The 72,089-nt window shown below is 35.4% G+C and overlaps 2 protein-coding genes across 4 annotated transcripts; one reads left to right on the forward strand and one right to left on the reverse strand.

The window, feature by feature from the left end:
• Nucleotides 1-12,950: 12,950 nt before the first annotated feature.
• LOC149791224 (uncharacterized) lies at nt 12,951-13,559 on the reverse strand. The gene has a single exon (XM_089971319.1). The coding sequence runs from the start codon at nt 13,557-13,559 to the stop codon at nt 12,951-12,953; it is 609 nt and encodes a 202-aa protein (XP_089827445.1).
• A 5,762-nt stretch (nt 13,560-19,321) lies between these two features.
• Nucleotides 19,322-58,120, forward strand: LOC149791225 (uncharacterized). 3 transcript variants are annotated; one of them, XM_089969158.1, is made up of 9 exons: nt 19,322-19,497; nt 29,427-29,614; nt 30,018-30,118; nt 30,754-31,394; nt 48,179-48,367; nt 49,436-49,552; nt 53,616-53,897; nt 55,384-55,462; nt 57,350-58,120. In XM_089969158.1, the coding sequence occupies exons 6-9, from the start codon at nt 49,483-49,485 to the stop codon at nt 57,402-57,404; spliced, it is 486 nt and encodes a 161-aa protein (XP_089825284.1). In that variant the 5' UTR covers nt 19,322-19,497; nt 29,427-29,614; nt 30,018-30,118; nt 30,754-31,394; nt 48,179-48,367; nt 49,436-49,482; the 3' UTR covers nt 57,405-58,120. The 3 variants fall into 3 exon arrangements, with proteins under 3 accessions (XP_089825284.1, XP_089825285.1, XP_089825283.1); XM_089969159.1 differs by having other exon boundaries at nt 30,018-31,394; XM_089969157.1 differs by lacking the exons at nt 49,436-49,552; nt 53,616-53,897; nt 55,384-55,462; nt 57,350-58,120 and having other exon boundaries at nt 48,179-48,361.
• The last annotated feature ends 13,969 nt before the right edge of the window (nt 58,121-72,089 follow it).

Genomic DNA, 72,089 nt, shown 5'->3' on the forward strand with positions numbered 1-72,089 from the left:
CTTATCTTTTGTCTCTAACTAGGAAACGTAGTGTCCATCAATAGCCTAATGACTTCCAACAGTGGAAATCACAATTTCATTCACAACGTTGTCAGCCATGTTTAAAGTAGAGTGTGAATTGAAAAAAATGTTTGGTATTTGAAAAAAATGTTTGATGTTATAGTATTGGATTATTGTTAAAAAATGTTAGAGTTGTTTGTTAGTATGAATAAAAAAAATGTGTTTTGAAGAAAAAATGCCTTTGTGGTTTATTTGGCTATAGGAATCTTGATTCATGCTCTTTGACTTCTCTCTATCCCTCTCATAACACTATTTGAACGTTCCGGCTCGAAAACCGTGTAGTAATGTTTTCCTTCACGTCCGCGCTTTGACCATAAAACGGGTCAGTCTCCAGTCTGCCCATCCATTGTTAACTTATCTTGCTACGAAGATGTGCTCAAGATTAGCCAAGTTGAACGAAGCCTATGTGAATTTGCATAGGGTCATGACAAGTCTGATACCGAGACCTGAAGAGATAGACAATAACATAATGTTGAAAGTCACTGAAGACCTGAAAGAAGAGCTCTTCAAGGAGGAATTCAAGAAGGAGAAAGAAGAATGGATGGAGAAGTACAGACTTCATAAACGGCAGAGAGAGCAGCAACAGCAGCAGCATGAACCTGACAGAGGCTTTGTCGATTGTCGTATCGACACCAAAGAGTTCTTCTTCTCTTTTCCGAAGAAGCAGACCTTATCCTGTGAGAAAGCCTGTCATCAGAGGAGGCCGCCATCTTATAACCTAAGCGATCGCCATAGCGTCAAGTTCCCAAAAAATAATTTCAGGGCTACCCCATACTCTCGAAAAGAAATAACATTCCATTGCCTATGATATGTTAGTCAGTAAGAAGAAAAAATACAGAAGTGAGTCTATCAGCACATGATTTCTTTATCTTGGTTAGAAAGTGTGACTCTAAGTTGTTCGTTTCCGTCGCTTATCATAATTTTACAAATAGTAATGTTCTGTAAAAAAAGTGAGTGAGTGCTTCTTTTAGGTCTGTGCGTTTTTGTTTTTTTTTGTTGGTGATAATATGGATAATGTAAGTTCGGGTACAACGAAATTAAACGAATTAGGCCCAGAACTCGGTGTGGAGGGAAGAAATATAAGCAACAGCAGCGGGAGCAAGAAATGCAGACCTAGCCAGTTAGCATTGAGGCATTCTGCGTTTGACAATGCCTTTGATGTCGTACACGTCGTCTTTTTTTGGTGACACGACTTGATTTGAAATAAGTACGGGCTAGCGTTTTGGTGAGTACTTAACATCCATGGCTGTCTTGCTGAGCACCTTTTTTCCTCCTTTACCACGCTCGGACATAAAAAATGAGTGTGTGGTGAGACAATTCCCACTCATGTGTAAAGCCTTTCAGTCAGGTTGTTAAGGACTAGTTAGTCCTACACCTGAGTGGCTAAATTTAAAAATAGTCTGTGAGTACATAAAAGCCTGGGGGATGAGGCTCTCTTTCCTTCCCCAGGAGTAATTAAAAATCACGCGGTGCGTTATTAAACCAGTGATACATGCTCCATTAGAGCGAAAATCACTTTAATTCAAGTAAGCAAGCAAGCAAGTTCGGGTACCGTCTCTAGCACTCTTGATGACACCAACTGTCTGGGTCATTTTCTTTCTTGCAAGCCCCTATGTTCCACATCTGTTTGTGATAATAACTTGTGATACTTCACATTTCCTAAAGTGGAAATCTTTACAAGCCGTACAAAATACAAAACTTATATGACTTTGGCTTTTGACACTTGCACAGACTCTTCACTTTATAAGTGTCACGAGAAAATTGTATATCCAAGTTTTACCATTTTCAAAAACACGCACACACTTGCAGCTTGACCAGAAATATGTACATCTTGTTTTGTGGATAAGTCACAGACAAGTCCAAGCATATGTAGGTGGTTATGAACGTTACGAATATCCCCTCATTTTTTCAGAATTATCAAAGCTTGTATGTGCATTTTCCCTTTTCCACTCTATATTAGTGCTTAGATTTGTTCCAAAAAAAAAAAAAAAGAAAAAAAAAGAAACGAAATAATTTTGAAGAAAAAAAAAAACAACTGAATTTTGAATTCAGGTTTCTCTCTGTTTATAATTTTTTTCAAGTTGATGGTGCATGGCAGAGTACATTCGCCTACCTTTCCTTTGTTAAATTCGGTTTGATTGGTTAGTTATCGTTAATCTTTAATTTTTTTCATGCATTTCTTTTTGATAGAAGATTTAAGGCTTTCTATTGTTGTAACGGTATTTATGTTGTTTAGTCTGTTGATGAAATTATCTATAGCAAAGTGCTTAAGATTTTTCAGCTTTTTTATTATTTCAAGCCCTACAAAAGGAGACCAAGTTTGTCTTCAAAGACGATTGAAACTCTAAATTACACGGGCGTGAAGGAAAAAACATCGTTGTGTTTAATCTAATCATGCTTGCCGTATCTCTTTGTGTTTTAGAGGTCATATTTCTTCTTAAGTAAATACACGCATCAATAGAGACAGATTGGGTCATCATCCTTGAGTTTCACTGTACTTTCGGTTCTTTACTTCATACAAACCCCAAATTTATTAGTTTGAAAAAAAAAGATAACATGCCCCTCAATACTGTAACACGTCTGTTCTGACTCTACCGATGTGAGTGTGAGTGTTTATGTCAAAATGTTTAAGTGAGATATAAAGAAATGGCCAGCTTGAAAACGCGAACCATTACTGTGACGCTCAGTAGTTTGATGTGGTAAGAGGAAATGGTACAACACACACACACAAAGAGGGCTTGTAAGTTCACATTTCAGTGTCTGCACTGTAATGGTAACAACGCAAGAACATAGGGATTATTATGCCACACAGTCCTAGAACAAAACAATGCATCACCCGTTGTAAGCCATTTCATTGGCTATACTTATTTTCTTACCGCGTTCGCTTCGAATTGACTTGAGTAGCTATTCAGACAGTGACGAGAATGGCCATGCTTTACTGGGTCTATCCTATAGGCGATTTATATAAAAAAAATATTTTTAAAAATTAAACTAATGCACGAACAATCGTAGCATGGGCGATCCCATGGAAATTGTGTCCGTCTTATTGCAAAATACATCAACATTTAATTTAACCGTGCAGATCGCTAGAACAAACCTCTGATAATACACATTTTGAAAAGTGTTGTGTGACACGGATCGCAATTGTCGTTTGGTGTCTGCTTTCTTCTTCGAAAAGAGATCGTTTCGTCTTGACTATAAAAATTTAATTTGACTAAGTTTTACGCACTACTTGAACTCATACATTTACGTTGTAGGTGTAAGCCGTCGTTCTCAGTTTTCTGGAAGTTCGTTTTTGCGTTTCTCAGATGTGATACTATTTTTTATGGACCGAACGAAATTTCTTTTGTCGTGAATCAGGACTCGTGGTTTTGTGGCATATTGGAGAGCATTGATTAAAGCCCAGTTATGTCGTCTTCGAAATCGCTGACACGGATTTGAACTAACACTTCAGGTTTTGTGTGAGGCGATACGGTACATCATTGCCTTTTACTTCATCAATGAAATCGTTTCATCTTATTGCAAAATTACATTTGACTAGGTTACATACGCGGCAGGTCTCTGTATATAAGGAGAGTGTCTTAGCGTCAGAGTATTCATTCCGCTCTCAAACGATCAAGAAGATGGAAGAGTCAGCACAGATCGACCTGCTGGTCAAATATTTGCTAAAAGTCATACGAAAGCATAATTCACATGCGAAAGTGGCAACAAAACTTACTCTTTTGGTCGTTGATTTGATGAGAGTCAAACGAAAGTGTGTAAGTGCTAATGAAGTTTGCTATATCTGCAAAGGTAAATGGGTATTTATCTCCAGAATACCTGCTTCGTCTAAGAAAGAGAGACAAAAGTCAAGATACCTAATATCGTTGTCAGGAGAAAGGACACTGGAATTCAGAGTGCCCTACGAGAAAAGAGAAGAAACAAAAACAAGACGAAACAGAGAAGAGGGATTCAGAAGAAGAAGAAATTGAAGATGATGAAGAACTTGTGCCAGTAAAGACATGGAAATGGAAAAAATTGACAAGGTGAGCCGATGCGTTGGCCCTGATGTGAAATTTCATACTACCTTCTAAAAGAGAATAGACCAGAAAGAAAACGTAAGTGTCTCTTGGTCTTGACATTGTATAATAAGGATGGCGTGTTTTGGTTTTTACTCACACTTTATGAAATTGTGCTCTTTCACCTCTCTCTATCCCTCTGGATCATGTTTTAGTTAGAATTGAAATGGAAGGATGTTTTCCTTCACGCACGCTCTTTAGGCATGCAAGTCGGTAAACAATAGTCAGTCTATTCATCCATCGTTTTGTGTCTTGATGTTTCCTAAATCACACACTGATGCCATAAAATAACGGGTTAAATGGGTTTTGTAGTGTTGGGAGTGGGGGTGGGGAGGGGTGGGGTGTAGGTGTTTGGCAGAGTTGGTCATTGCAGGTGAGGGCTTAGGTGCTTTCAAAAAACTTTTTCTTCTTCACTCTGTGTTGATAGTATATTTGGGGTTTGTATGCGTTCGCGTACGTTTGTGTGGATAGTTTATTTGGGGTTTGCATTATCTCCCTTCTGTGTTGATAGTATATTTGGGGTTTGTTTTTTCCTCTTCCCTCTGTGTGTGTGTGTGTGTGTGAGTGTCTGCGCGCGTATGTTGTGTGTGTGTGTGTGTGTATGTGTATTGGTCTCTGTTTGTCCCTATAAAACTCACTTTATCCCTATCAGATACACTCTACCTACTTACCTACAGTAGCGCGTATTCAGGTCAGCCACTTGCAACACTGTTGCCATTTATCCCCTAGTGTTCAGTACAGTGACGTCACTGACGCTGGAAATTTTGAGACTATAAATATCGACTTGGGGATTTCCACATTTTGTAGCTATACATATATACTAGAATTCATAAACAGGAACGTCACTCAAGCTGAGGCTATAAAAAGATAGTGGGATTTTCCAAAGGAAAAACCCACAAGTTGGAGCTATAAATAGATAGTGGGATTTCATAGGAATTTCAGCTGATTATAGATACATAGGTATTTATCCACGATCGTCACAAAAGTTGATATTGTAAGTAGTTACTAATTTTATCTATTTTATAGTGTGTGTGTTTATGTGTGTGTGTGTGAGTATGTCTGCGCGCGTACGTTGTGTGTTTCTGTGTGTTTGTGTGTGTGTGTGTGTGAGTATGTGTGTGTGTGTGAGTATGTCGGCGCGCGTACGTTGTGTGTGTGTGTGTTTGTGTGTTTGTGTGTGTGTGTGTGTACGTTGTGTGTGTCTATTGGTCTCTGTTTGTCCGTGTAAAACTCACTTTATCCCTATCAGATACACTCTACCTACCTACCTACAGTAGCGCGTATTCAGGTCAGCCACTTGCAACACTGTTGATATTTTATCCCTAGTGTTCAGTACAGTGACGTCACTGACGCTGGAAATTTTGAGACTATAAATATCGACTTGGGGATTTCCACATTTTGTAGCTATACATATATACTAGAATTCATAAACAGGAACGTCACTCAAGCTGAGGCTATAAAAAGATAGTGGGATTTTCCAAAGGAAAAACCCACAAGTTGGAGCTATAAATAGATAGTGGGATTTCATAGGAATTTCAGCTGATTATAGATACATAGGTATTTATCCAAGATCGTCACAGAAGTTGATATTGTAAGTAGTTACTAATTTTATCCATTTTAGTCTAAACCATTGTAACTTAATTTTCGGGGATATGTTTATTTTCCTTTAAATTCTGGGACAATTTCGTCATTTTAGCGTTACTTTTAGTCACATCCATTTTGTCGTTGAGCATTTCCTTGATTATAGCTATTTATAGCATCATTACAATTATGCAAATTTGTGAACACCCCAGCAAGATTTCAGGTCTTGGTAATGCTTTATATATAAATCTCACGCTTGTACTAGTGTATGTATGTTTCTGTCTCTGTTGTGTTTGACCCTCTACCATCATTGTCCCTAGACAATCCCACCATGTTCAAATTCCCCTTGACGCTATACAGACCCACCATGTTCAATTTCCATATGTTAAATTCCCCTAGTCCCTAGACAGACCCAAACTCTATTCCCCATGTTAAATTCCCCTTGTACGTAGAGTGACCCACGATTTATTCCCATGTTAAATTCCCCTTGTACGTAGAGTGGCCCACGATTTTTCTCCATGTTAAATTTCCCTTGTACGTAGAGTGGCCCAGGGGTCTCTGTAATGCTAATTCCCATTGTACGTAGGGTGGCCCCTTTCACTACTTACATAGACCCTATACAGACCCAGGGTGATTAATGTTAAATTTACATAGACCCTATACAGATCCAGGTTAAGTCTGTAATGCTAATTCCCATAGACCCTATATCGACCCACGATTTTTCTCCATGTTAAATTTACATAGACCCTATATCGACCCAGGGGTGTTTTTAATGCTAATTCCCATAGACCCTATAGTGCCCCACTTCACTACTAGCATACAGTAGGGTGAATGAAATTCTATATAATCGTAAAAGTTCGATCACATGCCCAAAAGTATCGAGTATTCTGAAGTCAAAATGTGGCTAAACATAGATAGTCAGAAACCTCGATAGTCACAACTTGGTTTAGCCATAATCGTCCAAAACTTTAGCTACAATTTGGATCAAACTTCACACGTTAGAACTTAACTAAGTTTTGGCTAAATTTGTATAGTCCAGAACCCTAAGGAAACTTTAGCTAAGTCTCTGAAGTCCAGCTCACGAAACAAACTAACCTCATCTTTCTCAGTACTATTATGTACTTAAGATTTCCCTTTATGGTCTCCGTTCATGAATATTTTACTTACGTATTGCCACTGTACCAGGTCAAAAGTGAATAACCACTTACATGAACGTTATAAGGGGTAAGCTAGCGTCCTTGCTTTTTCTAAATAACCTCCTGACACAAATATGAAATAAAATAATACTTAAACATCTATAGTTGGTCAATGGTAAATTGTATAGTTCTCTGGGAGAATGAGATAACCTCAAATGTCAGGAATAATAAGAACTCAGTCAGATCTGGAATTTTTACAGTTCAAAGACCACCAGTCAGTTCGTTCAGGTAACCGGTCACCAATCACCGGCCAGTTCATCCTGTTGACATATTAGCTCGTACACTCACTTAACACAAGCCAACGATCGTCTCTTACATATATTGGACTATTCGTCGGTAGAAAATGGTTTTGGATAGGTACTTCCTTCCATATTATCCCTATGAATTCGTCTGAGATGTGGGGCCCTCCACCTGAGTGGAATTGGTCCTTTATGTTTCTAAGCACCACTGGATCCTGGACGCAGAGTAGATGAGTTGTTGTGGCTCGTGTATCTCCATCACAACTTTGATAACATCAACGTGAAAGGATAGAGGCGTATCATCATCTATACTATTCAAAACAGAGTGCGGCCTTATCTTCTCACTGGACCTTTGAGCACACATATAGTTAACTGTTAACAATGAAAGACACCCATTTCTCATCAATATAAAAGTTCAAACAAAATTATCCTAAAATGAAAAATTATCGTAACACAGATATTAATGACGAGTACAATTTCAACTAGATATCAACATACACACCGTTACAAATATGTATCGCTCGTAAGGTACGTGAAATCATAACTTTAGAATAGGTAAGAATTACATTCGTCGTAGAGGAAACACATTTGATTTACTTACACATAATCTACGGTCTAGAGCTAGAACTCTTCATAGACAGTCAAGCCTAATTTGAAAGATAATGTTAAGCCTATGCATGGTTTTCTTAGCAATATAATAAAGAAACAAAGAACCAGCTTGAGTACGGCTTAACATTATGTAAAATGGAAGAAACTCGATGTGGCTAACTACTATGCCTAGTAACTGAACAGGAACGTGTTACGAATGTATGGTCTAAATAACAGAAAGACATGAAAAAGATATATAAAAAATAAAATAAAAACGACGGTTGTTGCAATTCAACAAATATTTTAATTATCTAAGTTATAATATGAAAATGTCATGGAAACTTTCAGTATTGTGAATTATATCCCGAATAATCCTAAAATTTATAAAACAAGTGTAAACGTATTGGGTTTTTCAAATGAATTCCAGTGGTGTTTCGAATGACTTAACTTGCTGAATATGATGATGTACCGATAGTTTTAAATATGATAATGCACATACAGTCTTGATATCTCAAAGTTTATAATAATGTCATTGAATGAATTCGCAATAGTCTTCAGATAGAGTTTAGTCCAAAATGTAAATTAGCAGTTTGTAATTCCAACGAATGATTAAATAAATAACTCCTATCAAATTATATCTGAACACAAATTAATTACCCCAAAAATGATATGAAAATAGGAATGAATAACTTGGATTTTAAAAAACTTATATCAAAACTTAAGACAATAAGATGACCAGGATGCCGGGTAATTCTCTTCCAGAGCTTTCTAAGGCAAAACGGCCTGTAGACATGTTTACAAATATTATCTTATAGTACAAACCACAATAATGGACAAATGCCAGCTATGTAATAAGTGTTTAAAATGAGTTTTACAATCTACAATTATGGATAAAAGTTAAGCAAACAATATAGATCTACATAACAAAAGACGTTACTTCATTTGAAAGATGTTTGCCAAGAGAACAGAAAACGCTCTCCTCTGGGCAGTTAGGTGGTAACATGACAGGCTGGATAAACATGACCGAAATGTGGTTATATCATTATTAACAAATTCCGAAGTCAAACAAAGGTAAAACACCAAACGTAGTGTATCGGTAGTCTTGAATAATTATACTGCATATGGGGATATTGAGTTTGTACATTTCTACGACGTTACTGATACTATTGCTAAGTTGGAAAACTGGTTCATACCGAGATTAAGAAGCAACGAATATAGACAAAAATATGCACTTTTCTCTTCCTTAATTAAATATTTGACATTCATGGATTATATACATGTAATTTATAACGCTTTTATCACGCACATTGCCTTTGTCCAAAATCAAATTATTGGTCTATCTGATGAATGACATTAATTTTGTAAACAGCATAATTCTCATTTCTTTGTCATTATAGGTTTAATAGTTAATTGATTCTTAACTGTAAACATGTTTACTTTAGTTTGAGGTAAAGGTAAAGTCTTGATTCTGACCTTAGAAGTTTCTTCAGAAGTAAATTTATATTACGTTGACAGAATATTGCCAGAAAATGGTAATTGCAACTCAGATCAAGTGGAGGGGTATACAAACTTGTTTACGTTAGGATTGTTCGTTCTTGCCTTAACATCCGAAGTGGAATCAGTCTTAACTGTTGTCTTCAGTTTTTAATTTGGGTGGATTTTTCAAATTATATTATTACCTGATGGAATGACAAAGTGTTCAAAATTATATTCAGACTCAATCATATATTTAGAACTATAGTGAATTCAGTCAAGGGCATACTGGATTATATTATTATGATACAGCGGAGGACTGTTATAACATTGTCACTTTCCGGGCCATTGGCACATTAGCACATTCGTGACTGCGAAACCACAGGCACCTCAACATATTCAATATTGGAATTCAATTGGAACTTCATGCATTTGGACTTGTGATAGAACGTTTAAGAAACTTTAGGAGATAATTCACATTACTATAATTTTTAATTTTTTGAAACTTTCACTCGGTATTCTAGTGAAATACATTATTTATTGAATTTTACAAAATGTGCTGGTTTTCGCTCTTTTATGTTACTTACATTAAGACTAGACATTCGTAACACACGTTTAGTGTTGCCTTTTCTACAGATGTTTTTTATCCGTATATAAAAGGGGCATTTACACATGCTGAATAATTTCTAATAACGTTTTGTTTCTTTGAACTTGTTGTTACGTCTGGGGGCTTAAACGTAAGTAATAAGACCCAATACGTATTAAAGTTTCCAAAATATAAATGTATTTAAATAAAATATAAAGTCAAACAGAATGAAAGATTTAAACAGTATCAATTCCGAGAATATCCTAAACTGTGCAATCAATGCGCCACTAACCTGGAAACTGTCTTAGATAATCCGAATGAAGGTTCTAATTTAGTTAAATTTACTCATGTGCTATCGTGCTGACACTTCTGATGACATCACCTTACTAAATAAAAATATTTTTAATTCAAGATAGTTCCCAGGAAGGAAAATACCACGGAAGTCTTTGAAAGTTTTCATAATCCAATATAATTATATAAATATTCAGCCCTTTATAAAATTAAAATAATCCAATATGTACTGACTGTTTAAATTAAAGATTTCCCTCTGCAAAATTTAACAAACAAATATTATAAATAAATCACGATGACTTCTCGATGAGTCATACAAAACTTGCATAGACTGGATGATTGAATACATATTGTGTGTATTCTCGTTATATAGTTTATATTTACGCATCAAATAAAGAGACTCGGACTCACTATAAGATTCTGGAACACTCAGTTCGTATCATTGTAAAATAACTCAGAAAGTCAGGTAATCATCTTCTCAAGCTATTGAACCAATTAACACTTAGGGCGTGCATGATGATTCCAACATGGGCAAAATTACTCCTAGTTTCCCATGATGTTTTGTGACCTTCATTCGAATTAAAGCGTGATGTACTTGACTTGATTTGACCTTAGCAATCGGACTTGTTATGAATGAAATTATATAAGTAGTGTACATGTACTTTACTACAGAGCAAACCAGCTACTTAATTAAAGAATTAAAATATTAACGTCATAAACCCAAATGACTTATAATAAAACTATGTTAGAAATTTCATAAATGGTCCAGATATTAGAGATATCCGCAACACTCTAGATTACGTTAATGCCGAATTAATAGTGTTCCATGCAGTGACTACACCTGCGCGTGCAGCGCGGCTGACATCTAACGTAACATAGGTACATTACTGTGAGTAAAAATATCAGAGAAAACAAATTCTGATGCTATATACTGTAAAATCCGGGCGCTCTTAGGTGCTCTCCAACCCATATTGAATTAGACTTGGATGTAGTTCTTTATCATAATCTATGCATTTCTGGTGGCTTGTTACTTTTAAAGATGGTCGCTAATCCACGGAAGTGATCTCACCTTCTGAAAGACTGTTATTTGGGATTGGTGAACATGATATATATGGTGTGATGCAGACAACGTATGACAATACTTGACAAACAATGAAAGATAATTTTATTATCATGGGTATTCATTTTTTAGCTGTTTCTGCAGATTGAGAAACATTTGAACCCCAATACTATATGTGCAAATGGATCCCACATTTGCTTAAGGCTGACGAAAACAGATTAGGGTTTCAATCATCAATTACCTATTCGCCAAATAAGAGAGGTCTGAACACGTTGCGCTTGAAAGAGATTGTCACAAGTGAGGAAACATGGATCTACTTTTATGAACCTAAATCATGTAAAAATAATAAAGCTGGATCACCGAAAGCAAACGCAGAGCATATATAGCTGAACGTAATCGGGATGTTTAGTGAGTTTTATATGCATTTACACAATATAAAAAATGGAATGTTGGACAGGTGGATCATATGCACCTCCAGCTAGACTGACAGGTGAACTGCATATATGATATTAAGCATACGAAGAACTAATAGAGAGGTAGAGTCAACTCTTTAATCAACTATTTAGCATTATAAAACAGTACATATTATACATCTTTGGCATTCCTTGGGTCTCACCCTCCGCTGCGTGAGGTTAGTAGTGGTAATATGGTAGAGAAGCATGCAGTAACTATAAGGCGGAATCGCCAGTCTGACTGATGTCAGGGTCAAATGGCCAACATGCCCTATCTATGAGGCAGAATTGTCAGTATGACTGATGTCCAGGCAGAATTGCCGATGTTTTGAGGCGGAGTCGCCAATATGACTGACTGACATAACTGTTAAGGCAGAATTGCCGCTGTATTGAGGCAGAGTCGCCACAACTTGTTATGTCTGTACGTCGAGTGGATTGGGGACAAAATGCCCAAACGACGCTGCATGCCGAGTAATGGAACTGTAGTTGTATGCAGCGGAGAGCCCCAAGGAACGGATAGATATGGATGAGAAGTACCCGCAGTTCTGTTAAACTAAGCATGAAAATTACTATCAATATAAGCAATTATGTGTATGAAATGAACGATTGCCATACTAAGAATTACACACAGTGAATCATCATAAATGGATACTACTGCAAGAACCCTTGCCAAGGTATGACTATTCCGGGGTCTATGCCTGGACACCATGTTATGGTGATACCGAGACTGAAGTCACATTATATCTAGAGTGGAGTTGTAATTGAGTCTGTGATGTAAGAATCTGTAGGCAAGTCATATATGACGAAACTTGCACTGCTATGTTCCCAGCTTGTTCTCTGTTGGGGGCTGATGTATAAATAAAGTAAAGTTTCCACAAACTGTCACAAAATCTACTCTGCAGACACGTATACAGTTCATGTAGTTCAATACTGAAGTCATATGCATATAACCGCTTGCAGTGCACATGCAGTAAACTGATTAAATTAGAAACCAACTAGATAAACCAAAGAACATTAGTAAACACAATGCTTAACGCCACCCAATGGCCATGAATCTGACCATCCTGCTCCGCAGAACACGGTAAACACACTACTGGTGCGAAACACACCTCACCGCCGACTGAATCTGATGATCACACTACGTAGAAAACTGAAGAAAGAACACGCACAATTAAGCACTTAGAACAATACACAGAATCTGCTTATTCCCTTCCCAGAATAACTCCATGTAAAGATTCTGAATGATCACCTCTGAAAGAATACACTGCCACACGAACTAGCCTATTTGAGAACACACATACATCCATCAGATGCACTTCTCCGAGAGAAAGGCTTAGTTGAACATGCCCCTATGGCGTTACATCATCTATGAGTGGGTAGATCCACACATGGCCTGCTGTGCTTGCAGAATGGCATCATTCGAGGTCCTGATATAACGCAAATAAGGATCTGAAGTCCAACGGCATATCGTTTTAACAAGGTGGTCCTCTATTGCAGCATTTGCGGCTGTAGTGGCGGCCCCTATCCGAAAGGAGGGCCCCTTGAATTTGCCTTGTGGATAGCCTAGTACGTGCAGGAGCAAACGTAGCTTCTCCAAAAACACTGATCTAGATAGTGGATTAATACCATCTGTAGTATATAGCGGGTCCGAAGGTCTAAGACAACACATCCTGCTGCGGAGCGCTAGGTACTCGCGCATAGCCCGTAAGGGGCAAGTACAGTTATGCACTGCAAAAAGTCTGATCTGCACACCATACCGGAATGGATCAGCCTTTGACGCTCTCAACAATAAAATCCCATTAGAATTATCTGCAGAAATAGTAAAGTCACTGATATGTAAGTACTCCATATCCATAGCTGACGTCAGCGTAAATTCGCCACAACGTAAGAAGGTGAAGAAAGCTAGTGAAGATGCAGCAAGCAACATACCATCCACCCAGCGACTAAAGAAACATTTGTGAAGCAAGGTGCACATGCGCAAATATATCGAAGGTAAAAATGGGTAACCTTGAGTTAGGTGCATTATTCTGCAATTTCTTCACACCCCGCAATACCATTTGCAATCTTGGACAGCACGAATATGACTGGCCATCAAGGGGGTGCTGTATGCCACGTTTTACACAGAAATACTTCACACCACACAAATACAGCTTGATAGATGCATATCGAATAGCAATACTCTTGAAGCAATATGCCGCAAAAGCAACAAGGGCATCCTCATCAATTGGTCCTGAAGGTTGATGGCTCCTATGATCCCAGCGACCCACCATGACCAAAAAATGATTGAAGGTTTTCCAACCCGTCAAATAGACCGCTTGCGTCCGTGGGCTATGTGCTGCTTGTAGTAAACTGTCCACAGTTTTGTTTAGTAGAATATCAGTTCCTCCAAGACTGGGCATGGGTGCAGAGTTCTATCTGCAGTTGGAGCCAGAACCCAGAATTTTTCCAGCTGAAAACGAGAGAGAGAGAGAGAGCGTCTGCAATGAGGTTATATTTCCCTGGGACATATTCAGCTAGAATTTCACAATATTGTGCTGATATACAAGTTAAACGTCTGAGCAATTTCATTAACATGGGAGACTTAGATCGACGCTTCATAATTATTTGACTGTACTGATGTTGTCACAATGGAACAAAATTCGTTTCCTCTGGCACATATGGCACCATATGTGGGCTGCAACTACAATGGGGTAAATTTCCAGCAGGGCCATTGAAAACTTGTCTGTGCCTAATACATCTAAATTATCTGGCCACGATCCTTGGAACCATCTGCCTTGGAAAACCCCGCCAAATCCGAGAGTTGATGCTGCGTCAGTAAAGACCTCGAAATCTGTAGCAACCGTAATATTAGAATCCAAGAAAAAAGATACTCCATTCCATTGAGCCATAAAATCACCCCACATCTTTAGATCCATTCTACATTCGCTATTTATTTTTACATGATGATTCAATTCGGTGGTGGTTGTTGACAAGGACATTAGATAGGATGTGAAAGACTGACCTGGGGCGATCACTCGACATGCATAATGTAAACAAACTCAGCAATTCCCTCTTTGTACATGATTTCCTTTGCTGGAAAGTTTTAAGCAGTACAGCTAATCTTCTCAACTTATCTTGTGGCAATCTAGAGTCCAGCATTATACCCAAATATTCCATGACCGGTGACGGTCCTAAAGTCTTGTTGGAAGCAATTGGAATAGATAACCTATTGAAAATCAATGTGATTAAAGCCATTGTTCTTTCAGCTGGAAAACCAGGCTCATCAATGGAGAAAAAATCATCCAGTAAATGCAAAAAATGTGTGATACCATAATTATGTTGAGCTATCCATGCAATTGTTCTGGATAGTGTATTGAAAATCTTAGGACTACTTCTACTACCAAAACACTAGTTTAGTGTAGAAATAATATTGTTTTCTCCACTGGACACCATATAGAGGCCACAATGTTGGAAGTATGGGAATTAGCTTGAATGCATCAGTAATATCAGTCTTACACATATTAGCACCCATTCCTGTCTGCACCAGAATGTGAATAGCATCATCAGTTTTTTCGTAGGAGAGTGAAACATCCTCTTTGCTGATTAAAGCATTAATACTTTCATGCTCAAGTGAACACTGAAGTGCCGACATATCTACTATAAGTATGTACTTGCCAGAAATATTTGCTTTGTACTACACCCGGGGGCTAATCCAGAATGCAGGAAATGGTGGACTTTCAAAAGGGCCTATGAGGTAATTTTCGGAGAGCTCGTACTCAAATAATACATCAACTACATCGGGTTGTGATGTCGCTGATACCTAATTTTTACACACGAATGAAGAAGTCGGCTGATGCGAAATTCCTGTATGAAAACCATAGCAGAGACCATTTATAAGATAATCCACAAATTCTTGATCCGGATGGTGTTGCAATTCTTCTTGTAATCTAGTGATGTTGACTGGTGTGGTTGCCTGAAACGTCACCGCTATCTCCTGATGTAGTCATTGAGGTTTTGTAAGCGGTAGTGCCTGCTTAGTCATCAGGTCGCACTTAAGCTGAGAATGAGTTTCTTTGTACGTCAAGCATACGTGTGCATTACTACAGTTTGCTCGGAAACATCCATTTGTGCCATTGAAATTATTACATATTTCTTTCCCTAAGTGTACCATCCTTCTCCGACCTTGTCTATCTATTGGAATCTGTCTATTCATTGAAGGGCCTTGTCTTGGTTGACTAATTGCTGTCTGCGGAGCAAGGTGTCATAAATCTGAATCATGAGCAAAACTCCAGCAATGCTGACATGGAACAACCTTGTAAGCAGATAAGACATATGTTTGGAGCTTGGGGTCAGGTCGACTCCAATCTACTTTTATATTCATATATATATATATATATATATATATATATATATATATATATATATATATATATATATATATATATATATATATATATATGTATGTATGTATGTATGTATGTATGTATGTATAAAGTCATGTGAACTTGATCCAATTCCAACATCACTGCAGCTTCAGTACTTAGATCCAGTATTGCCTTCACTAACTGATGTTATTAATACATCTCTCTCATCCGGGGAATTCCTGTCATTTTTCAAAACTGCCATTGTAATGCCTCTGCTGAAGAAACCAACACTAGACTATAAAGATTTAAAGAATTACCGCCCAGTTTCTAATCTCCCATTCATATAAAAATCTTAGAAAAGGTTGTTATATCCCAGCTTGTATATCATCTAAATTCAAACAGTGTTTTTAGCAATGTACAATCTGCATATCGCCCTTGCCACAGTACTGAAACTACTCTTCTAAAAGTAGTTAATGACATTCTCTCTGCGTTGGATAGCCTAAAGATTACAGTCCTCACCCTCCTTGATTTGTCTGCAGCATTTGACACAATATGCCACGATATATTACTTCACCGTCTCCAGCATGTATTTGGCATTCATTATACAGCCTTACTGTTGTTCAAGACCTACTTAGTCAACAGGACACAAATTGTATCTGCAAATGGAATCCACTCCAGTGCAGTTGATCTATGTTGTGGTGTTCCACAGGGATCTGTTCTTGGACCTGTTCTCTTCATTCTGTACACTCAGTCGCTCTCAAGTGTGATAGATCATCATCCAGTGTCACCAACTGTACGCTGATGACACCCAAATATACAAATCTAGCCACCCAAATGAAGTTGATTGTACCATCCAAGGTAGAGAGAGGTGCATTTCTGATCTGAAATCATGGATGACATGTAACAAGCTGCAGATGAATGATGATAAAACTGAGGCCATTCTGATCACAACACGAAGATTTTCTCATTCACATCCTTTACCTCAAACAATAAATATCAGCAGCACCAACATTAAATTCACACAATCAGTATGAAAAATAGGTGTTACTCTTGACAGTACTCTCACATTGCACCAGCATGTCATGAACATATGCAAGGCTGCATATCTTGAGCTGAGACGCATCAGCTCAGTTCGCAAATATCTTTCAGTTGATGCCACTAAAACACTTGTGTGTTCATTATTACTTTCAACACTGGACTATTGTAACTCAATTCTGTCTGGTTCATCTCAATATCTGCTCTAGAAACTTCAAAAAGTTCAAAACACGGCTACTCGGATCATCCTTAGAGTACCACGAACAGAGTACACCTACCCGCTGCTCTGTACCCTACACTGGCTATCCATTCGATCCAGAATAAAACACAAAATGTGTTCTCTGTGCTACGTTTCACTGTGGGACTCTAGTCCAACATACCTCTCCGACCTCGCCCATGTGTACACACCAGCAAAATACTTATGCTCCTCTTCTGACAATCGTATACTCATTATTCCCACTATGAAAACAAAGTCATATGGACAACGTTCTTTTGCATACCAGGGCCCAGCAACATGGAATGAATTGCCCACTGAACGTAGACACAAAGACAGTTATCACATTCAAGAGGGCTCTCAAAACTCACTTATTTCGACTGCAAGAACAAACTTAAAGACCTAATAATGTTTCCTACCTTAAATATTCTCACCACGTTTAATGTTTTCTAATTTTATGGTGTTTGTTTTCGTGATCATATCAGTATATGTTTTTGTTATCTTACAGGTGTTGTCTTATGTTGCAAAGCGCTTAGAGCTTCTAAAGATTAGGCGCTATACAAAGTCCTCATTATTATTATTATTATTATTATTATTATTATATATATATATATATATATATATATATATATATATATATATATATATATATATATATATATATATATATATATAATCAGATATAATTATATCAAATATACATAAAAAATATGTATATCCTTGATACGTTTAGAAGTAGAGATGTATCCATAGACAGTCTCCAGAAAGTATTTACTAAGATTTGTAAATTTTACAATGTTTAATTTTAATATAGTTAAATCTATAGCATTTATATGTGTATCGTTATGGATATCTATTCAATGTGCATTTCCTTTACGATTATAATTTGTGAGGGTGTTTCAGTTAATAATAATATAAGTATTAATATTCCCCAATGATCGTAAGTAAGTACTCTAAGATGAGTTAGCTGTGTGATCGTGCAAATATTCGTTATTAGTTTCAACGTTGAGTAGTACATTGAAATTTAAAAAAAAAACATAAGTTCTGATAGGTCAGCCCAACCTAAAGACTGACTGGTTGACATCTGACTCTTTATAATATTTCGGATCATGTTAAAAAGAATATGCGTTCTATTTTGCCTCTGTAGTGAGTACTAAGTTTGTACATACTATAAATATTACGAAGAATTAGGCATTTTTAGTAGTAAATAGTATTCATAGAAGTTATTCAGTTTTATTTGAGAGGATTAATTTATTTAATTTAATCATTCGTCGGAGTTACTGTTAATTCATTAAGAGATTATTTGGATATTTTATAGCTGTCACGGAATTACTGTTAATTCACTGAGGGATTTTTGGAAATCTAACATTCTAATCGCTTTTTCGGAATTAGTCTGGATTCAGTTAAAGGCATTTTAGGGTTGTATCATAGTGATCCTTTCGTTCTGTTGATACATCATTTCAATAAAAGCATCATTCGGAATACCACTGGAACTCATTCATATTACGCGATAATTTTGAACCCGATAGAACTGTTTTAAAAGTTCATTAATCAAAACTGTAATTAAATTATATTTTCAGTTATATAATACTTATTGTTTTTCGCTTTTCAATATTTTCATCACTTGATACATTAATACATATATGCAGCATTTTGCCGTAAGTAATAATTTCTAACTCCTAATGTTACTTATATACGTTCTATAGTTGTTTTGTAAAACAGTGTATATCACATTTTTAATATCCTTTTAAAACGCTGCAAATTAATTTACAGTAGCTGTGTATGTCTTTCTCTAATATTAAAACTTGGAAAGAAAACAGAAATGCATGTTTGGAATACGTTTTGTTTGTTCTGTATTTCATAACCGTTATTAAATCTAATAAGTATATAATAAGCAAAGTAACTTTCCTTGTTGAAACGACAGGTACTAATTCTTTGAAATGAAACGTGGACTATAGCATATACGTTATGTTATTACTTCATACTATAAAACATGCGGTTAAAGTGATAACATTGTCAAGTTAATCGCTAAAGCAATACTTGTCTGTGCCCTGTATGCCACTATGTAGATAAAGACCATTCACCAATTACTTCTTCATAATACTGCGTATATACTGATACAGCAAATAGGCTGTGCAGGAAAGTTCTGTGGGTTTATGGACAAAATTTCCCTGACATAGATTCGGTTAGAGCAATCACCAAATTTTTTTTTTGTGGTACATTCACCAGGAAAACAGCAGAAGGGATGAGTGGTATGACGTCACGACTTCCAGTTTGGATATGGATCTACATGGCCTTCTTGAATATGAGCACCATCTCGGGTATGTGAATTCAATTACAGTGTGCGTTTGTATAACACGGTGACATATTACTTTGAACGAACATCTTCGTTAATGTCTTACCTGAATGAACAAGATAATCAGGCAAATATAAAGTTCAGACACTAATTGGCCATTATGCTGTTAAAAACCAACATCGTCTAAGACAAATATCCCAATGGAGGATAAGAGTCCACTTCCACAGAGGGGTGAATATGCTACATGCCTTACAAGCGTTAAAGCAAACCATTTTCTACAATATAAATAGATTCATAAATACGTACATTATATGAATGTATACTCACATGTCCAATTAAATTTAGTAAAATTGGACTTAAATTAACTGAAACCCAATGGAGCGTAAAAGTTGCATACTTTGGAAAAAAGAATGAGTTGGAATGATGTTGAATAAAATTTGAAAATAATGTCTGGATATATTTAAAAGAAATTTAAAGATTTAGGGGAGAAATTGCATATACACACCAACCAGGAACAACGCCGATATGTTTGTTATTCAGAGAAACAAATTAAATATTCACATTTCGAAAATGTTTATAAAGGAAAAGAACCATTTAGACCACCCGTCTACAGTGTGACAGCATTTTGTAATAATATTAATTACTGTAACATTACGTCATATATATCACTAACTAAACGCTGCGCAGGTAAGAGTGAGGTCTGTTTCTGGCGTACACAGGTGTGCTACCAATCTTGCTTGTGTGAGATATACGATCATAACACTGACCAATAATATTCTTACATATGATTATATATTATAAGTAAGTATAATACAGTTTATTAGATCATTATATCAGGGTACAAAGGTAAAGATCAGATGACATTTCTGTTGCTTCAATTGAATGAACCATTCCGTTCTCTGTAGCAGTTACAATGGTATGCAAAGGATCAATACAAGACATGAATGTAAGTTTAAATAACCCGTGAAAGATGTACATTTTAATACCTTCACAACATACTGTTCCATATGAGCTTTCTCCTAGCTATGAAAGCATTATCAGTTTAATTAGAAATATAATTCATGTCTCTTGTTAGGGCACAATCTCTTTCTCCTTTCATCAGCTGTATATGCTAATCTTGCAATAGTTGGAATACTGGCTGGTGACTTGCATTTGTAGTAATTGTAAGGGTGATGACATTAATCTTGCAATAGTTGGAATACTGGCAGGTTATTTTCATTTGTAGTAATTGTAAGGGAGATGACATTAATCTTTCAATAGTTGGAATACTGGCTGGTTATTTGTATTTGTAGTAATTGTAAGGGGGATGACACTAATCTTGCAATAGTTGGAATACTGGCTGGTGATTTATATTTGTAGTAATTGTAAGGGGGATGACATTAATCTTGTGATAACGTATGTCCGATCCCATTAATATTTTGTGCGAGAACTAATGAACTGTTTGAATTGCAATATAGACTCCTACCGGTTGTCTGTACATGTTAAATCACCTGCACCTAAACTAAAAACACCATAAAGCACATACTACTGCTACAGCCGTCTTTCTCCAAAAAGAAAACAAATAGAAACAAAAGAATAGAGATAAACGATAGTATCTATATGGGACTGGCACGGAAAGCCGTTATATATATGGTTGACTAATAGCATTGTCTACAAAAACAAACATAACTGGCCCGAATATTTTTTAGTTTTCTTTTGGTATTTGCACAACGCAACACCCCAGTTATCACTGTGATATGCCCTTTTAGTTATTATGTAAGAATGCACAGCTTCCTATGGTCGTATATTTATTTACTGAGTGCACAGAAGGATTTGGTTCAATCTATGGATGGTTAGAGAGAATCAAGTGGTATGCTTGCTATGCAGGCGCTAATGTTTATTGTGAAGAAGACAATGAATGACAATAATTTCACAACAAGACTGCAAACGTGGCTTACATAGATATAGGGATGAGACTGTTGTAAAGTCGGTTGGTGGTTCTGGGACCATTATAACTGTCACCAAGACTAAACTATAAAATGTCATCTAAATTTGTCAGCAGAACACCAGCGATAATGATAAGAGAGGAGCAAGTGTACACGTCAGATAAGTGATTCGCCAAGAAAAGAAGTTCAGATAATGGCGATGTATATCTTTTTGTTGTCATGTTTGATGGTCCTTAATCTCCGTTTTAGGTCGTGACTAAAGTTGCTTCTCAAAAACTGTTGACATGTGATTATAACCCAATAAAAGCTTGTCTGTTAAGAAAGAGCCTGATTTTGTTTGCTAATTAAGAACTGATGATGACAATTTAACGCAGGAAGGAGACAAAAATAAAGTGTACCTTCACGTCCGTCCAATATACTTATTGTCTGTACAAAAAATAATTTGCCGAAACAAGGGGAGATATTAGATCAGGTTAAACCTAGTATAATTGAAAATATAGCAACCACAGACAGGGTAGTAAGGAAATACTATTGCTAATAACTAATTTAAAGTTCACAGTTTTCTGTACATTCAGGAGGCTGTCACTACCATAGGAGTTAATCTAGGTTCATTATTATGCCAAAGCATGCAATCGGAACATACAGATTATCCGAACTGTGATAAATATTCAAAAGAAATCTGTAAAATGAATTGCTTTAAGCATTATTTTATCAACTGCAGCTATTGCGGACAATAACAATAATTACAGTTATCTATTATCGCAATAGTTGTTGTTGTGAAATAAAACATTTGACATTTTTATATTATTTGTTCTGAGAGAAGCAGATGAACGTTAAGTAGGCGAAACGTATTCCAATGCAATATTGATAAGTATAAATCAAGTTTTATCCAGTTACCATTAATATCGTGTGGAATAGTTTACCTCCATTTGCTCCTGCTTAGTTAAACATATGAAATCTCAAAATGCGAATACTTTCTCATATTTTATGAACTGTGTGTGTTTCTTCAAGAGAAAGATTCATACTTATTTCTTTCTATGATAATACCGCTCCGGTGGCCTGAGTGGTTAGAGAATACGCCTCGGATGCAGGAGGTCGCGGGTTCGAACCCCGGCCGAGTAATAACAAAGACTTTTAAAAATGGTACTAACAGCTGCTTCACTAGCCCTTTAGCATTAAGAGGTTAGCATTAGGACTGGTCGACCTGGTGTCAGGATAATGTGACTGGGTGGGACATTATGCTACATGTCTGCATCATGATGCCTCAGTGTCAACTGTCACAGTGCTGACATCACACTTACACACACACACACACACACTATCTGAGAGACATTATGCCATTTCACTGATACTGCGATATATATTCCTATATTCGTATATATTCCTATATACATGTTTGTGAAGTTTTTCGCAAACTTATCAACGAATTCGTTGTATCGACAAAATAAAATTAGACATATTCATACTTATTAAGTATTCAAACAAACATTTCAGTTACAGCGAACTATTGTGTTTCCTTGTGTTCATATATTTTATTTTTTTTTCTTCAAATTTTGTGTTGCCTTTTCGGCTTGGTAGCCGATAGGAAAGGAATCCGCTAAATTCCGAATTCGAACTTGGAGCGTATGCTTATTGTCTTTACCCGCTCTTTGCAGTTATTTTAATAAAATATCTTGCAGTTCCGTTATGCTTTGAAAGCTGGTAATATGCCTGTGATTCCTTTTGTTGAGTAGGGGAACCAGCCTGTTAACAGACGTAGAGCAAATGGATCATATTACACAAAAGAACATCTCGAAAATCCTGAGTATATTTGTTGAAGAGATACAGAGCTTTCACGATTTTTTTTTTCTGTTTCAATATCAGCTTATAAAGTTCTTCATATATCACCTTGATTAGCTTATACGGAGAAAACTCACTATTCATTACATTTTTTTTTCTGTTTCAATATCAGCTTATAAAGTTCTTCATATATCACCTTGATTAGCTTATACGGAGAAAACTCACTATTCATTACATTTTTTTTTCTGTTTCAATATCAGCTTATAAAGTTCTTCATATATCACCTTGATTAGCTTATACGGAGAAAACTCACTATTCATTACATTTTTTTTTCTGTTTCAATATCAGCTTATAAAGTTCTTCATATATCACCTTGATTAGCTTATACGGAGAAAACTCACTATTCATTACATTTTTTTTTCTGTTTCAATATCAGCTTATAAAGTTCTTCATATATCACCTTGATTAGCTTATACGGAGAAAACTCACTATTCATTACATTTTTTTTTCTGTTTCAATATCAGCTTATAAAGTTCTTCATATATCACCTTGATTAGCTTATACGGAGAAAACTCACTATTCATTACATTTTTTTTTCTGTTTCAATATCAGCTTATAAAGTTCTTCATATATCACCTTGATTAGCTTACACGGAGAAAACTCACTATTCATTACATTTTTTTTTCTGTTTCAATATCAGCTTATAAAGTTCTTCATATATCACCTTGATTAGCTTACACGGAGAAAACTCACTATTCATTACATTTTTTTTTCTGTTTCAATATCAGCTTATAAAGTTCTTCATATATCACCTTGATTAGCTTACACGGAGAAAACTCACTATTCATTACATTTTTTTTTCTGTTTCAATATCAGCTTATAAAGTTCTTCATATATCACCTTGATTAGCTTATACGGAGAAAACTCACTATTCATTACATTTTTTTTTCTGTTTCAATATCAGCTTATAAAGTTCTTCATATATCACCTTGATTAGCTTACACGGAGAAAACTCACTATTCATTACATTTTTTTTTCTGTTTCAATATCAGCTTATAAAGTTCTTCATATATCACCTTGATTAGCTTATACGGAGAAAACTCACTATTCATTACATTTTTTTTTCTGTTTCAATATCAGCTTATAAAGTTCTTCATATATCACCTTGATTAGCTTACACGGAGAAAACTCACTATTCATTACATTTTTTTTTCTGTTTCAATATCAGCTTATAAAGTTCTTCATATATCACCTTGATTAGCTTATACGGAGAAAACTCACTATTCATTACATTTTTGGAATATTCTAGCACTGATAATGCTATCGATGACTATGGCTTGCAACGAATAGATTTACCTCTTGCAATGTAATGGGGTCTGAAGCATTTGCAATGATGTTTGTTTTAGCTGAAACTTGAAGTAACGTCTATTGTATTTCGCACATATTTAATTAGGATTTATTTTCCAACAGAAACAGCCCATGGGCATCAGTTGCTGCATATATTAACGAATATATTGCGCAGACATAAGTGTGTTTGTACCTGAACTCGCAGCCTAAGTCTAAAGGGTGTGAGTAGGACGGAATTCTTTGACTTTCTGTAATTGACAACTTGTGAAATGGTACATTCGTAGACCATCATATATTTAAAAACCTAAAATCCTTAACGATTTCTGAAAGGTATAGATTTTTCGCAAATAATTATTTGAATGCTCATATCGTTCATATTAGTGGGCCGTTGCTGCCTTAGGAGCTGTCCAAAGGTTATCTATAGGTTTAATCGTACAATCACGATAGAAACAATATTAAAAATTTAGCAGACAAAGTCAGGCAAACAAAAACTAGGCATGATTTTTTAGTTTGTCACTTACACTTACACTAATCGCAAGCAAATAAAAATACAATGTTATAAAAGTGGTGTTATATAACGAAATTCTTTAACTGTATTTTTTGGCTTTTGTAAGCGGCAAAGAAGCACATTCAAGTGGATCTAACTTACAACAGTACAATATTAATATTAAATATTTTGTCTTTTCTCCCATTTAGATTATGAGCACGCATTTCACCTACTTTGATTTTGTCTGATTTAAAATAATATAATTTTAAAATATGAAAAGTTTTTTAACTTATTGAATGAATCATTCCTATTTTAAGGAATAGTGTATTGTTCAAAGATCCAAGTATATTTTCGAAATTCCACGAATTTTTTTTATATAATTTAAGCAACGTTTTCACGGGTGTGGGGGAGAAAGTGTGATAGATTTTGGATAAGATTTGATGAATCTAGGCTTTATTGCAGGCGACCCTTCGTCACTGATGATCGACTTTGTTCCAAGCATTTGAAAAAAAAAATGAGGATTTTATTTTGTCTTTTATTTCATCTACATGATTTTCTTTAGAAATGAGACTCACTTTGCGCGCTTGTAATATTAATTAAGCCAAGCTAAATGTAGGTTTCACAAAACTTATCTGCATTATAGTTTCTATAGTAACTTGAAAACTGTAATTTTGTCTCGATATGAGGCTGTGTGATTATGTTTCTGTCAATTTAGTTGATTTTGCTTATATTACAAAGATTGTTAAATCTCTAAAATTGGAAATAGCGTTTTCTGTTAGCTACAATAAATGTTAACGTTTTTTGCAGAAACCGTCCTGCATCAGGTCGGATAAAGTCCTATGTGTTCATTTTACTTCCCGCATATGCCCTCCCAATACACTAACTTTCCTTATACAGTCATGCAGTATCTCAATACACTAGTGGCTGCTTGAAGGGTTGCACCGCGTCTCATTTTTCTAGAGGCGTCCTTTTTACCGTGCCATACAAAATTGTGCAATGGTTATTTTATGCATATCCTATATGACACATGATTACTTTATTAATTTATTCTTAAATAACAACAAATAACAAGATTATTTAAATTAATAAACGCACATAACTCAAATAGCTTTAGAATGTATAGGATTTACTGACATGACATTACGTAATTATCTTTAATGGAAAATCTCATATAATTTCAAAACTGATTAAATATCAACAGACAATAAAGATTGAACGTCGCAAACAATGACACTGACAGAAGTGTAAAATAAAGGGAAAATACATGCGAATTTATTTATTCAGCGTTTATTACAACAGGCTTTATTATATTAATAAAACATGAGACGAGGAAGAATAAATTTGGAGATTATGAGATCTATGATTGAGAAAATACTACTGCTACTACCAATTATTATTATTATTATTATTATTACGACTATATGGCTTTAAACTAAGCAATAAGAAAGAGCGAAAACCCAAAATTTTGCTAAAATCAACAAATAATTTATTTCTCTTGAATGCAAAGTGAAAATGCAAAAGTAGCTTGCTGTATTTTAAATTTAATCCCAAATTGTCTTAGAATTTCCAACACAAGTTCCAGTGAATAAAGTTCTGAATACAATTCAGTGGTATTTCAATAAAATCCAAAGCTGAAGGCATTGACGTGCCATCAATAGCCTGATGTGTCAAATGTATTAATGTACTAATAGCCCGAAGTCTAATGATGTGCCAACAGTCTGTAGTTGAATTGCAATAATATAATCTAAGAAGTCCTTGTTTGAATTCGCTACAATTTCACGTTAGTGTCTCTGTTGAAGAATATTATTGAGCTCTTTGTCTTTCCAGAGAAAAATCATTTGAATAAATCTTTCTAGCCCAAATCAAATACTGAACATAAAAATAAGACTGATTCTGCTTTAAGAACTTAGAGCACGATTAAATAATTTCTATATAAACAAGAATTTTAAGCCTTATACTATACCTAGATGACAATGCCCATTTTCTAAAAATAACTATTACTTAATGGAAACTTTCCTTTAAGAAGATTCTGTTATTAAAAGTGTAATATAGAATGTGGTAAACATCATATATTTTTTACTTCCTACAAAGCTAGACGTGTTACTCGCATGGCGAGTACGCCCTTCCCCCAAAGATGCTGACTTTGATCTTCAATGAAGGATGCATCATGTCTGAAACAATACCCCCAACCCCACCCCCTCCCCAATTATGGTGTGCTAAGCAATGTTTAATTGGTGTATGGTTAAATTCACTTGAATGACTTGTGTGTCATTTTAATATTTATTTCTCTGAAGTAACAGCCTGCCATTTTATGACCAAACGCATGTAGCACCCCACTGAAAAAAGAGAAATTGCATAGATTTTGAAAGACTAGTAATATTTAGCTTGCTTTTTGTTTTTTGCTGAAAACTATTGAGAGAAAAGTTTCAGCAAGCTTTTTAACAGATGATGCTGATCCTCTTTGCACGTTCACATAAAGTGTAATATACATTTACTAAGAGAGCAATAAAGCATCTCTGTCTCATAGCAAAGATCGCAGCTCATAGAGTCTCTCTCTCTCTCTCGCGTGATTTCGATATGATATACATAACTGGTGATGTAGAATGTATAGTTGTATATGAAATGCTGATACAATGGATTGCACTATGTAATCTACCATAGGAAGATTGCATACAGCTATTGAACGGCCATTAGGGTTCGTTTGATTTCGGACCACACTGAAAAATGTCTTTTCATATTTGTACTGCATGGTTTACAACAAGCATTATATTACCTGATGTAAAATCCTCCTTCTAATCCAAAGTATCTTTAAAATTATCACTTTAATTATACATTAGTTAGTTGATGTGATGTGAAATGAACACCTGATATTAAAGTGGACTGATTAATATCTTAACAGTTTAATCCTGTAATCAATTTATCAGAGCTATAGCACAAAGTATTGAGAAAGGACAAAACTGATTAAGTGGATGTTGACTCACATCATATTAGTGTGAATATTCGTCTCGAACAAAACATTATTTCGTATGTAGCGACAGCTGGATTAATTTAACATTGTTGTTAATATGCAATATTTGGCAGTAGTAAACGTATTTACATACTGCATTTCACCACTGCTTTATATGATAAACACAAGCCAATTACTGAGAAACTACATATATTCACGTCCAAAACCATGCGCAGTGGCTATTACAACAGGTGCGTAACTAAAGTATGTATCGTTTCAGAATAGAAAAAGAATAAAAGTTTAATTTGTTATTCATGCCTATCTACATCTTTTCAATTGATAGATTTATCTACCACATAAAAAAATCAAGTTCAGTTTATATTGAATGTGTATCTACGACTTTTCAATTGATATATTTATGTACCGCATAAATAAATACAAATTCAGTTTACATTGCATGCATAGCTACGTCTTTTCAAATGGTATATTTATCTATCATTTATTCAATCGACACTAGGTTTCTATTGAGGCTCTCTTGTGGGGTAATGCATGAGCATTTAATAACGTAGATAGAAATGTTTCCTTGAGTCGCCGTGTACTGTATTTCACTCGTAAAATGAGTCATTTCGAATTAGAATACACCATCAGCCATTGTTTAAATCATTTGTTTCTACTCCATAATAAATGTCAGCCATTATGGGATTGTCACAGAGTATATATTATAATCACTATTGGCTGGGTACGGAGAACACTGAACGCTCAGTCACGTGGCCATATATATGAACTAAGGCATTGCTTGTCACATGACCTTCGACCTTGTATTTAAAATATTATATTAAAAATCTATGAACATTTTGACAAGGTCATTGATTCATAGTTGGAGTAAAATGAATACCATGTACATAATATGTTTCTTTAGAGAGCCCAGAGTAAATCGTTTTACGAATAAAGATCATTGTTTCTTACTGTTTGCAAACATTGTGAAAGAAATGTGATAATAAGAACCTGGGTAATTTTAGAAAAGAAATATTGCATTTCTTTCTTTCTTGAGAATCTTGATTAGATAAGAGAAATTTCGCATCTCGTTCGCTGAAACACTGTTCCGTTGTTTTAACCCTCGGGCCGATGCAATTACTTCCAAAACTGTGCTCATTTTCGATTGGACAAAAATGAAACTAATTTGCTTTGCCTCGCCCTCTTTATAAATTTATTCTCCATAGCATTTAATAGGATCTCAACACTACATAGCCATTGTTTTGTTTTATACAAAGACGCGATATTAATATTTTAAAATAACTTATTGATCTGGACAGTTAGACATCATCTGGTCAAATGCTTTCTTATATTGCGTATAGTTAAAACAGTCATCAATTTACATTTGAATACATTACACTTATTGACTTGAAAATTTACCTATCTTAAAAAAGTCTCTGTGTTGTCATAATCGTACGTATATTATAACTCTACAGCACATATGTACTGACGTCATGGATTTCTTCGTGGGACAAGGCTTGCTTCAATAACGGGTCTGCTGTCATCGACGATGTCCAGTTCTACCCAATGAAGTTGCCTCTGAACTTGAACCTCTCATCTATTATAGGAGGTATTAGAGTATGGTTTGGATATTACCAAATATTCGCCTACTTTAATATATTGGGTAAGTATATGGAAGACATACTTTATATTAATCACGGTTAAAATAAAAACATTTTTACGACAATTTAATACATACTTTAATAACTAGTTCAATGTTCCTAATGTATAAGACCTTTTATAACACTTGAATATTAGCGAAGAGTGTACTTTATCTTTAGAAATAATATACAATGTTGCACCATTAACAAACTCTAAACTAATTAAAGCTTCTTACCTGGTTGGTAACAGTATGATTTAGATGCTCAAAGACAGGTACGCCATCAGAGATAAACACTTTACTGTTTAGCAGGAATTACATAACTTTTTATAACTCTTGGTGTATAAAAGAAAACACACCTTGTATTTAGTTATTGCAAAACATAACGTGACTAAACAAAAAACCTTTTAACTTTGTCTTAATATAGGATGTTTGCCCTCAGGAGGTGAGCACAACTCCAGTATCATCGGCAACACACCCGGTAGATGTGCCATGGCTTGTAGTAATTTCAGCTATATTGGTTTGGAGGTAACTGCGAACAAACCTAACTGTTATGTACCAATTATGTTTCCTTTGCTACACACAACAGTAGTTTTAACTTTATACGAAGACTAATTTTTAGGTGAATTAAGTGGTCACAAGCACTTTCCCACTTAAAAGTATTAGTAATCTAAATTGTTGACATAAAATGTTTATTTTAGTCATTGATAGTTAAATCATAAAGTTGATCGGAGATCAGGAAGGCAGAAAAAATCAAATATAATACACCTTCTTGATTCTGTCTCTTAATGTGCGTGCCAGCTGATTCGACAATTTGGCAAGGAGAAATTGAACAATTATAAATGGAAAATAATTGTCGTCTAATGTCAGTAACTCCAGGAAGTATAGCCAAATGAGCATATATAAAGTGAGTATGTATGAGTCCCTTCTGTTCATTGGAATATACGAAAAACCTGTTTAACCGATAATACAAAGACATTTAAAAGAAAATTGGAAATTCTAAAAGACAAAATGCCAGAATTGAAACGATTTAAAAACAGTTAGACTTTGAAATTGTCAGGGGAAATATAGAAGAATTTTACCTTTTTGTTATCACATTTAGCAGCACACTCGTCATAAAATATAAATGTATGATAATTTTTCTGTTCATACATTTCATATAGGATAACATGTGCCATTGTTTGAACTTAATTAGCATACGATCAACACAATTTATGAAATCAGCCACTTGTTCGATGATAATGTGCAATGGGACAAATTTCATCTGTGGAACTAGTGGACATATGTGGGTTTATGGCGTTAACATCGGTAAGAATATTTTAACTTCATTATATGTTAACACTAATGGAATATAATGAACCGTTTTCTGTACTAATGATGTGTAATACGAATTAGGTTCCTGACAAATATATTTTGAACAGAAATTAATAAGAGAAGTTATGCTGCAAATTTCCTAATCCTGAATTTCAGTCTTCGACAGTACTGAATATTATTTCATTCTCAGTGACATTTTTTTTTGCGATGAAAAAGTAGAAATTAATGATAACAGTATACATGTTTTAAAGATTTATAACAGGTGTAACTATTAAAATAACTAAAATGTTTTAATTGTAACGAATTATAACCATAATCGTTTTTTTTCTTCTTGAAACTTTAGGGAATACGTCACATTTTGGTGAGGTGGCAAAGAAATCCGATAATGCAAACAAGTGTGTATCTGTTCATTATAGGAGTCATGATAACGGTGCAGCTTGGAATTTTACCAACTGTTTAGATCATCAAAATTCACTATGTGGATTAAATGGTATGAACTTTGCCTCAACATGTATTTAATATTTTACCTTATTTATCTTTAGTTTGAAAAGGTAATTGTCCTTTAAAAGAGGAATACCCAAATGTCCTCTCAAATTCTATGCTACTCCAAGAGGGATGAACATGGTTGCATGTACAGTGAATTATACAAAGCTGAAGATTTAAATCAAACAGAAAATTACCTTTTCCTTGCATGATCTAAAATTGTAAGTTAGCAGCATTTAAGAGTTGTGTCTAGGTCGTCAGATAAATGCACGTGATCAGCATATTTCGGTAGACAACACAGCGATTGTACAAGGTGCAATCTGGAATAAACTGATTTGCATGAAATTGTAGGAAAATTATAATTGTGCGTTGATAGGTTCTGAAAAGAAGAAATTAGCTTTATATGTACAGTTTTGTTAATTACAAAGATAATACCTTTTACCTTCATTTAAATAATTATGGTAATAGAAAATAACGTAGTTTTCTCAATGAGTGATTATTATCAAGCACAAACTAGAAGTGCATCACATACATATGTTCATGGGATATGGAGACACATTATGCGATGCTGAAAAACGAAAGAAGTCCGGAAATGAAGTTTTAATCAATTGTTATCCACAGATCTCATACACTCAAGCACAAAACACGAGAATTACTGATTACACATCTGTCATCTCTCTTTACAATGAGAAACACTTGATGAAGACACATATCCCATGACGGATTGCAAATAGACATACAATATACTGAATATTGTGAAGGACAGCAGGAAATGCACAGCTTGTTATATAATAAATCAGAGGAACTATTCTGCGCTTTAAGGCAGTTTTTTATGGCTTGGAATCATTTATGAAGGCATTGACCTTAGATAATAGTTAGAGTTGTCGGCGGCAGCCACATTCTCCTTTATTATGGAGACTAGCGATGTGGCTATTTCACGCCTTGGTAATTGTATCTTCCAGGTAGAAACCTTGTTTAAATGAATATAATCCTTATACTGACATAACTGTTCAATGTTTAACCAGACATTTCCTCAAATAATTCGTTGACAATCATTACATAATCAATTAACTGTTAACTTTATTGATTAAGTATAAAGACGAACATCATTAATTCTAGAAATAGTACCAGTGGTGACATTAATATCCTATAGGAATGTTTTATACGTTTAATATTTTGTATTCATTTACAGGTTTGCTAAAGATAACGTAAAATAAAGAGTGTGCAGTGAATATTAGATTTTAGTTACAGTTTTCGGGGTAATACAGTCTTTGAAGATTTAACAGAGGCATTCAAGAATAATTCAACAGTCTAAATGACAATTTTGTATTATATAATATCTACAAACGTAAATCCAATTTGGACTACTAATAAGGCCTACTAATAAGGCCAGAAGCACGCATCCATAATACATTTTATTTCATTTTAAAGAGATTGATGCAACAAGTACATATTGCAAAAACTCCAATGTGTTTTAGGATATTTTCGCCATGTTGTTAGCATAAAGGCATTTACTTTTTATGACTTATTTGTGTTTATACTTGTAGCAGAATAGAAACCGAGTGGGTTTTTGGACTAAATGAATAAGACAAACACAATGTGTGAAAGATGGAAATTTATGAAATGAATTGATGAAGAAAAATATATGGTGTAAAAATACAATGATTCTCTCACGCTCTCAACATATGATTGACCCAATCACTCTACACAAGCATTTACACATTGAAACTAAACCAAAAATATGAATTCAATATGAAATACAGATCAAAGAAACCTCATGGACGGCAGATACGTTTCAAAACAGTATTATATACTACAAGAGAGATTCACATAATCTCAAATACGGACTCCGATTAAGATTCAAAATAATCTTATGATATTCAAATGTGTTTCAAAATAATGTCATAAACTATAAGAGAGTTTCACATAATCTCTTGAAACACAACTAAGATTCAAAATTATCTTATGAACATAACTAAGATTCAAAATAATCTTATGAGCATAAAAATGCACCCAATTGGAACAACAATTGAACCAAACGTAGCTTCTTGACCCCTTGTACAGTCGCACGATTCCTTGGGTTGGCCCACACTCTTATCGGCCGCTCGCACCCTTTATAGATCCACCACATGTACAGTCATACGTATACACACGTACAGATAGCATACATCACCCTTTTTAATTTGCTACGTCTACGTCCGTGGCTCAGACATATGTACATACATACATACGTATCGACAGCACGCAGCCTTAAATACTCTGGAAACTCCAGACAGCTCTAAACAACTTTAGACAGCTTCAGACAGCTCTGGTCAGCTCTAGTCATATTCACAGTCACAATCACAATCAGCTACAATAAAACCAAACTGGTCATAATAATAGTTTCTGTAAAATCTCTTGATATATGCTAATACATTAACTTCTTATAGTGACTTGTAATTCAAAGTTCAAATCTGCTTTGTAATAAATGCATTATTACGCGATAAGACATTACAAACCGAATAAGCTTCGCATATCAAATGAAATATAAATTTAACACTTATCCCTATGGCTGGAGAACAATGGGGAGCGTACACTTCTTGACGTATTCCAAAACGACCAGTGTCGGTTTAGAAATTGATCTTACTTAAATCCATAGGAGAGTGAGCAATAGTCAGGGAAAAATACCCGTGCATATCATGTTATTAATGTCCCTTTGTCGCAAGTAATTTCTGGCGAGGTACATATTAATACAGTCGCTTACCTGGAAAAACACTTATTCACCCTAGATAACGTTGTACGTATGGACAACGAAAAATAGTCAAATAATTATCAGGCAAAACCAAGTTATTTTTTGCCTAATTCTGTGACAGTACTCGTTTCGCAATCGTAGAAAACAGATTGTATAACTATACTGTGATACAGTTTTGGAGCTGTTGTTGGATGTAATTTCTGGTACGTTAATTCCTAGAGCTTATCTCTGCAAAAGAAAACCAAAAAACAAATGACATTTAAAGTTAAATGTTATTGTGATACCCATGTGCTGTATGGCAGATGCTATTTTCATTAATTTATCACTTATGTACCAATTACAGGAGCGGAGATTTGATTGATGATTATTTTGTTATGTATAATGACATAACGTTTCTCATGGATGATGTGCACGCGATCATCGTGCGCGTTTTGTCTAAGAAGTTCGTTGGGAAATGTCAACAGTAAGGCTGGAGACAGTTCTCGATTATGTCGTGACATTTTATCATATCATTCATGAGAAAGGAGATTTGTTTGTGCGTGCCTTATCTTCAATCCCGCTCTTCATAATTTATATTCTTTCAGGATTGTATCCTTGCTATTTTGACACCATGGACGTCTGAACTATAGCGCTTCGACTTTGTGCATAAGTATACGAACGCCCTTACTTAATCCTAGCTTTTATATATTATCACATGTTGAATTCAATACTGCACAAGGGTTAAAGAACCAGACTATTTAAGACGATGTTCATCATTCAGATGCTATTCTTGTGTCAATGGTGTTATCCTTGCAAGGGGAGGTAAGTCAATATAAGGGTCATGATCTTAAACTGTATGCACTCTGATCACTTGCTCAGAGATGGTTATGTTTATAGGTAAGGCTGATACTACGGAATTTATCGAAATTGATAAGTTGTATCCAAATCATATTAAGCGTCCTAATCGAAAGAATTTCATCATTCACACACTTTTGTCAGGATTTGTGTGCCTCTTCATTATTCAGTATAGCCCATTTGAGTTTAAGCGTTTTTTTCTAAGTTGCCGAAAACCTGTATTAGTGTCATTATGGCGGCTTTGATTTCTTTTTGGTTCCTTATACGTCGTATCCTCTGTCCCACACGACGTTTGTCCATTTTTAGCAAGCAATCCACTCACGTGGTGCAACACTTGTATTACTAGCATAAAAAACTTCATTAAAACAACCTGGCCGAAGCAAGAGTCATACAGCATCGCAGAGAAATAATCTGTAGAAACCGCTTAGGACAATTTTTCCTTTTACTCGACTTTTATTGTTTGTAAATCAGCAACAGCACGGTTCCGTCCTAATCAATGGTCAAAGCTGTCGGTGATTTTCCATTTTCGCCTAGAATGTCTCGAATTTGGCCATATTAATTAGTTTATCTTCAATAACCATATAATACAGTTTACTAATCGTTCTGAGGCTGCTTTTTGCCGATGCAAGCATTCCTGAATAATTACATAGTTGTGAATATATTAGAATCAAAATTAGGTTGGTAGCACCATGAGAGACACCAGTTACTATCGATATTGCCCTGACAATAAATTCAATTGGTACACCGATGATGATTTTGTATTTGCTATTCTTGTCACGCCAAGAACAACAGCAAATCCACAAATAGCATCTACGACCAAACAAACATGTTTGTGTTTTACAGGTAGCTTGGTTCTATTGATGATTTCATCTAGCAGCTGTTGCTATGTTTCAATTGTTTCTTCACGTCGGTAACATTGAGGACCTACCATAGTTCTTCTATGAATGATACAATCTTGTAGGACAATTGCGCGATTGGCAGACCCTGTCGTTTGTCATCACGCCCAGGTGCAATACGCATACAGGGTTCTAGCCAATTACCCATTTATACAGGCATAACTGTCATATATTTTTAGAAAATATCATCTTGAGGAATATTTAAATTTTCAGATATTGTGGTGGTCTTGCACCTTTTACATTTAGAGACACATCGTTTACGCCTGAGCCTATTACCTCTAACGATCGACGTCGCCTAATAACTGTTACCCGACCAAGTACAGCCCTGTAGAGCAGTAACAAGTCCATCTATGCTGAACAGTCGAGATCATTTTTGTCTCACTTGAGTCATTGATGGTGTAAACTATTCGTAGGTGAACGTAACCGGGATGGATGCAGGGGTGAATGCACAACTTGTCAAAACAATCCCCGAGTGTTTTGACACCTGGTCGCGCATTAAACATTTTGGGTATTTGCGTTTGCGATGATTTCCATGCTGACCTTGAGTTGGCACTGGCACATCTGGTCGTCCCAACGGTCAATTTCTATATGATGCTTAAGAATATATTATTTCAATATATACGAGGGCCTGGTAACACCACTCTAACGTAGACATTTGCCCACAAGTGGAAGAAAATCACTATCACTGTTAGTATCCGCTGTGAGTCTAACGCTCCGTCGGTAAATTCCGCAACTTTATCACCTCAGTCAGAATCCATTACGTATATATAATAATAAATGTAATCTTAAACACAAACACCAAATACGGTGAAGAAGTCATATGAATATATGTGAACTGCTTAAAACTGAATTTTATCTTTAGCTGTCAGCAATATTTGTGTTGGACGAATGCTGTCGGTTCATTAATTAACATTACTCTTGGACCGGGCTGCCTGTATACCAATGATATTAATTAACTCTATCCACTATAATAACCGGGTGCGATATTATAAATACGATTCAGACTCGCGACCCTCAGTTTGTGAGATTTAGATTTATCCAAGCCGTTGGCATTATCAAAAACAATTCAACCAATTGTTATTTTATTATCAGTTATTTCCTCTTCTTTGTTTTTCAGCAGTATTATGTACGTTGGAAATGAATTTACAATTAATGGTGGTGCAGGCCCGTTAGCGATTGGTTTATCTACCTATGGTTTTGTTGTTGCTTTGTATCATCAAAATACTCAACTGTCAAGCTAGAGTCTCTGATTCCACCTTTTGTAGTTATTTCAGTCAGGTTCTTTGCGACAGCGCCTTTCAACTTGACAACAATTTCTTGAATGTCAACATTAGTGGTTTGCAGTTTGATCTTCAGAAACCACAAATTTACTTGGGTCAACATTAATAACAATACGAATAGTAAACGCAGTCAAATCCGCTTTGTAGGCAAACCTGTTCTGATCCATATCAGTACCAAGTCGGGCCGAGAAACGTCCGTAAATATTAATGTACATTTGATATAATAACAAAAGTACTTTAATGTGAAATCAGTAAGTGCTTGCGGTGTTGATGATGAGGTAGATTTGCTTCCAGCAAGTGCTTGCAACATTTTAATAATAAGATGACCACATAAGGGACAATTCAATTGAGATTGTATTTGCATAGTTAAATACGATAGTTGTTTTCATCTGCCTTGCCTGGTTAAATAAATAACTTGAACTGGTGGCGCAAGTCCATACGTGTCAAAATACAAACGATGTTGCGATGTCACCATATATGAAACCCAATGGGTGCCAGGTCCTGTTTTCAAAGTTAGGTTGACAAAACCCGTTTAACGTGCGCATGGCACCATTGATGCGAGTTCATTTCGCATAAAGACACAACATAAATGTTTGACTAATTTTATCATCAAGAGTAAATCAAGACTGGTCAACGGTGCGGTCTTCTGCGTGTTGTACCAGTAATCGACGATATTTTCCTGGTAATGGAGGGCCTTTTCCATTTTTTCTTTACGATGTGTTATTTGAGCCCCATCTACCTTTATCAGCGCTATCCCTAATGCAGTTCCGACTAATGCGGCAACTTTTGCATTTGTGTCACCTGTGACTTGGATAATTTTAATGTTACCGAGGTGTTATTGTATTTGGCCTCATTAAGCTGAGCGATATTTGTCTGTGTCAAACAAACAGGGATATTTTCAGTTAAGTTCAATAGAGAAACTTTCAGCGTTTTTAACTGCGTTTGTTATTTTCCCAACTGATTTTCACTGAGGCCGACCTTCACTTTCGTGATAGGATAATATTATGTAAAAATGCAGCAATTTTCCACAGTGCATCGTGGACCCTCGTGCGGCCACCAGCATCCTCTGACAACAGAGTTTTGTCAGAAAGTATCATAACATCGATAACCACACGTGTCACCTACACGTGCGTGAAACTACATGACAACGGACTGCCTGAACAACTCCAGGTCTTCCAGTGAAAAGCAATAAATCGGGTACAGTGTCATGAAATCATGTTGGGACATTTGTAAACCAGTGTCAATGTTTAGAGTTGGTACATATAAGATTGTGAGAGGTCAAGCTGTATATCTTCCTGACGACAGTTAAACCGCAACGAAACCGCAGTCACTTCTAATGTCAAATATCATCTTAATATGAGTTCGCTGATTATTTCAATTCGTATTTTGAGACTCCACTAATACATGATTTGGTGCTGTAAGCCCATGCTGGGCAATTATTTGCCATTCAAACTGTCCTGTCATTACACTTGGTGGCTGTGCATCTGTGGTATGTGGGAGGTACGACAGCGATGACTAGGTTCCAGATTGTATAAACGATAGCAAACGTGTTTGTGGTGTCAGTGAAGGGGTGAGCACAGGCATCCACAATACAAATGTTTCTAATATGACTATACCATCAGAGGCAGCTGTACAACACCAAAGTCCATCATTTGAGTTGCTGTTACGAGTAAATGTGACTGTGGGTTTAGCTCCAAAAGATAACCTCACGAACATCTTGCGAAACCCACGTATGCGACTAAGAGGAATTGTACACGAAAATTGTAATAAGCTTTTATGAAGTTGGTCTTGCCTCCGAGTAAATCAGCCATTTAAAGAGGCGCTAGGGCCTAAAACTATATGTTGTCAAGAATTAATTTGATTTCTTTTCCATCGATGGAATAACGTGCACTGTTGCACAACGCCATTATTAGTTGTTAACAGATCCAACTGTGGTATTGGCAGGATAATCGGTACCGACAGAATATATTTATATAAGGTTTACTTCAATTTTCAAGAATGCTTCACGTAGCAGAAGAAACATATACAACATATGCCGCACATGTAATTCTATTTTTAATTGATTGGGGTCCCTAGCAGTATATGAAGAATACTGAAGATATATTTTATTCCATCCTCAAACAGAGGCGTGCCGATGTTAAATACGGGATCAGCTATATCTTTGAATTGAGTCATTCTTAATATATATTATTAGCTTTTTTTCTAATATGATTGCACCTAGACTTCAGAAAACAGTAGACATCAGTTATTGATTTCTCTGCTACAGCTCGAGCACTTCATATCATTGGTAGGAGCATTTCTCATTTATAGCACTACCGTCATCAGAATTAACACAGACTGCATTTATTATTGCTAATGATGCTGCTGAAAAGGCACATCAATTACTAGGATGTAAATTTAAATTTTATATGTGTAGTGGTGAATTAAACAATCACGTTTCAATTATCCAACACACTTACAAACCAGGCACAACGCTCGACAACTTTTAAAAATATGATTCCTCGAATCACATGCGTGTAACAACAATGTTGCCACGCTGGAGTTAAAGCTGATATTGTCCTAAATGCGCATTTGGTTATGCCACTTAGTCTTGACAAAGATTTATTTAAAAGTTTTACAACGTGGGTCAACGGCTATGCTCGTACAAATCTGAACTGTAACGAGACTAGTTCCATCAACAATGAAATCGAAACTGAAAAGATCATCGAAACTCGAGATCTTGGAAAAATGTTCCAATGCATGAAATGAATGGACACTTGTCCCATATGCTAAAAGCGAGGTACATATCACACAATGCCAGCAGTTTCGTTGATCCATTACCAACACCAGCGTGGCTTTCGCAAAAGTCAGGGATAAATACTAAGCCACCAATATTATGTAATGACCGGGAGTGGGTCGACGTTTGTCATTAAAGGTACAGGGAAATGGGCTCGACAACAGCTCTTTTCACCCCATGACATGATTATGACATGCGATAACATACGCGAGTTGTTCGAGCAACTCACTGCTGGATCTTCGATGGCCACTTTGTGAAAGGCAACGACCGTCCACTTTTTATTCCGGTTACAAAGTTCGTGATCACGGTCACATCACTGGCCTGTAGAGGGGAGCCGAACACAGCTCTTATAACCTACAGGTGTGACAAATCTCCCTGTAGATCGGTGCAGGTGTGATGCTCACTTAATAATGCAAGCAGTGGTTACGGTACCAAACTCACCAATAAATATTATTTTAAACAACATGGAAATATACATGACGTTTCGTCTAGTTCAGCTGCATTTCATCTATTCGTTACAGTTTCTCAGTTCTTCCTTGGACAAGCTAGTGTGCAGCGGTGGATAGCTTTGCAATCACTTGTTGATACTGTGCCTGGCGTGCTTGTGCCCCAAACACTGATCCTTAATAAGAAAATTGTATCCGTACATGAGCACTAACGTGTTATTGCTCGCTGATGTGTTTGTGAAACTTTCGTGACTGCCATGGTATGGATTTCCATGGCGAGTCCCAGATACGCTCGCGCAAATAACACAAACGTGGACTGATATAATCCCACTTCCCTTAACAATTACATCATGCATTTATATTACTATAACCTTTATGGCTGGTATTGATGCAATTGTTACCGGTTGGTGGGTATCACTGGATTGATCCCACAGAAGCTTTGCTTCCCAGATATATACGCCATTACAACAACATACACCACTATTATTTCTTTGAAGTTGACATATAATATCTGAAACATTTACATGATGTAAACACCGATTATTCGCTGGCCCCAGAAGATGTATTGATGCATAGTACGTGGCTGTCTCGTATCAGTGCGCAATAGTGAGTGAATGAATGAAGTCCTAAATTTACTTAATGCACCAGACTTGTTCCTAGTTTTAAGACGAAGCAGAATTAGGTACTCTACGTGTGCAATATGTAGTTGTATTGGCGGTGAAGAATGCTTGTAACCATGATCCATCGAGTGCTTTTATCTGGCCAGCACGCTTGTATGACTCCTAATATACAGATAAATAAGGAAATGAGAACAAAAGACCACGAATTTAAATTTTGCGCACACGAATTCGAGAATTCGAGTCTACCTTTTCCGTGATAGCGAATACTGATAGTTTTGAAGGTTCATTACTGACTCTACGTTTTGAATCTCGGATGGTGTACTTGTTGCCCTTTATAATAAAAGAGAAAATCTGAACATGACAAAACCAATCCATGTTGGATTGTCCGTGTTAGACTTGTACAATGTACGAGTTTTATTAGATAACATAAAACCATCTTACCAGCATCGTGTCAGGATGCTCTTTACCGACACTGACTCGCTGCTGTAGCACACCACAACCAATGACGTGTACGTGGACATGATTGAACAAGTTTAGTAAACGGATTTGATACAGTTGATTATCAGAGGAAACATCCATTGTTAATAACACTGATAAAAAGGCTGTTGATAAGTTCAATGACAAATGCTTGGGGAAAACCAATCGAACATCATGTGGAGTTGTGACCTAAAGTGAATTCAATAGTGGTTGGACCCAAGCATATTAAGAGAGCTAAAGGTGTCCCACGGGTTATTAAATAAAACTACCACTGGCACGTGAAATCGCATGCGCAGAAAATTTGACACGGCGTCGGAGATATAGCATGGTTGGTTACTGATGCACCAAAGTAAGTTTGTTACTGTTTGATTCCAAGTGATGGATGCCACTAACGCGGTTGGCTATGATGCTAATGTGAATCAAATTACAGATGACACGTCGATATGACTGATGTCTAAGTACATCCAGTAGTGCATCAAAAAAGTATTGGTTGCAGTTCAGTATTCACAGGAACGACCTGCAATTCCTCTAGCACAAACGCTTGGTTTGGTAGCTTTGCCTCCCATGGTTGAACGGTATGCAGGACCCAAACGACAATATGTTGGCCCTCTTGGAGCGTTAATCCATTCCGAGACCGTAAAGTCGGAACATACAGGATCAGTAGCCCGACGTTACCCACCTAACTCTCCAGATGCATACATATGTAAGTCAAATTTGGTTCCGAATGGTGCAGCGGTGTCGGCTTGTGAAAATGTTTTCTGAGTTACTGTGAATGATTTTTGTCGCTCTGCATTAGCTGGTTTTAATCCAATCTTGCGTATGAATTAGTTATTCAAATGCTACTGCGAATAATGGAAGTCAGGTTACCCATTCGTATGATCACTCTGTCGTGTGGGTGTGGTAACACCCAGAGTGCTAGCACTTCGAGGTCTCATTAATAATTCCTGTGCATATGGATGACCGAATAACCGTTTCGCGATTCGTTCCACAATAACTTGGTCATGAGGTATATTAACATGTCCAATACGAACTCGCACAGGGTGCTTTGATCTAACACCGCAGCAAAAAGGTCAGAGGCATTCTTGACAGGATCCACTAGTAACTATCGTGTCCGTGTTAATGAGGAACATGCATATATACGCTCGAATGCATCTGCGACATTTGCAGAATATTTGACGTCAACGTCGCAGCTTTTTGTGTTTTGAAATCGACTTTGCAGATCAATTAAACAAGCATATTTAATAAATCAGTCTGATCAGCTTCATTTGTTATTTGTACATCACACCACCCACTTGAAATTTGTCTTGGTACTGGTAGGTACATTTACCACAACCCTTGTTTGGAAACCCATGCTTGAGCATCTCCATGAGTTATCTTTGCCGCGCATACTAACTTTTCCATAGCTATTTAACCTTTTCAGTACACATGCAGACTGTAGTATATTTTTGATAATGTCTGTTTTTTTTTTGTTCGCATTTGTCTGCTTGTATCATTATAATTTACTTTTAATGAGTGAATTTTTTCCCGCCACCTAAAATATTCTTGGCTTTCGTACCTCTAGCGATTCTTTCTCCTGCACTTGGTCCTGCAATTGCATTCAAGTCATGGATCATATTCACGTTGACACGCACGAATATCATTCAAAAACTAGGTCATGCAGGTAACGAGCAGAAACAACTCAATGTACAGGTGCTTCAGCAGGATTTGGTAGGTTGTTATCATCAACTCTTATATCAAGCCGTGTACAAGACCCACAGTAATTGTATCCAGCATGTTTTCTCCATGGTGTCCCCGGTAATGCCGTAACTTCGTCAGTACAGCAGCACCATCACCGCTGACGTTTTTATACCAAAGAGTTTAATTCCACCATGTAATAGGAACTTTTGTTGCATCACATGGGACGAAAATTCTCTTGCTTGAGGCTCTACCATTACGTATTTGAACTCGAGGTGGATTTGCAGTGCTTGCCTTTGCGCGTCATCTGACACAATATGAGAACATGACTGTATTATTCAATCGCACCACAAGAAAGGAAACGGCCCAACGATGCTAAAGATTTTTACGTCTTTGACATAACAGCACAAGCGACACCTAAACCGTGCAATGAAATGGTGATATATTCCAAGGTCAGTTTGCGCATTGGTCATTGTCCCTGCTGCATCAGGAAACGTAGTGTTGCTGAATATGATTTTATGATGGTTAAATTTGGGTCGGTTGCATGTTTTAGCGACGTCGGCTGATAATCAACCGTGTTTTAATGTTTTAAAAGATTTTCACAATGTGGTGAGTGATATAGGATCGTTGAGAAGTGAAACATCTACCGCCGTCTACCGTCCACCATCCATTAAATTCGTGGCATTGACGTGCATGATCTTGCAAATATTCATTGGAGTTAGTGGGCCGCTGAACGCTCGTGAGGTGAATTTCGTGACATGTTTTTAGAATCACTTAAGGATCCGTCTAGTTCTCTCCCTAATGAGTTGAAGGAAACTTGCAGTCGCTAGGGAAAATATCGTGCGAATCTGGACACTAGCGTCTAACACGAACGTGTATCACACACTGTAATTTACCAATTGTGACAATTATGTAAAGCATCTGCCAGTCATGTCATATAATTATAAGAACAGCGACGTCGTAAAACGGCTCGTGAACAACTGGAATTTATATCGTAATGTTATTGCAAGTCGAAAAAGTGTCAAAGGTATGTTTTGTCGCGATAGACCGCACGAGAAGATCTGATAACGGGTTTTAAACAAAGATTTCGATATCTGCTGAAACCAATAAAATGAATGTGTCGAAAGTGCTGCGGATATTAAAAGGGTAACATGAGCAGTCATGGAACAGAAGAAAAACCAGGTCCAGTTCGTAAAACAGCTAACCCAACAAGGATCTCAAGAAAGCAACACGAGCATCTACATATACTATTAGATACATGCCAGTGGCGATGGCTGAAGTCAAAGAACACGTTGTTGAAATTGTAGAATCTGTTGGTGTGCTTGCAAAAGGCACATGTGTACTTGATGAATACGACAGAGAGTCAGTTGCCATAAGTAACATCCGAGTACAAGTCGCAGATGCAAACCCAGACTTAATAATTTAATGAAAAAACTCGCGAGGGAATTTAAACGTGTCGCAATTTCGCAGACCAAGCAACAGGAAAGAGGTCATGATAAAAATAACAATAACACATGGATAGGATATCCGCGGCGATTACTAGAAAGAAACAATCTACTGAAGATTCATGGGCTAATTTTCTAGGAACTGTTATATCAATAAAACTGAAGATAAAACTATATGTGGAGAAAGTATGGAACTACATCTTGCAAACGTAACAACAATCCACCCAGTGCACCATGCACATTTGCCTTAAAACAAGATTTTTTGCCTTCTTCTAGAAATCAAAACGACCGAATGTCTAAATCGTTGGCATTACATATCACATAGTAGATATCTTTAAAAATATGTTATCAATATTTCAAGCTTTCTTGATTTAGACGTCAGATATTAATATATAACCCTTCGACCCTTGTGCCACCATACGTGTGAGAAATGTGGATTTCGAATAACTTGGACAAAACTTCATTATGATTAGTTTATCATACCAAAAATTATAACTCACTGCCAAAGAAACATATCCAATAATCTGGATATCGTCTCCGTCCGTTTTGCATAGATTCAGTACTAACGTACGGGCTTTCATACATTTTTCCAGGCTGTATTTCTTATATATACTTGAAATGATGGAGTGGTTGCGAATGTAATGCACATAATCTTTATGCATTTAAATATAACAGAGGTACCAGTTATAAATGATGTCTAATTCCTTCACGAAATTAAAGGACTATCGACATTTAAATGGACGCGTTTGTTAGCTACAAAACAATTATAAAGTGACAGCATGTAACGAAATAATTCACGTTTTAGAGTTTCATACAACAGATAAACGAATCAATACATACTGAACTTAAAACCATCAAAATTTAGCCTTACATATGTTCCTGTCTTTGGAATCATTTTGTACTAAATCTTTCCTAGCAATACTATTCAATTTGATCTTTTACAATCGTAATTTAGACATCGGTGTTAATTTATGTTAGTTCAAGTATTTTAAATACATTTTTAGTTGCAAATTACAATATGTACGCTGTAGAAGGTAAAGGATAAAAACGAAAGCAGGTGGCAAATAATGTTTGTTTAATTTGACGATACAACATTTTTTAATATGCCTAAATATAAGCGTATGATAGTTAAGTTTGATCCTAATTATTTCACATTGCTAAATAATCACAATGAAGAATGCGTTATTTAGTTATTTATTCTTGTCCATTTAACCATGAAAATAGAATGTACAAAGGCGTGGAAAAAAAAACAACAACAAAACAACAATGAATCGACTACAAAATGCAAAAATAGACAAAAGTTATGATAAAAGTTGAAACTGTCAGAGAATATTTGTCGAGAATTATGTCAGACGTTGATCAAAAATGAAAGAGAAATGTTCTCTTGAAGAACAAACGCTGATTCTTAAAAGTGATTCGTCGCAGTATATATTGCCAATTGTTTTGGATTGGATTGTTACAAAATCCAGACCAGATGCCAACCATGGTACAATGACTTATACCGTTTATAAAGCTGTCAATTCATTTTAAACAGCAACAAACATACTCATGTGAACGTCATATGGGAGTAGTATATCTACATAATGTGAAATTATCACATAATGGAAGGATTGGAACAGCAGGATGCGGTGTTTCTGCCAATGCTTCCAAGAAAATCCAATGTGCCTTACATTTTCTACATGTAAGCAGCTACACAAAAGTGGCTTAGTTACTTCTTCCTGAATAATGTGGTGAAATGGAATTTGTTGTGAATGAAAAATTTGTAAATTGGAAATTCCTTTGTACCCACACAAGGAACGGGAACACGATTATCACCGTTATTTCTCTCCTTCTGATGTGGTAGACTTTTTTCTGGCTTGTCCTGATTGGAAGCTACTTTCATTGCATACGTTGTAGAACGTAATATCCATCATATCTGGTGTAACGAAAGAGGTGAGATGGGAAAACATTTAACCCGGTTTCAGTTTGTTCAGAAATGTACGTGCGCGCTTTGTTCTCCGGAAATAAGGATTTTCACATCCCATTGTTTAATATACATTGTTAGTATAAGCTAATTTTGTTTCCCCAGTCACAAACATTATGTCTACTTTATTTAGTAGTAGTGGAGAGAATGGTTTATTAACTTTCTCTGAATTTGCTACTGATTCAATTTAACAAGGATGAAAAGCCGACTATTTTAGAAAGGTTTAATTAATGCTTAGAGTTTGATTGGTTTAAGTGGGATTATCTAGAGTTGAAACGAATTGTACCTCATCTACAAATAATTGAATCTCATGTCGAAGAGTATTCTTGTACAATTTTATTTATGAATATAGGAATCTTAGAGCCTTAAGCAGCTTGTTCTTTGAATCAGAGGGTAGAAGGGATAACGTCGTAAGGCGTTATCGCTTTTAATGTAGATATAATGTTAGAGCAAAGTATTTATATTTTACTCTCTATGCTATTGCACAAACGAACTTATATAAACTGAACGAGCTTAAGATTATATATTTCCTTATTTAGGTTTTTCCTGATAACCATGTCAAACGCTTTAAATGAACCAAATGAAGTAATATTTATTTTGTTTAAGAAAATCCTGTCACAGTATTCACAGATACAAAACAACACTATGACTATTACCTTGCCTCCTGCCACCTTCCTGGAAATAATAGAGAAGAACAATTGCTAAAACGGAATGTAATTTGTTCATAAAACTAATCTGTGTAAACAATTGTCTAGACGGTTGTCCATTGAATTACTAATATCGATACTTATGCGGATCTTACATTCAACCAGAGCATATCATTCAGTGGCTTATGCTAATCACATACAAATATCATAAGCAACTATCCTTTAAATATTAAACCATTTTGTGTTTTCAAGGGTTATTTGACTTTCTGCTATAGCAGTGAAAGTTCTGACCTGCTTATCAACAAGCACAATTTACTCCTTGATTGTACGAACATGTATTTCGAAACGTTTCACAACATTAATGCAGTCTTTTTTAACAAACCAATACAATATTTGCACGCGACTAGTTGATGAACAGAGAAATGTTGCTAGTTTATCAAGAGGAGTGTAAGGATAAAATAATTTCAAAATCAGTTTAGGCAAAATAATATTATACTATATCTTATATAAAATACCCGACAAAATGTTTTACTTTGTTAAAGTATGGCTATAAATTGTTGATTTAAATCTTTTAAAAAATATTCAGAATGTTAATAAAACACGACTTTTCAAAAATCACACTAATTTATTTACCGATGCAAAAGAACAGTGCTGACAAAATCAACACTTTATTTTTAGTACATGCAAAAAGAAGTTTCCATAACTTGCAGGAAGTAAGTATAAGCATGACGGATGAAGCACACAGGGCATGTTAGTTATGGATAGTTCATATTTAATTCAAATGATGGTATCCCAGAGATAACTCCTTTGCTATGATTCATGGGAAGCTCATTATACAAAAATTCTTCCCAATCGTTGTGTCTTTCAGATTTCGTTCAGAAACTATTAAGGAAAACATAAGCAGATAGACACTCTTTCTCGTTATTTATCTAAATAATGCTACATTTATACTTTTTATGTAAAGCGTTTTGGATGAAACTCATTTTAGCTATAATTTTGCAGATACGACTATAGATTATGCTGCATATAACAACAGTTCAAAGGCGTCATGGTATGAGGCGGCAAGAACTTGCTTTAACAACTCAGAACGTCCTGCAAGCATTGAACTTGGTAATTTTAGGAAGTACAATCTCCAAGATTTTAATGAGGCATGGACTGCATATATCAGAGATGAAGTCATTCAAAAGAAAGGTACAAATGGAAACACTGTTGAAGCACAGTTACAAAATTACCAAATATATAATATGTACAAATAAAAACAAAATCTTAATTGCATCGTAGACAAACGTCTGGGATTGTTGTTGGCTATGACCAGTCAAATATTTACCGTCTGTCTGTCTGTGCGTTTTATATCTAGCTAGCAAAGAAGAATTGCCTCTAACTTGTATCCATTGTTGCTTTCTTAACTGTTCGTGCTTGGTGATTAAAAAGTGCTTATTATTTCATTCTAAATATTCAACTTATTGAGACTACATGATGCTATAAATTTGATAATGTATATGTATCCATGAATTGTATTGCGTTATTTAACTTTCACTAAAATATCTCAAAATGCTTATTTAATAAGTTAATCTCAATTAAACAATGAGAAAATACTATTTTCTAGATTCATCTATGTGCACAAATAAATCGAAGAACATAATGTATCTAATAGTAAAAGAAGGAACAAAGCAACCAATTTGATTGTATAGTTAAATTTTGTAAGAAGGTTAAAACTGTATTCAAACCCAAAGTAAATAATTAACTATCTTTATTGAAGCTTAGAAAGAAACTTTAATTACAAGAATATCACAAACAGAGCAACACATTGATAATCAGAGAAGAGTGTATAATCAAACAATTTTATTCTGCTGCTTTCTTCTGTATGTTTGAGTATTACGTTCAAAATAGAGTTACCTTCTCTTTTGTGGAAGTTGCTTTAAAATGTCTGGAATTTAACAAGGAGGGATACAAATAGATACGATATTTCACAGTTCTTGCACACGAATAAAATACCTCTACTTCCATTTGCGAATACGATACACTTTTGTGTCACTGAAAACAAGTCTTTGCTAAATTTGTAAAAGAAAATGTATATATGTTCTGAGGTTAGCAAACATATGAAAATTTTACTGACAGATATCAGGACAGTATCTATCAGCTTCCATAGTAAAGATACGATGTTTACATGAGATTTTATTTTTCCATCGGCTTTTTTAAAGGGAAGCTCCTCATATAAGTCACGTCAAAATTAATTCTGAAAATATGCTAATTTTACAGGATCTGAACAGAGTCCACACGGCCAAATCACGTGCTTAAGCTTGTCAATGTCAGATGGACAATCTGAGTTCCACTTAGAAGACTGTCAAAATAAATTACCCTCTGTGTGTTTTGCAGGTATCTGTACCTTTTCAAACTATCCTATTTTTAAGTGTTTATAGTCAGATATTTGAACATAGAAACAGAGTCAAACTGGTCTCCACACAACATTTATTTTTGACAACTCGTCTAGAAACAATTCATATATCTCGTTAATCATCGCCTGTGTAATAAATAATATCTGCTAGGTTTACACGAATCCTTCTTGAAGTGCCTCCAGCAATGTATTAGAGACGAATCCGCTAATCGATCGATGGCAATAAAATAAGAAAACTAAGCAAATAGTTTAAATGTTTTGAAAATGGAATTTTAAATCTAAAAGTAAGGTTCTTATGCATGACATCTCGAACTATTGACCTTCTACTTGTGTTACTTACAATTATAAAGGGATATTCTACCTGCACATGATCTAGATTTCATGTACAGTCTGCAATCATATTTCATGGAAAAGTTATATTTCCTTAATCTCATATTTAGGCAAAGTGCAATTAAGAGAATATATTACAACTAATAATCTGTGCATATTTCCTATAAAAAAAAAAAAACTATGACAGCACATTTTGTTATATTTGCTTGGTGCTATTGCCTGCTTTATTGCATTGAAACAATATAATTTAAAACACTTTCCAAAACTTCAATTTCTTTCATAATGCAGGCTGAGGCTTTATTTTGTGTTTCATTTGTATGACTGCACCATATATTTGGTTTGTGAAGGTACCCTCCCCCCCCCCCCGAAAAAAGCATGATCAGGTTCCAGTACATATGCACAACGATTTAATCCTAAATTTTGGAAAGAATTTTTTTATGTAACATGAATATACCTGTTGGAGTTTAATTTTTTCAAGGATAATAAATGCACTTTCATGCATGCGATATTGTCATTGAATGATTAATGTATCTTACTCCAAACTCATATTCATAAAACCAAACAATGGATTAAACAGAATGATACCAACCAGTTTAAACAATTGATTTAAAGATATGATATCATTCCTAAATGGAATAATTAGAACGTGTACACTAACCTAATAATCAAACGTGAATCAAAGTATATAACTTCTAAACCAATATGACTGGGGACCCCGAGTGGTCCAAAGCGCTCACCGTTATGAATCAATGCCATCTCACCTCTATCTGAGTGGGTTCGATTGTCGGGCTCGGCCAATGTGGGTGCGTAAGAAAGCTTGTTAGTAGCTTCCTGTTGATCGATGGTTCTTTCCCGTGTTTTCCCAGATTCTTCCGCTATAAGTTATACTGGCCGCCATTTATCACCTATCTTGTTCTGAAAATGGCGTTAAACCCTATACCAACTGCAGCCACACATATGTATGATACGTTATAAATCTATCACCATGGATAATCAACATTTAGAATTTAAGCACCACAGTGAACAATGGTTCGTCAAGCACCAAGTAGATCAAAGTATATAATTTACTGAACTATTAATAGGGTATGAATATTTCACCAAGGGTGATCAAACAATATAATCTGCATACAAAAATGAATAATGTTGCATACATAAATAGAATAAGTACTTATATACTTATTTTCACCCTTGTTGTGATACTGATGTTAGTTATATCGCTCATACAGTGATACTGAATACTTATTTCACAAAAGAAAATATGTAACTCAGTCCAGTTGACGATCACGAAGTATTTCCGGTTGCACACCTGTAGATAAATGATTGAGTATGGACCACTCATGATCCGCCCCTCCGAGTCTTCGGAAGGATCCCTCAAAAAGCTCTCTTGTTTGCTGAAGACCACTTAGGAAGCCTTGGTCCTTCCCGGAGAAAACCACTATCCTTCTCCGTGACAATATCACCGCCGACATCAGCACAAAGCAGGTTATATTAAACTCCAGAGAATTATATGACCTCTGATACAAACTGAGCTAAAATATAATGCACAGAGCTGTAGAAAGCATGACACGGTCATGTACAAATGCGATGATATGTGTTTCGCATGCGTGCAAGTGAAGTTGCTTCATTATATATTAAATCATTTTATCAGAGCAATTATACGAGATTATTATTATAATAATCAGGTTTTTTTATGTAGCAAGAATAATCTCAACGAATTGAAAGACCTCGAATATTATTCCATCTTTTACCACATGTACAATTGCATACCGTTATATAGATAGGTCTGACTATCTGCTAAATTTAGAATGAATACTGGAAGATCAAGTATATCAAACAACTCAATCACATGATACGGATAAAAACAGAACGCAATAATAAATTCACATACCAGCGCAAGATTTCTTACCTAAAGGTTTTTGGTGTTTGTTAGAAACACTATTTAGTTTCGTTAGGCAAACTCCTTTGAGACATTTGGCCTCAGCCTTTTTGTTTGTTCAGGAAGCCGTCCGAAAAAGAGAAAGCTTCCTGACAAAGCTAGTTGTGTTGTGATAATTAAGTCACACTTTGCTTTATAATAACTCTGGTTAGGGTGAAATACACGGCCGTACAGCTTAAGGTAATTGGCTGTGTCACTGCAAGCATTTTGTTCGTGCAGGATTGGGTGAACCGAACTCAGTAGTTTGAGAAAGCCTAAGACGTAGATGAACCACCCTATGGCATCACTGTACGCTGTAACGAAACCAGAACACATTTTCGTTCAGGAATGATGCATAAAAATTCAGTAAACGCAATTCCCTGATACCCAGACATACAAATGTATCATCTTTGTACAACTCAATTTGTGCATTAAAGAAATTACGATAAAAAATATATATCAGTAGCAATCCTCAAATTTATATGTGAAAAGTATAATGTGCCATTGTCGTGGCGGTTGTCTGATGAACGATGTTTAATCATTTTAAGTACGGTTTCAAGTTTTTAAGTCCAAATTATGAAGGAAAGTACAATGAACTATTTTTAATTTTCGTTCGGTATGTATGTTATATTTATGTTCCGAGAACTTTGTTTTCTCTGCTTCCGGAATGAAATTTGTGAACATTTAGCATTGCCTTCTATTTCAGCGACTATGGTTTATTTTATCCATTTTGTTAATATTATGATAGCAATGATCAAATAGGAATACGCAAAATCAATATGTAATATGTGTTTCCATGTAACTTATGCATTTATTATTTAGTATCCAGACAAAATACTGGATTATGTTTCTTTTCAATCACCACATAAAATTTAATTGCGTGGAACTTACATCGTTGTTATTCTTAACTTTAGTCTCAGGAAAATGAACATCATTGACAGCTACCATGATAATGGTTACTAGCACGAAACCGAAACGTCTTCTATGCGTTCATATTGATTACTATCCATTCATTTTATTTACACATAAATAACTTCCCTTAAATCCCATCATAACCAGAATAAACAAAAACATTGCAAAGCCTTACAGAGCTAGAATGTATATTGTGTAGGTCTAGGCAGTTGCTTCAGTATTACTGTTATGCATGAAGTAATGTGCAATTTCTGTTTTACACGAATACTTTCTATCGCAGGCTTTTATTATTAATTTCGGTTTTAAATACAAAATTATAAACGTTTCCTTGAATAGAAAAGAAACGCATGCACACCACTAGCTTTTGAATATTTAGAATTCATGAACCATGTTTCAGTTATGAAGTTTTTGTCATAAAGTCCATTTAATTTTGACTATTAAAATAAACCACATAAATCGTCATTTGATGTCATAAAATGCTTTAAACGTAACTTTGAAGCTTTCCGAATGTACAATAAAAATTAAAATAAAACGTGAGTAACAAACTCATATGAGTCATACAATGACATTGTTTAATTTCTTTGCAAACCGATGTGGATATGGGTAAGCACTCGGGCAGTTCCACGTAGTCACCTCTTGTGGGGGGAGTGCTGTTTCGGAGCGTTTCTGCCTAAAGATACAACATGCTTATGCGTCATTTGAATCAACCTTTTCAAAAATTATGTATACGAATACATTATATTTTATAGTTTCAGTGTGTAAACTATTGGAAGTAGTTTTGCTGGTTCGTACACGTTTGTTTTAAAGCAAGTAAAATGGAAAAACTCCATATCATTCCATACAATTTTCAAGGCATATAATATGTATACGGGTCTATTGGCTCACAGGCATTATTTCAAGAACAAGGACGCTTACGTCGATAACAACAACAGCAGCAACAGCAACTGGAGGGAGAATAACGTCTATAGAGTCTATGGCATCTTCACTAGACAAAGACGCTATTTCATCAACAACAGCGTCGTCATTACCAACAACATCCATATCGTCTGTATCACAATCGTCAGAAACAAAGACGCCTTCAGCATCTGTTGCACAACTAACATCAATAGGAGCTAGTTTCTCAAGCGTTCCTACGTTTCAAGTGAAGGAAGCAGAAATCGCAAACAACGGTAAGGTTACTGAAATCTGTTTTAGATATTAGATAATATTCTAATGTATCAACTGAGTCTTAGAAATTGATTATATTTTCTACGTTGGTAACTTTCTATTTTTAAGACATCAAGTTTATCATATTGTGTTTACAGAGTTAGTGATTGATAGTTAAATTTTACATTGCACAAGTAAGCGGCTTAGGGCAGATGGATTACTAAAACCGAGCAAATTGTTCAAAGCCAGAGTGTCTTTAAATAGTCAAGTGTATATTTGAAGCAATTAATTAGCAACATTACTAATCATGCTGTAAGATGTAAAACAGCAATATCCTTCAGACTGTTCCAAGGTGAAACGGAAGGGAATATCTCTGGTAAAGGCAGGTCGCACATTAAACCTGCAGAATGTGTTGTCCTCAGAAATTGACAGTCCAGAAAATGTCGTTGTGGCCCCAAATACCCACTACAAAATAATTAGAAATAATGAACAAACAATTAAAGCATGTACGATATATGTTCATTCCATCGCAATGTTAATTAGCATAGATTTACAGCGGCAACAATCAATAGCTGAACACCATTGATCTTCCAATTTCACGCCGTTTCTTGCTTAATATAGTTTTTAACGTATCATTGTTCCGGTAAGAGTAAAATATATGTAAATAAATATATAAGAATAAATAGCAACCACAACGTGTATACCATCATAAAATGCATGCATTCAATGATATGACAAAAATGCCTCTAGACAAACAAATTTATTATCAACAAAAGGGTGTGTTAAGTTCGCATATAATCGCTTAGTCTATCAGCTAGACGTGTATGAATGTTATTGAACGTTAGAATTAGACTTGGAGTACATGGCTGTTCGAACATTATACATTTGTTCCTAAGAGGGTAATTCAGGGAGAATCTGGTTTGTATCCTTCTACAGCAAAGTGATCAATGACTGAAATGTACACAAACTATCCTGTACATTCAAATTGAAATTAATATGCACTTCACTGTAGAAATCTAAATCTATACATACATTTGGATTTAAAGAAACACTATGCATAAATTTCTTTCATTTGACCAACTATGCTTGAATATAATTTGAACTCGATACAAGTCTATGGCAAAGGTCTACCAGCTGAGAAAGATTGTTCCAAATGATGAACAATACCTGTATGAGGTTGATAATCTCAAGAAAAGAACATACAATATATATTCAGAAGGACATTAATTCTGCATATGACAGGGAGATTTATCAAGTGTAACTCAATGAAAGCCACTATGAACAGAATTACTATCAAATAATACAATCAGTTTAATGTGGAAATACAGTGTTAGAACTGACAGCTAACAAGAATATAGTTGAATAATCACACAAAGAGTAAATATGTGTGTAAAATTTGGAATTTAATACAAATGACATGCACAGGGAGTTGACATGAAATGTGTACGGGGATTTATCTTCGAAACATGATTGTAAATGTCAAAATATTTGATGACATTTTATTTACAGAAATTCCCATCTTCGGGTGGATTGGAATTGGAATCGGAATTCTGGTTGTCCTTGTCCTATTCGTTCTAATCATTCTAAGGTATGCACATCGAAACATCCTATAGCACAGCACAATGTTCACAATATTTCTTTCATCAATTTTAAGCATTTTGAAAATTAGCATCTAATGTCGTAATGTCTCCCAAATTTGAATACATGTCATCGGATACTACCGAATCTGTGTGTATGATATTGATAATATTTGAGGTTGTTACTGTTAATCCAACATAGTCTAAGGACATAATACTGATGATATTTGTGGTGGATACAGCTGATCCAAATATTGGTTACTCAATCAATGCATTTAGTAAAAACACAAAAGGACAAAAGATAAATACTTTGGACAAAACGTTTATAAATCCAATAATTGATAATCGGTTGAAGTGTGTGCTAAAGTGGATATCTATAAGTTCCCTAATCAACTCTAAAGAAGATATTATATAGCCATTTAAGTGTATATTGCGGTGAAATAAGTAATCTAGTTTGCACAAAATCGCCTACAGGAAACAATGCGAGATAGCGAGTAAAATACTTTTAAACAAAGGATATGGCCAAAAGCAGTTCTTTACTGGGTCGTGTTATTTAATATTTGGAAGGGCAAGGAACCATAAACTGTGTATGCTCTCTTGCACTAGGAAAAAGGGTTCAATTCCATTCCGACCTCTCACATTCCCGCTATTCCACTCTATTTCTTAGTCACGCAGAGACACTATGTACAGGCTGATGCAAACGTGATGTAAAGCTGCTGTTTTCATTCTTGTTTCTGTAACTGGCAGTGATAACGAAGCCTCTTTTGAAAATATCCTTGAAAGAGCGGTTCATGGAAATCTGCTTCTGCCTCAGATTAGTAGAATATATTGAAGAATTTCATATTTCATGTTTAAAAAACAAGTTATCGATATTTACACACATCTTATTCTCAGTATATGTAATAATAATAAAAACAAAACATTAGAAGTAACAAACAAATAATTAAATTAAATCAAGTATAAAGTAAATCATATATATATATATATATATATATATATATATATATATATATATATATATATATATATATATATATATATATAGTTTCCTGTGTCCATTTGTTCATTTATGAATCTCTGTATATCAGTTCTTATTGAACAAAGGGCTCATGTACTATGCGTACAGCTAGAATATATATGACATTAGTTAACATTTTTACTAGCATTTTAAACTGCGTAACATATGTGATGAAAATGAAACACAGTGTCTTTCAAGAAAATGTTTTAACTTCGATTTGTCTTTGTATCGTCCCTGAAATGTTTAATCATAAATGAGATTTAGCTTATATACCTCCATTTCATTCATATTTGATCGATTGTTTTTTCCTGTAATTCTTCAGAAATTTAGCATCATTGAAAATGCATGAAACAAAAATGTACGTAATACAAAAACAAATTGCCATTTGAATAGTGATATGAATTGATCGAAATTGACGTTAAATACGTATGCATCATATTTAAATCTTATTATTATTTAGCACATAAATCTATGCTTAACCTTTCTATGTATCATTTGTTATCAAACTTTAAAATTTATTCTCTTGAACATTTGAATGTTTATATAACATGGTTGGAAACAGATGCTTGTCAAAAATCTAACCTTGCATTCACACTATGCTAGGTATCAGACGTGCGTTCCTAAACGAGATATATTTTTTTTATAAGAGTGTGACTTCGTTTTCGAGCATGAAACCTGTAACTAAAAACAATGACCATCAATACAAACCATAAATCGTACATGTAATATATTTTGAAGGATCCCTCTTTCCCTCTCTCTCTCTTCTCGTTCCCTCTCTCTCTCTCTCAATGTATCTATATATTTTCCGAGATTGATATTTGGACATTTCCTGCGTAAACGGAAATGAAATATATTCAAGTTTAAATGTAATTTCTTACAGATGCAAGGGGATGAGAAGTTTCAAAATTGTCAAGGAAGGACCTCTGTCCGTCTAAACCTTAGCAGACTCTTCATATAATAATTTTAAGCATTTAAATGGATTATCCGTGTCTGAAATCGACGAAAAATAGGCAAAGAACATAGAGGATGAAGCGGAATTGCATAAAACCAGCAAGGCTTCAGCAGTGGTTCAGGTGTTCATTGGCTGGCATCATATTGGTTGCTTAAGACTGTGAAGATTGTGTGACTTAAAGACGTGAAGACTGTGTGACCGAAGAATGTGGAGACTGTATGACCTAACACTGTGGAGACTGTGTGACCTAAGTCTGTGGAGACCGTGTGACCTAAGATTGTGGACACTGTGTGACCTAATACTGTGAGGAATGTATGCCCTATAACGGTGAGGAATGTGTGACCTAAGACTGACGTTATATGCGTTGAATGCAAATCTATACGAAATGAATTAAGTAAATATACATGCAAATCACAGATGGAAGAAAGATTCAACAATCTTCTGAAACTATACGTTTTGAAAATTTTATAAATTCTCATGTATCACGTAGTCACATACTCACTGTCTGAAGAGAAAATGTATCAGCCATATCGTTGCGTAATTGTATCGTATGATCACCACTACTTCAATGTTGCCGATAATACATATTATGATTCATCATGTGTATACCATTCTTAAACGGGAAAGGTTTGACAAATTATCAATACAATGTTGTATTGCATCAGTCTTTACTGAGTGATTTGTTTCACGGCGCTGCTAACAAATTATATATATATATATATATATATATATATATATATATATATATATATATATATATATATATATATATATATATATATATATATATATATATATATATATTAATGTGCACTTTTTACAGGACTTGCTCGTACTATATATGATTTCAAAGAAAATTCGTAAAGGTTTTTATATACCGAAAGAGCAACACGTTAGTAAAATGTAAATATTTATAAAGATAACGTTACTTTTATATCAAACGGATGAGTTGCAGAGGCCACTAGAAAGTCTGACCACTGCATGTGAAGGTTTCAATTCCCAAAGGCCCATCGATCAGATTGGCACAAACATTAATTGTTAGGCAAGATCTTGTTACTCACACGCATCTGAAAAATCTTACTTCTTTTCTCAAGAACTAAGTTTTGCAATTTCTTGACTTGCAATGTATGGGTCAGATTAGAGCGAGTCATGGCGCTTCCATACCTTGCTCAAAATATCTATTCCTCGTTATGTGGGAATTCATTCATAAGCAAATATCGTATATACGTCTCCACAAGTTTGAACATTTCATTATCGTATTAGGAAATATTACAAAATAAATTAATTATTACTAAACTGCCCTACATTTTTTATATCTTGAGAGAAGCTGATACTGTACAAATACATAGGCTTCCCATATAAGCAAACATAATATGGGGAATTTTGGAGATTTCATGCACATAGAAAGCACAACGGCTGCTTTAAAGACACAAAGAAGGTAAATGGCTGATTTAAAGACATATCTGCTAGATCCACTTAAAAAAATACTCATATACATAAGCACCTTCCACTCGCCAATCGTCTACCTTTGACACTTTGTGACTATCTACAGTGTCGAAAAAATAGTCCTGAAGAATATCGGAAATTGTAATTTATGACATTACATAATCACATTGTTCAGGGTCTGCACAAATAAAGAAAGACAAATCGTCCTAAGGTTGTATATTTAACAAAATGTATCAACATTTAATAATGATACAAAAGCTTCTCCTTAATATTTGGCAAGTATGGGGCTAGTAATAAATCTATGCAATATATCCTGTAGTTTCAATTGACTACAATGCACAACATTTTTCATTGTAATGCATCGTTAATTGGAAGCGAACAAAATATTTCACAAGGAAAATAAAAGGTAAATAACTTCACAACTATAATGATTTAGTCTATAATAAACGTAAAGCGAAAACAAGAATGAAAGAAGAAGAAACAACCACAAGACATTTTTAGAACGACAAATGTAGCCAGCTATCACATGACATAAAATAACAAACTCAATTCGTTGATAACTTAAAATATGCTCTTTTAAAATGATTTTGCTTACTGTACTACAGAACATATTTCTATAATTTACATGATATACTTATTCAAACGTTTTCAAGGTTTATGTCAGACGTTTTATGATCATATATGAAAGGGAAATAAACTTGTACTAAAGTACACTTTTTGTACAGTATATAGAGGTTATGGTAATTTTTACACGCTATTACCGGATATATTTAATCGGATAGTACAATGAATGTTATACTTCATTGCAATTTGAAGTACGAATTCAAACCGTGTACCAGAGGATATAAACTCATGCAAAGAACATTTTATTTTATTATAGACAATGTTGCTCCAGACTCGCTGCTTAGAAAATTAAGCTCTCTCTTCAGTCCGATACTACAGCTTCCTTTCCGTAAGTTCATCTCATTTACATAAATATTAGTGTCTTAAGAGAGCGGTGTGATTAAGATGATGCAATGTTTCATAATAATTTACATTGCTGAAATGTTTTAAAACTACTTCTTTATATTTGGCCACAATAGACGTCCAGTTGAGCAATATATTACAGCATGTATATAGCACAAAGATTTACAAAAATGGTACTAACAGCTGCCTCGCTTGGCGCTCAGCATTAAGAGGTTAGTGTTAGGACTGGTCGGCTTGGTGTCAGGATAATGTGACCGGGTGGGACATCATGCTACATGTCTGCGGCATGATGCCCCAGTGCCAGACATCACTATAAACTGTCACACTGCAGACATCGTAGCTATATGACTCAAATATTGTTAAAGCTACTTTAAAAATCTAAATGACACTCACACCGTAGGTATATCACTATTATCAAGGTAGTACGTATAAATAACTTCATAGACACGTGAACAGCGTCGATTAAATTTCCTCCGTGAAGACATACTTTTATGTTTCAAATATAAAACAGTTTCTATTTACATAGCATAGCTCAAATAACGTTCGTTTTTTATGCTAAAGGTATAACTTCTGTCGAAACACACATTCGGCTGTCGCATGGTAGTATGGTTAATGTTATATTTTGTGTGAAAATATATAAGGACATACTTTTCAGATGTGAAATATAAGAATTAAAAATTACGAAAATTATTTCGTCGATAAACGTCAGTCATATCGCTATAATGTCTGCAGTGCGGCCGTTTGTAGTGATGTCTAACACCGAGGCATCATGCCGCAGATATGTAGCTTCCTGTTCCACCCAGTGGCATTATCCTGGCACCAGGCTGACCAGTCCTAAAACAAGCATACCTGACATTACAGTACCTTTGCAACCGCTCCATTTAGAACGGCCGCCTCGGATGCAGGAGATCGAGGGTTCGATCAACAGCCAAGTCATACCAATGACTTATAACAATGGTACTAGCAGCTACCTCGCTTGGTTCGCTTATTTAAGAGGTTATCTGGACATGTAAGGGTTTGAAAACTCTATTGATGTCGCAGATATTAATAGCTTCGCCATATCAATGAAGAAACCTTTAAAGCAGATGCTGGCCTTTATTACAGATTTCGTCCAATATAATCGATATTTTCGAGATTACCCATTTATTTAAACTTTTCATTTATCTAATATACATTTGGATCCTTATAATTTAAAGATTGTTAATATCCTTACCATTTATCATTTATTCGGTTGTATTTGCAGTGTTTCTTTGTTTGAATGGACTTATCTGACTTATAGAGTTTAGTAAATCTGTTCAAGTATGTTTGAAAAGGTATATTTTAACTTGCATTATATGGCCTAGCTCTAGTGATAGTATCTCCTCCACGTGCATGAACGCATACCTTACACACTTATATTGTACATCTAAAACAAGTATCAGGGCTCTCAGCCGTGGTTTAGCAAGATTTATGCATACAGAGTGATGTTTTTACATACTGTAGACATTGTCGCAAATGTCAATTTATAGAAAAAATTAATCAGAAAATTTATAAGGCGTATCGGCACCTTATTCCCTTATCTGAGGAGCCATTTAGCAGAATAACGGTATACTGTGTCGGTCCCTTACCTAAGACAAAATCAGACTATCAGTACCTCTTGACAATAATTTGTCCACCCACAAGATTTCCAGAGGCAATTACTTTTATATATATATATATATATATATATATATATATATATATATATATATATATATATATATATATATATATATATATATATATATATTAAAGCTAAAACCATAGTAGAAGCATTGATATTTGGTTTTAAAATACTTGCCTTCACATATTTACCAAATCTGATTGAGTTTCAATTTTATGTCTCAAGTTTTCCAACTAATTATGAGTGGGTTAGGCATTCAACTGTTTAAATATTCTGCATATGACCCTGAAAATGAAGGGGCTTTGGAAAGAGTTCATCAAACTTTGAAGAATAGAGAACAGTCATATTGCTTTGATACAGGAAACTATATGGAATATGGTATTCATTTACGGATGTTTGTTGCTAGGTAACCGGTTCAGGAATCATTGGATTTAGTCCTTTGGATCTAGATTTTGACATACTGACCGTGGACCTATGAACATGTTAAAAGTGAAATATCTTTCATTCAGAAAATAATCTTGTTGATTGTATCTCTGATTTCAAAGATAAGTTATCAAAGGCTTGTAAAGCAGCAAAAACGGATCGTCACTCTATTGAGGAAAACATGAAATTAAGATATGACATCAATACAAAGCAAAAGGAGTTTGATCCTGGTGATAGATTTTTGGATCTCTTATCCATACGTCAAAGTGCTTTGAATGCTAAATATTATGGATTAATGTAGTTAAAAGGGTGTTAATGACTTACGTTACATCACTAACGCCTTTGGAAGGCGAAACAGAACAGCATTGTCATATGACTATGTTAAAGTAGTAGCGTGGTAGAGATAGCCCAGTTAATCATTCAATCAATCAATCAATCAATCAATCAATCAATCAATCAATCAATCAATCAATCAATCAATCAATAATAATAATAATAATAATAATAATGATAATAATAATAATAATAATAATAATAATAATAATAATAATAATAATAATGATGATGATGATGATGATGACTTGTATAGCGCCTAATCTTTAGAAGCTCTAAGCGCTTTACAACATTAGACAACACATATAAGATAAAAAAACATATAATGATATGATTACAAAGCGAACACCATGCAATTAGAAAACATAAAAAACATGCTGAGAATGTTTAAGGTACGAAAAATTATTAGGTCTTTAAGTTTGATTTTTCAGTCGAAATAAGTGAGTTTTGAGAGCACTCTTGAATGGGATCACTGTGCTTTTGTGTCTAAGTTCAGTGGGCAATTCATTCCACGTTGCTGGTCCCTGTTATGCAAAAGAAAGCTGTCCATATGACTTTGTTTTCATAGTGGGAATAATGAGTATATGATTACCAGAAGAGGAGCGTAAGTATCTTGCTAGTGTGTACACATGGATGAGGTCGGATAGGTATGTTGGACTAGAGTCCGACAGTGAAATCTAGCACAGAGAACAAATTTTATGTTTGATTCTGTACCACCCAGAGTAAGTGAGGATTTAAAAGATCGGATGCAATCTGATTGCAGTGTCTTTGGTTTAACCAAACGTTAGAATTTAGAAATATTAGAGTTCTAGACCAGAGACTGTTACATCTACATTTGTATTAAAATAAAGAAATAAAACAGCTATTATGTGAATATGAGCACTTGTCTCCAGATATTTGAAAACACATGTGAAACACAACCTTATAGGATGAATGCTCTCAAGCAGTGATAGTTGAAAAAGGAAGTTCAGTATTTGGTGTATAATGATTTCATATATTAACTAAGTTAAAGGAACTTGGGTTCACAATCTATTATTGTGCCAAAGCCAGATAATACATTCTGTACATGTACTGATGATAAAAAAATATTAATAGTGTCACCAAAAGAGAATCATTTCAGATGACTACATTGACACAAGTATATATGCAAATTACTTCAACAAATTTGACGTTTTGAAAGGATTTTGGCTGTATGTATCTACACGTTCTATACTCTGATTATCCATGGAGATGAATCCACATATGAATCCACATATGAATTAAGTTACTTGGTGAAGTTATATTTATTAACAAAAATATTTTCGCATCTTCGTTTCTCAACTCTGTTTTCATCAATTCTTTAAATTCATTGTTGTTCTTTATGCGGATGAGTATGGTGTTGGATTCGGTCATAGAACGTGATAAATAAACATTCATGACAACCCAACTTCATCATGTTACAGGTACACAGAATCTGAAATATAAATATGTAAATACCAGACACGGATCCTAAAAGATGTATTTGAAGTCAGCTCAACCCATTTCTCCAGTTATCATAGTGCACTGAAACAACGCAGAGAAGAAAGAGATCAAATTATTGAATAACCCAATAAAAAGAAATATATTGCTTTACTGAAAATCAAATAAACCTAGCACCTCATCCTTCTAATAATCATAAGTGTTTACCTTGAAAGTGAGAGAATCTTGAAGGAAAATGATTACTTAATTCAGTAAGAACTCTTTTATATACTTCAGCGTCGAGTTTAAAATCGCTAGAGTTCGAAAAGATTGATGAAATATAATTGTAATAAGCAGACTAGCCTTATAAATGAAATGTGACACTCAGTCGTCAAATTACAGAAATTTTCGAAATAATTAAGTTAATCGCTGTGCGTCTGTACTTATATAAACTACTAAAAAGGCATTATCTCTAAATGCCATTGTGAAAACGGCATTCTAATTATCACTCGAACTATTTTAGAAAAGTTACATAAAAATCAAGCATAAATAACAATATATACAATAATAACAATATAATCATTCTGTTTTTAGTTAAAACAAGTGAATGTTCGACAAGAAGAATTTGCTGTTACTCTCGAATAAACAATGTTTTCGTAATGGAATATACAACATGGATCGTTTTATGACTAAACATCAAATATCTTATGATATCACAGAGTATACTGCAAGCGTGTCTGGTGCACTAAAAATTAAAATCTTTTCCCATTTTAATCTTAAGTGGGTTAGTTTCGGTGAGAACTTGACACTCTGACAAAAGCATAGCATCAGAGCATAAGAATTGGAGAGTTCCATGTGTGCTAATATTTTTTAATGTTCAAGAGTATTGTACAGAAAAGAAAAACACTAGACAGTTCTTCCTTGTTTGTACCCAAAATCCATTATATTCAAATACACGGAGTCCTCCCACGCACCAAAGCTAATCAAGAGAAACAAACAAAAAGATAACATAGAAATAATGACCCCCACAAAAAAACCAGAACAAAGAAACAAACAAAATATTACATATGAACTTGCACTTGCAGCAATATATATATATATATATATATATATATATATATATATATATATATATATATATATATATATATATATATATATATATATATACAAAATTAAATAAAACAAATAAGCCACACAAATGTCATGCTTGATTTGTCCTGCTGTGAATGTCGCAATCAATACAACGAAACCTATGTTGGCATTAAGTATATTAAGAGATGTATTATTATCACCATTATTACCACTAATATTATTTTATATAGCCTATGAATTTGTGATGTATAAGAATCGCAAAATACACGAAAATGGGTACCTCATTAGGACATTGGATTAAGAGTTTGTTTTCATTTGTGAGGTCAGACGTTTGAATTTGTGTCTTTGATCAATTGAATTAAATGTAAGTGAAACTTGTATGAAGATTGATGGCCATAGCTGTTATGTAATGATTTGTTATATATACTAAGGTTACACTAGTATATACAATTATAATGGTTATCCGAAAGTATGTTTGACCACTAAACCACAAAGAGTATTAGATATTTGAATCTGTTTATAATGATTTTAAGGTGTCAGTAATAGCTTCTTACTTAACCGCAAATATTGTATTTATTATTAATTCAAACTGCAATATTATGATTAGGAGAATATTTGCTTGCACAAATGTTTGCTTTTCTTGACGAAGATTGACTGCAAAATATAGTAGACCTCGCGATATAGTTTTTCTGTTACATAAAGTACCGTACTAGCCATCCTGATAAAGTTTTAACTACATCTTAATACCTAACCTGTATTCGTAAAGATTAAGAAAGATCGCAAACTAAATTGAGCACTGTTTAGGATAAAACATTCAGAAAGTTTCTAAACTGAGCCCCTAGTAGTATTCGGATAAACGAAATTTATCATCAATAATAAAACAAGGACAATTCATATTTTAAACATGTCTTCGATGCAATTTAAAAATTACAAAATCAATTCCTAGCTTTCAACCTGTAATATACTTCTAGGTATATTTAATTTCTATTTTTGAGCATGATCGTTGTCTGTATTTGAGGGTAGATGCATATGTGACTACCGTCATATTTGCCTTGCTTGTAAGTTATAAAGGTTTTGTTTACTAGAGTTTGAGTTCAAGACCAAGCCTTGGCTATGACTTTAGAAGGTTTTGAAGGAGACGTTGTTTACGAATTTTATGGGAAAATGACCCATATTCTTGTCATCTTACAAGATGGAATTAAAAATGTCTTTGGGGATCCGTGCGTCATCCATCCGACGTACAATGCCCAGCCATCTGATGCGACGTTGGCGGAGGAGTGTGAACATGCTGGAAATCTTGGCACGTTCAATCACCTCGTTGTTTGTTACTCGATCGCTCCAGGTGATGACGATTATGCGTCGGAGGCATCGCATGTGAAAGGCGCTCAGTCTTTTCTTTTGTGAGGCGTACATAGTCCAGGTTTCACTGGCGTACAGGAGAGTGCGAAGTACGAAGGCACGGTACACGGAGATCTTAGTGTTCAGGGTCAGCAGGATGTTGTTCCACACTCTCTGCGACAACCTGGACACGCGATCACACGGCAGACTGTTCAACCTGGCACAACTGAAGGCCAAGAGCAAAGTGAGTGAAGTAACCATCAGGGACATGCACTTTGCAGACGATGCTGCTCTAGCCACCCACACAGAAGCTGCGTTACAGCGTCTGATGGACCGCTTTGCTAAAGCATGTGATGAGTATGGGTTGACCATCAGCCTAAATAATACAAACATGATGGTTCAGGACGCGGACCCCTCCCCCCACGCATCATCATCAACAACTACGAACTTGAGGTGGTTTGTCAGTTCATGTACTTCGGCTCTACCACCACCAATAACCTCTCGCTCGATGCTAAGCTCAACAAACGGATCGGAAAGGCATTAACAACTCTCTCCAGGTTGTCGCAGAGAGTGTGGAACAACATCCTGCTGTTGTTCTTTGCATTTCTCCAGCCGTTGTCTGACGGAGAAGATCATGTCGATTATCGACCTCTCTGCGCGGAACCCGCACTGCGACTCTTGTTACATTCTGTCAGCGAACGTCTGCAATCTGTTCAGGATGACGCGTGCGAAAACTTTACTCACGATTCTAAGAAGGGATATGCCCCTGTAGTGGTTGCAGGCGCTTATATCGCCCTTGTTCTTGTACATGATTACGATGTTGGCGTCTCTCATGTCCTGAGGCACTGCACCCTCATCCAAGCACTGACATAGGTGGTCGTACAGGTGCGTGAGCAGCGTACTACAGCCGCACTTGATAATTTCTGCTCGGATGACATCCTTCCCTGAGGCTTTATCTAAGGACAGTTTCTGCAAGGCCTTCTTTAGTTCGGCTACAGTAGATTTCTCGTCCAGTTCGGCGTGGGAGGGAGGTTTTCAATGGCGTTGAGGGCATCATTGGTTACGTGGTTCTCTTTGAAGTACAGTTGAGAGTAGTATTCCACCCAACGCTCCATCTGGTTGCCCTTGCTGTGGATGGTATCGCGGCAGACTTCACTGGTGGTCTCTCTTTCTTCGTGGGACCCATTGCATTATTATGCCATCGTACATGCCTCTGATGTTTGCGCTATCTGATGCTGACTGGATGCTCTCACAGAGCTGAAGCCAGTATTCATTGGAACACTGCCGTGCTAATCTTTGCACTTTGCGTCTGGTAGACCTGTATGCCTGTAGTGTCTTCTGGCGGGGGGGGGGGGGGTCGCTTGTATTGCAGGTGAGCACTGTGACGCTCTTCTATGGCTGGCACGAGTGTGGCGAAGTTAGCCTCAAACCAGTCATTTCTCTTTGATTGCATCTTACCATAGTTCAATGTGGCTGTTCTGTGTCTGGTTATAATGTTTTTCTCACATCAATGCGTGGTTTACCCTCTTGCCTAGGGCGGTGGGTCTTCTTCGGCTGAAGTTTCATTTTTCAGCACACCAGCGAGTGGTCGGTGTCGCACTCAGCACTGTGGAAGGTACGGGTAAGTAGCTCACCCTTCATGGCTGACCGTCTTGTAATGATCAAGTCCAGCTGGTGCCAGTGTTTAGATCGGAGACGCCTCCAATACACTTGATGTCTTGGTTTTGTCTGAAAGATTGAATTGGTGATTCTGAGGTCGTGGTACGAGCACATCTCTAGAAGGCGCGGCCCATTCTCATTGATCTTCCCAACACTAAACTTGCCAAGGCAGGAAGGCCAGGATTCATGGTCGGCACCCACTTTAACATTGAAGTCGCCCAGCAAAATCAAGTGCTCTTCCTTGGGAATTTTGTCGATGAGCGACTTTATCTCATCGTAGAACTCATCCTTGGTATCTGTGGAGGCACTTAGTATGGGAGCGTAAACGCTGATCAGGTTGACAGGCCCTGTTGTAGTGTGGACGTTTCCAGATTTTATGTTGGGGTTTACTCCCTTAGGTTTTTCCATGAGAGGGCATAGTCGCAAGGCAGCAAATGTTTGAAATCGGAGTTTACTTTCTCCTAAGTGGGCGACCATCGAGGTTAACGAGCCCCATCTGCCCGAAGCATCTGGTTTTGAGGCGCCAGAAACTCGCCTGTCATCCGCTCTCCAGTCAGTTTAAACAGGTTCCGCCACTCGAGAAGGCCTGGAGCTAAATTTAGTTGCCGGGGGTTGATGTGGTAAAAAAGTACCCACTTCCCTTGGAAATCCCACAATGGCTTGCGTCTGATAGAGCCTCTGATTTACATACATACGTACATACATACATACATACATACAAACCTACCTACCTACCTAAATACCTACCTACCTACATACATACCTACATACATACATACATATATATACACATACATACATACATACATTGTTTATTCTGATGTAATCTCTTTTTTAAGAGGAAATAAAGTCAGTCAGTCAGTCAGTCAGTCATACATACATACATACATACATACATACATACATACATACCTACATACATATCTACATACATACGTGAATACATACATACATACATACATACATACATACATACATGCATGCATAAAACAGTTGAAAAGTGTTACAGCGATTGCGATTGAAATTTGTATATAATATATTGTGACATTTGGGAAGCTTACATGCATTATGCCTACATGCCAGAAAGGGGCCTCGAGTGCATGAGTGGTCTAAAGAGCTCACCGTTCCGGATCACTGCCATCTCACCTCTGTTTGCGTAGGTTCGAGTCCAAGGTTCGGCTAGGGTGGGTACGTAGGAAAGCCTGATAGTAGATTCTCGTGGGTCTGTGGTTCTTCCCTGGGTTTTCCAGGGTTCTTCCTCCAACGTTTGGAATGACCGCCATATATAGCCTATCTTGTGCTTAAAAATGGCGTGAAACCCCAGAACAACAACAACAACATACATGCATGCATGCATGCATGCATGCATACATACAATCATACATACATACATACATACATACATACATATATACATACATACATACACACATACATACATACATACATGCATACATACATACATACATACATACATTCAGTCTGTAATAAATGCAAATTCATGAAAAACACAAAACATGATTTTTGCGTGTACTTGCCTTCGAAGCTAAAGTACTGGGCATGTGGACAGTATGGTTGCCTACACACGCCACCTAATCCTCAAACATAAATGAAAAGACATCATGCATTCTTAACGTGGTCAGGTGTTGATTAGTTCCGAGTTGCCACATGAGGATTTCTATTTGGTATGTGTTGTGCGATATATTATATCTTCTTCAGGTCAAATCACATATTTTATCACACTGAAATGTAACCTGGTTATAATCAAATATCTTGATAAGGAATAATTGACATTTCTTTAGATCCTTGTATGCATATCTAACTTGGCTAATTTGGCGTTTGATCCAAATATTCAATCTGTGATTTCGTATCGTATTCTTAAAATTTTCTTGTTGCAAACCCAGCCTTGATATTAGGATTCCAGCTTGAAATAGCCGAAATGAATTACTGTTATACATTGTACATTATTGAAAATACCAACCAACATGTGTAAGTATATGAAATGCAGTCATGCTGTGTAAAATCGAGCGCTAGTGATAACGAGGGAACACTATTAGTAACAGTTTATGTGTTTTTATCGATATCTACCTTCGAAAAATTAGAGTTAATTTAATTCTCATCCATAACTGCAGCGCAAAGTGATACAAAACACATATGTGTGAGATAGAGTGACTATGTATTTTGCTGATGAAAATCGTGTATCAAACGTTTAAATAATCCAGAACAAGTAAAAATGACTCAGAATTTCATGTGATGATAAGTAGGTTAATTAAGGGACATTAAAGGGACAGTAACTACGTCTACAACACTTGGACTTCAAAGGACTTTGTTATTGCCAGAAAGTGCGAATTCTGAGGGCAGCGACCTTTAACAAAAAGGTGTAAAAAATAAAACAAATGTCTGAACCGTGCACCCGTCGATCATGGACCCAGATACAGGAATGATGACACAGAGAAGAAATTAGCAAACTATTTAAAATTCGAAACGTTCCCAAACTCCATTTCAGTTTCAGAGTTTCCAAAATATGGTGTGCGGAATTTCCTTTGAAATATATCATAAGGAGCAATCAATTTCAATTTGTCCATTTATATTACTGAGGAAATGAATTTGTTAGTAATTTGAAAATTATATTGATAAACAAATGCGAACTGAAGGTGTACGCATCAGAGAAAGCAAAGGTAGGTTTGACTTTGATGACAATTTACAAGAATTATATCTTGTTAAAATGATGTTGAGTCTTTTCAACACTGGAGCACATGTGGTAATGTGTATGTTTGTTTACTTTTTTAATTCTTGTGACTGTTCACGTAGAAACAAAGAAAAGAAAACATGACAATTTTGTTTACAATTTTCATGTTAAAATGAATATTCATATTTTAGTCCACATATTAGAAAGGACCGAATCTTAACATATATACTTAAAGTATCACCTTCAAGTTCAATGCATCAATAATGTCTTGTAATAATAAATATACAAATAGAGTTTGAAAGTTCTGTAAATTAAGGAGCTTTCTGCATAATATTGAATGTATTTACAGTTATTCCCTGAACTTTTCTAGAGTTTGTGTATGTAGCAAGTCGGGTTAAGAAAAAGGATTAATTACAGTACAAAAACTTATGTTCCGTTTGAGAAGTAAGCAAACAAAAAGAACATACACTCTATGAATGCCGTTTGAATCCAATCATATATTCCTGATGATTGCCTGCTAGTATTGGGATTTTTGCCAGGGTTTTGGATCGCAATAATCTTTGCCTGGTGCCACAAATTTGGCATGCACTTTTATATAACAACCCGGGTGTAAAAAGCGGCAAGCCATTCCTTTTCATTCGGGCCAAGATCATTCACAAATTCAGGCCGGATGTTATCATATCCTGCTGCTTTGCTGGTTTGATCATCAATGGCAACTACTTGGTTTACTTGGATAATGTTTTACAAGTATATAGAATCTTTGATGAGCGAGAAATGTTATTTTTAATATTGAATCACAGTTAGGGTTTAGGAATAATTAAGAGACGAAAGATACATTTTTACTGTGCATAGTTTAGTTACCCATACCATAAACTGAACAAAGAAATTATATTGCGAAATCAGTAACTTTACTTAAGTTTATCATGATATTGTTAGAAATAATGTATAATGTAAATATATGAGACTTAGTATTCGTGTCAAAAATTAAAGAAAAACAAGATTTGCATGCACATGCAAAATCAAAGGAGCGAAACAGAAGGCAATTCGCTAATAATTTTCATGCATCTTAAGAGAATAACAAAGCTCTTTAATTTGCAATTGCTATGAATGAGGACGAAAATAAATTTTGCATAATTGTATGGACAGGATGGCAATAAGTATGATAAAATCATCTTTTGTCACGCATTGTGATAATATTGTCATATTCTCTTGATTGCGTAATTCGTTTGGAAAATGATTTGTCATTTTAAAATTGTACTGTAATATATGAATATTATCAATAATAATACCAAGGGTGTAAGGCAACCTCGAAAATTTACATTTTTCTTTCATTAGATGGATATAGAGATTATAGAAATTGTTTTCGTATTTGAGTATTTTTTTTTAAAGGCGTAGCTTATTCTCAGAAACTTAAAACACCATATTTCTTGTTAAGTTCAGAAAGGCATCAAACATTTATATAAATATTTGATGTATATTTAATTTATAGGGTATGCCTGACATATTTCCGTGATTGTAGGTAGGATTTTGGCCTACCTGACTATTGGGATGTAAAATCTGAATTTTGTCATGGTTTTAAGTGGTAAACAATATGTTTACTAAAATTTAAGCTCAAGGCCATGCCTTTTGAACCAGTTAGT

Source organism: Sinohyriopsis cumingii, chromosome 9 (assembly GCF_028554795.1).
Source record: "Sinohyriopsis cumingii isolate HCF-2022 chromosome 9, ASM2855479v2, whole genome shotgun sequence".
In the NCBI taxonomy this organism is placed as follows: Eukaryota; Metazoa; Mollusca; class Bivalvia; order Unionida; family Unionidae; genus Sinohyriopsis; species Sinohyriopsis cumingii.

What these genes read in the sequence shown, in the direction of transcription:
- LOC149791224 (XM_089971319.1), bottom strand. Translation starts at nt 13,559, where the DNA reads ATGTGCACCTTGCTTCACAAATGTTTCTTTAGTCGCTGGGTGGATGGT.
- LOC149791225 (XM_089969157.1), top strand. Translation starts at nt 19,457, where the DNA reads ATGGATCTACATGGCCTTCTTGAATATGAGCACCATCTCGG. An exon ending in CGCCTACTTTAATATATTGG is followed by an intron (nt 29,615 to 30,017) that starts GTAAGTATATGG and finishes GTCTTAATATAG; the next exon opens with GATGTTTGCCCTCAGGAGGT. An exon ending in TCAGCTATATTGGTTTGGAG is followed by an intron (nt 30,119 to 30,753) that starts GTAACTGCGAAC and finishes CATTTCATATAG; the next exon opens with GATAACATGTGCCATTGTTT.